The following is a 72,089-nucleotide window of genomic DNA, read 5'->3' on the forward strand; positions in this document are numbered from 1 at the left end:
CGTTCGTTTGTTTGCGGTTGTTCGTGCTGCTGTAGCCGATGCATCTGCTGGATGTTTGTTGATTGGGTAGAGGTTTTCCGCTGCGTTGAGTTCCATAGCTTGAAGAGCGTCTTCAACTGGTATGAGAACTCTCTCCCTTGTTATTTTTTGTTCAAAGCATGTCGTTAATTACTGTTTGTTTGCATAACTGTGCGTTTGAATGTATATGGTGTATTTCAGTGACGGTGAAATTGGAGCGATTCGAACACGCTCATGGAACTCTTTGTTAAGAGATCTTTCAATTATGAACTCCTGTCTATTCAGGATTATTCTTAGATTTTCATAGGTGAGGGTTGGCTCAACAGTGTCGACTCAATAAGCTTCCCATTTTAGGGGTAAGACCGGGTAGATAGCTGGGGACATAGAGTGCAAGATGAAATTCACTCCTACCCGTTATTAGAGATAGTAGAGGGGTTGTTTCCTTAAGTGTTGACTTTGGGTCTTGAACAAGGGGTCTCACCCTCTCATTGGCCCGAGAGAGACTCAGATTGATGATTGGATCACAAACCAATTGTTTATTAGAGGATCAGTGGGACTTAAGGAACAAGAGGTTAACTTACTAATTATGATTATATCGAGTGGACACAATATATCTACAGTAAGGGGAGTGCAACCATTGGGCTTTAGTGGAGTGACCCAGTAGTTAACGAATGGTGGTTAATTAGGTTAAAGAGTTCAGTCGGTTAATCTCGGATCGTTAAAGCCCATGATCTATAGGTCTATTAGGTTCCCTTACTAGCTCACAAACGGAATAAACCTTAGAATAACATGATGAGTGAATTTGAAACATTCAAATTCGAATTAAGGGAATTAGTAATTATATGTGATATAATTACACGTAGGGGTGTTCAAAAAATCCGATGATTCGAAAAAACCGATCAACCCAACCCAATCCACATGGTTTGAGTTGGGTTATCAACTCATTTGGGTTGGGTTGGGTTCAAATAAATGAAAATTTTATGGGTTGGGTTGGTTCAAGGGTTCACCTAATATAACCCAAACCAACCCAAATCAAACCGAATTTATTATTACCTTTAAAATATGTTTTTTTTATTACTTATAACATAATTATTTATACATATATTGATTTTAATTTTATTTAATTTCAATATTTTTTTAATAATTTATTCTTCAACAACTCTTAAGAGTAGTTTCTTTGCATTTTAGAAAGAAAATTTTTACTATTTAAATTGAAATTGAGTTGTTAATCTTAATTCAATATATGAAAATAATTAAATAAGTTTTTTACATATTTACATTGTACTTCTTTTTAGAATAAAATTTTAAACAAATGACCCAATTAACCCGAACCAACCCAATCCAAATATTTCATGGTTGGGTTGTGTTGGGTTCATTTTTTAATAAGGGTTATTTGGGTTGAAGAAATTTATAACCCGAACAATTGGGTTGGGTCTAAAAAGTCTTTCAACCCAACCCAACCCATGAACACCCCTAATTGCACGTTTAATTTGTAATTAAACGAATTTGGAGAATCAAATAATATTTAATTTTGATTTAAATATTAATTACATGAATAGGGATTCATGGTTGTGGAATTGGTGTTTGATTAATTTGATATTTGATATTAAATTAATTAAATTATTATTTTTATTTGAAAAATTAATTAATTGAATTATTTTTTGTAAAATTAATAAAATTTCAGTTTAATTAAAGAACTAAAAACTGAAATTTGGTTTTAATTTTGAAAAGAACTTGAAAATTAAAACATGAAAATGGATTTTTGAAAAATCCACTAAAAATGGGGTTTTCCCACTTCATGAACACCTAGCTCCCACTCAAAATCCACCTAAATTGGAGAAGTAGGTGGTGTCTTCATTTGATGAAGGCTCTCAGCATGCTGAAGGTGAATAAAACTCACAAGATTGAGCTGGGTATTGGGCATGCAAAAGTTGAGATTTCTGAATTTTAGAGATTGAAGAAGAAGTTCTTCAAGCTTCTGTAGAAAGTTCTTTCTCCTTTCAAATTTCTCCCTAAATTCAGCTCATTTTGAGTCCCACAACTCAATCGAAGGTCTAAGAAAATAGTAGGGAAGATCTATTGGCGGTCTACACCTTGTAGCTGAGGAGATTACAGTTGATTTCATGGATTGAAGTCTTCAAAGGTGAGTTATTATGAAACCATCATGATATTCTATGAACATGCTGATTTTGATGCTAAAATTAATGAATTAGAGTGTTTAATGATCCTACATTCTTCCGCTGTATGCTTACCACTCCCAACAACATGGAATCTGATTTTTAGACTAATAAGAATTCGAGGAAATCCACATCAGGATCAGTGTTCACTCTTAACGGAGGAGCAGTAGTCTGAAGGAACACCCAGCAGGGGTGTGTTGCTGGCTCCACTATGGAGGCTGAGTACGTAGCGGCCTGTAAAGCTGCTAAGGAAGCTGTGTGGCTCAGGAAATACCTGACTGATTTAGAAGTAGTTCCAAACATGTCTAAGCCTATCATCCTTTATTGTGATAATAGTTACTGTAACTAATTCCTGAGAGCCTAAGAGTCACAAGTGTGTGAAACACATAGAGCAGAAGTATCATCCCATTCGATAGATTGTGCATTGGGGGACGTGATCGTCACATAGATAGCTTCAGAGCACAATGTTATTGATCCATTTACAAAGGCCCTTACGGCTAAGGTGTTTGAGGGTCACATGCAGAGTATGGGTCTTTGGAACAGGCCACATCTAGGGCAAGGGGGAGATTTTGTACTGGATGCGTATTATGCCTTAGTTTACTGTTTTGTGTACTTGTATATTAGTATGACTTTTATGATGTACACCCCACTAGCTTTAGGACAAGTGCGAGATTTTTGGGGCTGATGTACTAAATCTCGTTGGTCCTATAGTAATTCTAATATACAAATGATTTATTTATTTAGTAAAATATGAGATGTTTTATTCAAAATTTAGTAGCATTAACCCAAAAACCAATAAACTAACATCCAAAGGTATCTTTTGTAGCTTAAACATGTATGTAGGGACATACAAGTGGATCATGTTTAAGTTATAACCTAAATGATCTGTAGTAGATGGATAAGGTTAGATATTTTATCCTTGTGACACTACGAATACGGCCACTTTGTAGATGTTACAATTGTTATAAAGTGCTACAAATGATTTAACCTTGATCATTCATGTAAAGACATGTGAGCAGGGTTATTCTATACAAAGGTGTTTGTATAAGATCGGACCACGAAATGATTAGTCTCATTATATAACACCTTTGATAATAGAGATTTATATTTCACCAGAATGACCATAGATGACATGACCTGGATCCTGAATGAGTTGTGAACTCCTACCTATCGGTCTTTAGTGGAGTTACCAGCAATTAATGGATGTTGAATAATTTAATTAAAAGAGTTTAATTAATTATTCATGTACCATTGGAGCTTCAATCTACAGGTCCATAAGGTGCCCTCTGTAGCTCAATAGGAATTATCGAGAATTAACTTTGGATTAATTTGAATTGTTCAAATTAATTGAGAGAATTAGTTATATATGATATAACTAATTTAAATAATTATATGTGATATAATTAATATAATATATTTGATACATTATAATATAAAGTTTATTTGAAAGGAAATAAATATTTGAATATGATTCAAATATTAATTATATGGATAATATTCATATAATAAATTTAGTATAAATGTTATTTATATTAAATACCGTGATTAATTGCGAAAAATTACTATAGGTTATATTGTATTTGATATAATATAAAAACTACAGGTTATATGTTATATATGATGTAACATATAGTTGTATATATATATAATAAGTTAGTTATTATATATATATATATATATATATATATAATTTAAATTAAATTAAATTTATTTTTTTAAATTAAAGGGAGGGAAATAACTTCCGTCCCCTTAATTTTCTCCCAGTGCAATGTGTGTGATGGGTAGTTTTTTACGAGATCTTCATCTTCTTCTTTGGTTTTTTTGACAGAGAAGAGAGACTCAATGTAGAAGGAGATCTCTCTGTAATTTTTCCCTAGACACTCTTCCTCTCTAAAATCTCAATCCCTCTTCCCAAAATAAACAAAGCCCACACCTCCTAGATTTCTCATCCTTAAGGAGAATACAGAAGGCTCCGCTTGGTGGTGTCCCTTTGGTTTGCTGTGTTTTTGGAGATAGAAATTCATTGGAGGTTCATGACCTTTTTGGAGAGGAATTATGCGAAGAAATGTTCTTCAAGGATATGTTTTCTTGAAACCCTAACCCATTTTTCTCCTTTTTCTTAGCATGCTGTAAAACTATGTTAATGCATAATTTGGTTCTGTAAATTTCAATTCTATGTAAAATTAAAAATTGGGAACGATCCCCGCTTCCATTGCGGAACTTCACCGTTCCTTTATATATATATATATATATATTGTGATATATAAAATCGTTTATTTTATATAAACGATGATGATTTTTGTATTTAGATTTTTTGTTTTGTGATATATTGGTTTTTGTATTTAGATTTCTTGTTTTATGATATATACGGTTATATACATATGTTCTATGTTGAACATCAAGTTCATCCATGATTTATATTCTATGGTAGATATTTTTTGTTGATGTTCAACTACTTTGAATTTATGATATATGAAGTTGTTTTGCGTGGCTGGTCGTTGTAGGTTGTTTGGAGTGAGGTTGGGAGGTCTTGATGCTTGAGGGCTATCTTGCGAAGTAGAGATAGATTCAAGCATATAGTTCGTTTGTTGATCGGCGATGGACAGTCTTGTTTTGTTTGGTGGGATCCTTGGCTGCCGGAGGGGCGCGATTTTGGATTCATACGGGTCTACGGTGGTTCATGATGCAATAAGTAGTTTGGAAGCACGGTTGTCGGAGTTCATGGATGGTGAGGGAGGTTAGAGGTGGCCTACTGATAACTTGTAGAAATACAAATTATTTATGTTGCCTTATCTAGATATTGCGGCCAAAAGAGAAGGAATATGCATTAATTGTATGAAAATTAGCTCAAAAATACAATAGTTATGAATTAACGCAATTACACCTACTAACATCATTAAGATGGTAGAAGAGGATATTTTTACTCTATTTTGCAGGAAACCAAGTCACCATTTACGATCAAGGCTCAACGAGAAACTGAACAACGCATCTCTGTTACATTGCGCCCGTCAATCAACAATGAAGAGACGATTAACGCAATGACGGCGTAATGCGACAGTCGATCCCGAGCTGAATTTCAACCACATGCGGTAATAAAAACAACACCGCATGCGAGCAACTGATCGAAAGATACAAATGAGCAACGCAAAGGCGGAGGATTGCGACACGTGTACAACTAACCGTTGTGCATATTTGACGGTCTGATTACATAACAGAAGGAATATTATTCCTCCATCTTTGGAATTTCCATAACAAGAAGTGGGGTCCACAGCCAAGAGTCAAAGATTTTCACCTATAAATCCCCCTATAGAATTCACAGAAGATATACTTGATACGGGTATAATTGATACGAGGGCTAATTGTTGCTAAATTACTGAGAGAGAGGCTGAGTTGAGTACTGATCGGAAGAAATCCGGGAAGAAAAGAGACAAGGCCGAGAGGTGAGTCTCAGTGCGAATTGCTAGATCCCCGCCGCAAAGCTCTGTGCTTTAAGTCCCTACTACCAGTTGAGCAAGCCTAAGAAGGAAGCTCATCCTTCCGCACAATCCATCCACACCAACAAGCAAATCTTCATCCAGATCGGCGTTAAGACGTTGGCGCTCATTTGTATTTGTTTCTAACTCTATTTTCATCAAGTGTATTTCACCTTCTTAATCTCTTCATTCATAAATCATGTATCAGACCCTGAATAGAAATATTGAATGTCTCGATCGATTTCATATCCCCTTCTCTGTCTATTTCCGTTCCTCCGTTTATCGCTTTCTTCATAAAGTCTTCTTAATCCCTTGGTAATTAATATGAATTAAACAAGTAACTTACTTTGTACTAAAGAAATAAGAACGTTTAGCTAAAGCATGCTAGACGACATCTTCACCTGTGAGAGCAGAAGTGAAGATGTCATTCTGATTTGTCGAGAGAAGGTTAGAAGAATGCGTTAACTAAAGCAAGAAGTACTTCCAGAGATGGAAGCACGTTTGTCCCTGTTTCACCACAGAGAGGTGGGAGCGCTGCCGATCATCGAGAGGTGTACACCAAGGGAAAAGCGGAATCGTACTTATACCTTTAGCGCAATTAGGAAACTTGCGATGTTTGTATTAATTATCTTTTCTGTTTCTACTTCGTACATAAGACTTGTCATCGCATTACAAGATCTTTGTATAATCTTCACAGCCAGCCTTGACCTCAATATCTTGTATCATGAAACCTGTATCTTGTATCATCTTAGCTTAGATTTACTTTAACGCAATTTATTTTATTATCGCATCTTCACCACTTTACTTTACTTTGCGCATGTTTATATTCTTGTACACAAAAACTTTTATTAATTGAAAACCCCTGGTCGCATGTATCACAAGTATAACGCAATAACCTCAAACAGTCCCTGTGTTCGACCTCGAATCACACCGAGAAACTTGCAGTGAAATTATACTTGGTTTCAATGCAAGGAAACTTGTGACAACGCACAGCATACTACAAGAACATTGTTAATTAACGCATATCTAGAAGTAATATCACATGGATTTGAACCTTACATCATATGCATCCATGCGTTGTGTGACATAAGATCAATTTCTAAGTAACACCTACAGTGTCTTGGGAGCTGCTTGAGATCTGGGGTCTTATCCAAGCAGTGGAGCCTAGAGTGAGGAGGGAGGATTATTGTGTTTGGGTGTCGGATGCTAGTGGTTGCTTTTCTATTACTAGTGCTTGGAAGAGTATGCATCCTCGTCGTCCTAGGGTGTCTTGGGCTGGTATTTTGTGGGCGGGGCGGTGGGAGGGGGGGTATATTTTGCATCACTCCTTCTATGCGTGGTTAGTGGTGAGGGACAGGTTGGGTACGCGAGATTGATTGAGGAGTTGGGGTGTGGTGTTACAGGGGGTGTCTTTTGTGTGGGGGAGGTGTGGAGTCGCGGGATCATTTATTTTTTGAGTGTGGGTTTGGTAGAGAAGTGTAGTCTAGTGTGTTGCGTCAGTTGGGTTTGACACATCGGGTGACTGGTTGGGATGTAGAGTTGAGTTGGTTGTGCCGAGTGGGGTTGGGTAAGGGGGTGGGTAGTAAGTTGTTCCGTGTTTTCTGGTGCTGCATAGAGGTCGACCGAGGTCGGTGTCTACTCTGGTTCACCTTATGGTCTCTACGGTTCCTGTCCGTGCTACTTCCTGGCGGGTTGACCTTCTTGGTCTTATCTAGTGTGTGTACCCATTTTTTCTTTTTGAACTTCACGATGTTCTCTGTTTTGCTGTAGCCTCTAGTTTATGGGGTTTTGGGTTCTTTTCTCTGTCTTTATCCCTGGTGGTTTGCTTGTTTACGTTTTTGTGTTGGTTTTGTTATGGTCTTATCCTGTTGGCTTTGTTTTGGTTTCGTTGCCCTGCTTGTGCTTTGTTGCTTTGATGCCTTGATCGGTTGTGGGATCCCCTTGTTGTATAATAATATCACCTATTCTAAAAAAAAATGTTAAAAATCATACTAAATGCATTTTCTCTCTCCATAATAAATACAATTTCTCTCTCCATCATTAAAAAAAGCTTGGTAAATAGGGAAATTTATATAAAAATCGAAAATAGGAACATATTTCAACCATGTTCCATTTTAGTAATTACAACATTAAATTTTAACTATACTTAAAAAATAACTACAATTATTATAACAGACAAAATATCGTTCACTTAAATAATTACATTTTCTTTTCAGGATATTGTGTTTATAAATAGTGTATTTTTTAAAAGCTGATTAGAAAACAATCTAGTTTAACAACTTGTTCTGATTTAGGAAGCTTATATTTGAATGCAGATTTAGAAATTTAATTTAATTTTAGATTGGTTTAAAGTTTATCACTTTAATCGTTCATTTATCCTGTTTCAAAATAATTAAGTTTAAAATATATTAAATTATACCAAACATTCTTGGTGGTTAATTTCAATTATGTACTTAATCTTTTAAACGTTTCATTTTAATTATTCTTTTGTTTTCTTTTTCCCTATATGGAATAAGAGAATCAAAATTTCAAGATCTATTTCAATTAAGCTATATTCATTTGGGCAGTTTCGTTTTAATTTTAAATCTCGAGATTGATAATATAAAAGTATTCTTTTTAAATATATAAATACCATATATATACATATATTAGGATACGGATTGACACAACTAATGTGTAAAAATTAAGACTAACCTGACACTATTTCAACCACTTTTGAAACTGAGATTTAGATAAAAATTAAAATTTCTTTGAAAGATCAGTTGCTTGATTTGAAATTTTAAAGTGCATATTTAATTTGATTATACATACATACACATATATAGATACATATATATCTATACACACATACATAAGTTAAAGAATAAAAACATTGATTTAGAAGTTTGAACCCAATGTAAATTATTTTACGTTTCATCATTCACTTTTGTACAAATTACAAAAACCACCCTTAAAATATGAGGGTAGTTACAATTACACTCCCAAACTTGCAATGGTAAAAATTAGACCACTAAATTTCTACAAAATTTAAAATTAGACTTTTTTTTACTACAATAATCATGGAAATTAAACTCACAAATAATAAAATTTGAACTTTCAAACTTATACAAATATTATAATTTATACAATTATATAAGTTTGAAGATCCAATTTGACCAAATTTTAACACAATAACCCAATAATTGTATTGCAAAGTCACATATTTAAAAGGTTGAAATACTACTTTGGTCTATGTAATGTTGATTTTAATTCATTTTAGTCTCTATATTTTCAATTTTGGTTCATCTTGATCCATATACTTTCAAAAAATTCATTTTGGTCCTTGTAATTTCAAATAGTGACCATTATGATCTCTTCATTTTCATTTTTACTTTATTTTTAAATGATCAAAATGACCACTTTTTGAAAGTTTAGGAACTAAGATGAACAAAAAGTTAAAAATACGAAGACCAAAATTAACATTTTAAAAGTATATAAACCAAAATATACGTGAACCACAGTCAAAAGTACAAGAACCAAAATAATATTTAAATCTATTTAAATTATATATTATTTATAAATTAAACTTTTTAATCCATAAAATTTAAGTTTAATTATAATAAGAAAATGGAAGAAAGATAAAAAAGAATAGTTAACAGAATAAAATAAAATAAAAATTATTGTCATTTGATTAAAAAAAACTAAGCATTGAAATTACAATCGTGAAGGATTTATAAGCAAATTATGAATAAATAACTACTTTTCCAGGAAGGGGCATGCAGACTTGTAAGATATTTGATATAGAATAAATAAATTTAAGATCAAATTAATGCCTACTCAGATGACTTCCTCTTCCTGCTTAGAAAGGATGCTTTCTGGAATCTAGGCCCACCCATTCTCCATTTCTTGAAGGCTGTCATAGAGGATTGAGCTGCTTCATACACTGCACAAAATGGATTATATTGAAGTGAGTTTGAAGAGAAGCACAAAACATGGAAACAAGAGACACCCAAAAAAAACATCCAACAAATATCTCACTTTTGGTTTCTTCATTTGACAGAAGTGTCAAATATTTAGAACTTGCAGCAAATACTGCAGTGTGAGCCTTGGTAAGAACTTCCTTGTACCTACTCTTGAACGTCGATAAAAGCCATGAACCAATTGTTCTATCCCCAACCCTGATTGATGAAGTTTGTGAAGAGAAGTTAGAATAATCTTCTTTTAAGCCAACGCGAGAATAACTCAACTTTAATTGACTAATAACATGTGGAAGAAAAACGAGAAATATATTCAATCTATCACAGCAATTTGGAAGAGCAGACCCAACAATCCTCATATGTAGTCCAAGGCAACAAGCACTTTTTACAAGATGGTCAGTTTAAAACCTTTGTGCGCATTTATCAATCTACATCTACAATGGAATGAAATTGAGATTGATATTCATTAAGAGGCAAAAATTGTGATGACAACATGCTAGCCAGATTATTATCAAGCCTAAATGCCTTAGTCCTTAGTAGGATGTCCAAACGGCATGCTTAGTTTACAAGTTTAAATAGATCATTTCATTAATCATTTAGACGACAGTAAACAAGTAGTCCTATGGCTAGATAACCTAAATGTTATGTTTAAAAAAGGATATGTTAAATGTCACGCGTTCAGAAGGCTACTTCTGTCAAAGGTGAAAACAAGTCATGCTTATTAGAGTACAAATGTATGTCAAATGGAAGGGCACTTAAACACTTCCAATTTCAAATGCACATAAGCATGACTTCATCTAAATTAGTGGGCAAAGCAGCAATATAAAATTTTCTTCTCATAAAAGAATTATGATAAATGATAAATCCCGACGAGTTGAATCTCAGGATACTTACAGAGGTGCAATCTTGCATCCAAATTCATAGAAGAATGGGCATCTAGATCGTAGATCCACAAATGCAGCATCAGCCTGAATTTCCAGTCGTGTTCTAGTAAGAGAACAAGCGCACTAGTCAACTACAAATTTCATCTTCTTTTTATATATAAGAATAAATGTCATCATCAAAGTCATACTGATTCCTTTACTCATGAAATTCTAATGCAGGAGGTTTCCACTAGTAATGAAGTCGTGAGTACATGAAAAAGTTGAGCCACAGAAAGATTCGGAAATGGGAAAACTACACCCAAAAAAAGAAGCTTTTCTTTGGTCATCAGCTTTTACGGAGCAAGTGCGAGCATTCTAAAGGAGATTCTATAAACTAAATCTCAAAAAGTTTGGAATACTACAATTTCATGGCCATGACAGATCATCAGGACAGTAACAAGGAGAAATGACTATTACTTTTGTTTTAATTAATGAAACTGGAAGGTAAGGCCATTACCATCATTTGTCTCCCATGTAAATGTAATTCAAGAGCATGCCACAAGAGTATTTATCAAAATAAAAGTAATAACACCATTAACTTTAAAATGACCTCATCAAATCTTACTAATTCCTGTACTCTTTGGACTTCGGTTCAGAAGTCTATGCTCATAAATAATTAGCAGATGAAAAAAAAAAAAAAAAGAAAAAGAAATAACATATCACACATAAATAATGAAACAATCACAAAATTAGAGGAAAAGTAATAAAAACCAACGTCTTTGCAGGTCAGCTAATAGGGAGTAAGTGGGGACATTGTAAATAAAACCCGCTTTCTCCTAAGCTCCCCGAAAATCTAGTACACCACAAGTTTACTGAAATTATTGGTTGTAGAGCTTGAATGTAATAGCTATCGCTACCTTTGGTTAAAACAGGAAGGCAAGGCCATAACCGCCACTTGTCTAAGATGCAGCTCTTGTGCAAGCCAGAAGGGTAGCTCTACTTTGGATCCAGATTCAACCTGAAATTACACCAAATAAGAAAACATAAGTTTGTTATTCAGCATCCAAGACATATCTCCTACTAATCTCTGGAACTCACAGAATCTGTTTCAGAACTGGGATCAATTCCAACTCCATTAACTGCCTTTTGGAACACAACTGAGACAAGCTGTCAAGGGGGCACACAAAGACTCAATATTGAGATTGCAAGTTCATAAACCTTATCAGGTAAAAGGAAAAGATATTGACCTCTTCCTCTGCCAGAATGTCATCAAGATCATAATAACTCGTCATTTCTGAGGGCATTCAACACGTTACTCCAATGTTCAATACCTCTGCAAGAGATCTACTCAAATTTCCAAATTGATATATTTTAAACTGTCACCATTTACTTTTACGGTAAATATTTAGTTGGAACTGCCAGAAATGTAATGGCAGTGAACCATCAAACTATTGAGGAAATCCAAGAATGTTTTCTCTGAAAAAATAAAATAAAATAAAATAAAAATTAAAAAAAACTAAAAATAAATTAGGATCCTATTTGATAACCATTTGATTTTTAAAAATCAAGCTCATGAATACTACTTCCACATATAAGTTCCTTTGTTTTGTTATCAACTTTCTACAAATGTTTCAAAATCCATGTCAAGTTTTGAAAAAAAAAAAATGTAGTTCATAAAAACTTGTTGTGTCTTTGGAATTTTACTAAGAATGCAAATGTTACCTTAAGAAAGAGACCCATTCTAAAAAATTGTGAGAAAAGAAACACAAATTTCAAAAACCAAATGGTAAGGGTGTAACATATTGTATTTTCCAATACATCTATCATAACAACTCACACCATTCAGCAAAGAAATTCATTATTAACGATTTCTAAGATAAACTATCAGATCCTAACATTTAAAAATAATTAAATAATTTTTTAAAAAAATCTTACAATGCCTTGTGCCAACTACCAGAACACAGAACACCAAATTTCACTTCTTTTAGAACTAAAAACTAATCCTTCATATGAAAATTTGGGAAAAGCATAAATGAGTACAAAAATATTCAATAAGCAATTCCCATGTCAAATTTTGAAATTCATTTTCATTCGAGACATTTGAAAACCAAAGAAAAAAATCCTTGTAAAAGTTCCCGTTAAAAATTTTGTTACAAACAGTGCTTTCAAAGCGAAAGTCTTTCAATTAAATAAGCTTTCATAAACCAAACATTTCAAACTTAAACTTTGAAAACCAAACGTTTCGCAACTAAAACTTCCAAAGAAACTTAAAAATTCTCAATAAAACAAAACATTAAAATAGACATTCAATGGAACAAGACTTTAAATTTAATAAATCAAAACTTGACAGAACTTTCAATCAATCAATACTTTATTTTGGAGAGCTTTTAATCAATCAATTGTTTCATTTAAAATAGTGGAAAGCATAATTGGAGTGGCTCCAAACAGATGTGGTCACCCGCCAGTAACACCAATCCTTCATTTATTCATCCATTCAATCAAATATGTCGATTAGAAATCGACTAGAGCATTCAATACGTGAATCTTCATTCCAAAGGAATGTCAAACCACTATAAAGTGTCTTCCTACAAATAAGTTTCAATCAAATCATTTAACATCAACTCCAAACTTGGCTGCTACAAAGTAAGCATACAATCCTAAAACAAAATTTGGCATATCCAGATAGCCCCGATCAAATATATCAAGAATATTTTCATAAACATTTTGAAACATAACATATAATTTCAAATAACAATTTCAATAAGGATTCATCAAACCAACCCTTCAAACTTTTCACTACTTTTCATACGTATCAAAACCAAAACAAAACATTTTTATTTCAAATTATCCAAAATGGCGAACATGCTTTCAACTAGCAAAACACTTTAAGGAAAACAAAATAATTTCAATGAATTTTAAATCATACAAAACATACTTTCAAACATTTTTCAAACCACAATAGTCAAAAGACTAAAAACATAATTAAACCAAAATGTATATTTTGGAAAGGATGTGTGGACTACTTACTTTGATCAACAACCTATCATTCTCAATCCAAAAATTCAATTCCTTGAAGAGACACCAACTTTCTAGAAGTCTAAACAATAAAGACAAGGCTTAGAGGCTAAAACTCAGTTCGAAAACTTCAATTGAAACTGAGAGAGTATCCCGGATACTCTTATGCAAAATCAACCGTTTCAAATTAGTCACAACAACAAAGAAAAAACTTCCACAGGTTAAAGACTCCAATATACTTTATAAAGTTCGAGAGGGTTCAAAGTGCATTAAGATTTATTGAACCTTAATCTAATATTTCGAAATTGAGCGCCCGCACCACAAAAGACTTATTAGAATTCCAAGGACTTATAATCTAATTCAAACACTTAAATCAAATTCGGAAGGAGATTAGAACAAATATACTCATTGAATCTTACCACAAGCGGCTCCAATCTTTGTTGGTTGGAGTGTCCAAACTTTGCAGATCGGAACCTTATGTACTGTGGGTACTTCGATTTGAGGCCAAACGAAGTGTGGGTCAATGCCGGAGTTCGACAAAAAGGAGAGAGAAACGCTGCTGCGAACTACTGGAACGCCGTCAATCGTTGCTGCACATTCGTCGGGTACTCGTGCCGCCGTGGGTCCCCGCCGGAAGAAAGATAATCACAGTAAACGACGCGTGAGCCACAAAACGCTGGAGGAAACCCGTCGTCGCGGGATGGTTCGTCGTCTCCGAAGGAGAATCTTGTCGAAAAAGGAGAAATCCTGCCGCTCGCGCGCGTCGCGTTGTTTTGGGTTTATTGCGCGGGAAATTTGATTGTTTCACCCAAAATTTTGGGCTCAAATGAAAATAGGGCCCGTTTCCAAAATTAAAGTTATATTCTTTTGCCGATGTCAGCAGCTGTAGAAAGTTATGCTTTTACCCTTATGTTGCGCGGTGGTCTGAGCAGTCACCGTCGCCGGAGAAAACAGTTATTTTAATTTTGGAGTGAAACTTGAACCTAAACTCAAAAGGGGTTGAAAGCCATATTTATCATTGGACTATCTCCTGGTATTGACACTATTTTATTATATATATATATATTATATATATAGAGCATCAAGTTGAAAGAATGACCCATTTATGTCAATACAAAATCCATTGGTGGGTATGAGATCTACACTTTTGATCTTGATTTTTCTATTAAATAATCAACATTTATTAATTAATTTTAAATAATTATAAAGTGAAATTTCAAAATTAATTTTACTAGGGATAAAAATTAGTAAAATTTAATTAATTATAATTCTTTTAAATCAATTAACAAATATTAATATTAAAGGTGGGGTATCTAGTTAAAAAATATGTTAAAATTGTTAATGTCAAAACTTATGACCATATTGAAATACAACTCAAATTTCAATGATAAAATTGTAACATTTTAAAGTTTATGGACTAAATTAAAATTAAACTCAAAACTTAAAAGTTAAGTATGTAATTTTAGAGAAAAATTATTTCAAATGGTAAAACTATTAAATTTTTTTATAAGATATAGCAAAATTTTAGAACTATTATCATAGTGTCTATCAGCATCTATCATTAATAGTTTTAAAATTTTATTAAATTTTATAAACATTTTGATTTATTTTTCTATATTTGAAAACAAACACTTTTTAGAACTTGATTAACTTAAGAATCAAATAGATACTAGATCCAAAATCTAGAAATAAAAAAAGGTATTTTTTTTCCGTTTCTCTCTCTTTTTAACCTCTTCAGTTCACTTTTTTTTTTTTTTTCCTGTGTTTCAAAACTCCTCCAACTCAATTATGCTGCAACAATGGATTAGTTAAAAACATATATTAAGCCTAAATAATACATGCAGCGTAACCCATTATAAAATAAGTTTTATTTTTTTAGTATAATGAAGGTTGAAAAAATTGAACCACGGATATCGTTGAGCGGAGCTCTTTTAATTTTTCATTAATTTCAATAATATTGATACATTTATGATGTGATATATAAGTTACCATTGTAACTTACTCCAAATCCATAGTATACCCAAAAAAGAGATGCCTCTTACAACTGCACTCTATAGATAAAGTTGACTAACATCAATGAATACGTATACATGTTTTCTATCATTAAATTATGGGATTTTACAAAGCAATCTGTCCAGGAAATTCTATATTTCAACTCTTCGTCTGCACCGGTATAATCGATCCGTGTTCAAGAACCCAGCAAGAAAAGATCATGGTATTTGACCACGGAGAGAAAGAATGAAGAATCCTTAAAAAAGTCTCTCGATGAAAATGGTTCCTTATGTATTGATAAGCTTTCATAGTTTCACCAAAGTAAAGCTTTTTTGAGATGTAAAAGCCATAAAGCTAGCTGCAATGTGAAAAATCGAGCTTCCAACATTACTTCATCCAACCAGACATTTAACCAACATGCGAATGATTTATTTTCTGATAATTTTGCCTCGATAACTGCTTCAGAGGATACCTTCCCGATGATGAGGAATGTCTCCAGTGAAGATCCCTGCAACTGTAAACAAACCGGTTCAGTAATACACATTTTAGACTATCTGAATAGTTTTGACAATATTGCTAAAGCTAATAGCACATTAAGCACTAATTTAATTTATTCACAGTTACCAAGAGGTCAGGAAGCACCAAGTCAATTTAGAAAGAAGTCAAAACGAGCATAGTTCAACTGGCATATGAGAGTGTTGGTGACCACGGGATATGTGGTTCAAATCTTCCCACCCCTACCCCTATGGAATTAAAAATAACAATCTATAAAGAACAAAAAACAAATTTTATTCAGATAGTTGTCTCTCTCTCTCTCTCTAGTACTAATAACTGCTTGAACTAGCATAAACACCAGAAAATTGCAGGACCGGAACCTTTGTTTTTCGACCCTGGGATAAAAGAAATATATATGGCTTATCAGTAGAACTATGCTCAAGTTGGCCTGCATGGAACTTTCAAATTGCCCAAAATAAAATAAAGTTCTTAAAAAGGCTGCATAGAACTTTATAAAAGTAATTTTTTTTACAAAGAAGAAAGTATATTACCAGAGAATTGTTAACCGCCCTCAAACAATCATTTGTCTTCAGCATCAACAAAATTACACGTGGTAATTTCCTAAGGAGCTCTGAGATTTGGGGAAAATACTCTGAAGCATACATCTGAGAAGAAAGAAAGGTCGAACGCCGTCAGATAGCCATTTGAGAAGTCTACTAAAGTGACTGCAATCATTAAAACTTTCTTGAGGAGAGGAGAGCAAAGCTTGTGATAAGAATAAGTTACTTCATTTTAAGAGAGTTTTTCCAAACTTATAAGAATAATGATTGTCACCAAATAAGTAAAATAGTGTTTCAGGATGGGTTATAACACTGTGTAAGAGCATATAAGAATTCCCTTTATTATCATTATTATTTGTTGGGGGCGGTATGTACCATCTAAGAGAAACTACCTGTAATTCTGAACGTTCATTGTCAGTTCCTTGAATGACTAAATGGTCAACTGCTGGGTCAATGACTCGCTTCCAAGGTTTCATAGTAAGAATTCCAGCAAACAATGCATAAAGATCTTCCCCAGCACCCAATTTCTTACTGTTTTCCTTTATTGCTTCAGCATCAGAAAATATTAAAGCCTAACAGTAAGGGAAAGAAATAACATCAGATGGCAAGTGAAGACAGAGACATGCTAGCAACAAGAATACATTGAGATGACACTTCAATGAATTAAGAAGGAAATACCTTCCAAAGGGCAGCATAGTTAAATCTTATGTTGAAGTCAAGATCTTTATACAGCCCATGGTCCAAAAGTACCAACTGTGGCTTCCTCTTGCCTGTGTGCCGACAGAACAAGAATTCACAAATCAACATTAACATTTTTTTATCTCATAAAGAACAGGCAAGGCTACAGATTGATATCTCAAGAAGTTATCTATAGGTTTTTTAACAAATAAATCGATCATTTAGTAAGAGCTCACCAAAGATGCTCCTTCTATTAGATGGTAAGGGACGGACAAGCAAGTTTGCAGCATGAGGGTCACAGTGCACAAATCCATGCTTATATATCATCTCAGCAAATACACGACTAACCTGGATAATAAGTTCGAGGTAATTTTATCAGTAAGTGACGTAAAACTCATATCATTGATTCATAATAAGGTCAAGCAAGCATTTAAAAAGATTTTAAAATAACATCTCAATGAATGGTTTGAATTCCCAAACCTATAAAACATCTTCTAGCTAGTCAGATACTACTGTAAATAAATAAATAAAAGTACATCCCCACTCTAATTCAAATTCCATATCCAGATAGTAGATAAATTTCGCACGGTTATGTTTAAAATACTTGAGCTGCAATATGTTTAAATACATGCAGTTTACAAACCACGTAAGCATATAGGACTATCAAGTGGGTAAAGAAAGGAACACTCAATGAACGAAGACAAAATATAAATAATGCTCATAAATAAACCTAATTTTCTTGAATAAACGAAATGTGTGGTCTTACTAATTTTGCAACTTCTGATGGTTGAACCCCAAGCTTCTGAATGGCCTTAACATCATTTATTTGAGCACCATCCATAAACTCCATGGTCAATAACTTTGAGGTACTTAAGTTCCAATATACCTTTGGAGCATACACATAGTTCGCAATATGAGGAGACAACTTCCGAAAATTATCCGAACATTTCTCACTGTTCTTGGCCTCGTTTAAGAAATCAAGTTCCTGAGGATGAGATAAAATTGTGTCAATAATGGTACTAACATAGATGGAAAGTAAAAGAGGAGGACCAAAAATATGGAGCAAATTCCAAATTCATAGGTTATACCTGCTATTCATGGAAGATTATTAAATAAAATTTTCAATCTAGTTTCATACATCAAAGTCCAAACTAAAATATGGGGGAGTCACCGGGCATATGAATTAGTTGTCTAACAAAGAGAATTTAATTCCAGTATCACAAAATTTTACCCAAGGAAAACTCACTGATGCTGTGCCAATGCAAAACAGTGACTGAAATATCAAATTTAGGACAGAACCCCTCATTTTCTAACCAAAGTAATTTGTGTTTGTTCAAAACAATTCCAATATTCTCATAGAATCTCTGATATTCTGATATAAAATAGAAGATCACCATGAACAGAAAGCTTACAAGTGGAATAGAAAGGGGGGAAAATCCAGTTAAGTTCCTAACCTTAAAAATAACCTTAATAACATGAGCATTGAGGAGAGGAATATTGGATTCAATGTTGTGCAAAACAGAAAAGGCATATAATTCATATTATTTTAAGCCCAGCAAATTTGCCTATCAGAGATCAGTTTATGAAAGAACTTGGGAAAACACGTTGAATAAGATCTCAAGGGTTCTCAAGAATACATCTTCAGAAGGAAATCTAACTGATTTAGAATGAGAAGACTAACATGCGAACCTAGCAAACCTAGCATTAAAGCATAATGGTAAGAGCCATCTGGAACAATCAAATTTTCAGGGGCTTAAATTCATGATCAGAAGCTAGCAAATAGGACATTGAAAATCCCATAGTTTCTTAAGTATAAATTTAACTATTGTAAAGTCAGCAATTAAACAACTTGGGGAAAAAAGGAGGAAAGTTCATCGACATCCATGTAAAAACTGAAGAATCGTGAGAGAGAATTTCTCATGACATAAAAAAGGTACATATAGTCAAAGCAAAAGGAGTGTAGGAGAAGGGGCATACAACTGAAAGGAGTGTAGGAGACAAAGAGGAAAACCTACCTTTGGCAAACTTTCACTAACCTCATCAACCAACCACCTAAATCAAAACAAAAAAACATTCTTCATCATAAGAGATCATATATCACCAAAAGTCTCTGGAAAAATATTATTGTTGCAGAACATTTTTCAAGATAAAGCAGAACTTTTCTTCATTCAGAGTATATAGATGCATGATTTATATGCATTTTATATGGACAGAATGCATTCATCTACAAACCCTTAACAAGGTCATAAGATGTTCTAGAACATTACCTATAATCAACAGAAGGAAAAAGTCGATATAGGGTGTTCACAATTAATGCAACACTAGCATGATCTGCAGCTGCAGTATCAGTCATATGAGTGTGCTGCACCTGAATATAAAGGGACCATAGGTAAACAAAATTGACTCTCAAAAGTCAAATCAATACAAATACATGTGAATTCAAGTTCAAATTTATTGAATACAACAAGACCTTCACAGCAACTTTTTGCCCATCATGGGTACGAGCAACATGCACTTGTGCAAGGGAAGCACTGGCTATTGGATCGGGATTAAATTCAGAAAAGATCTGCACATGAGAAGGCTTACTTCATGAGACAAATGCCGTTTATAATAAAATAAAGGTGTTAAGTCAATAGCAATGAGATTATACGAAACAGGATTCAAAAAACAGAAGTGCCAACTCATATGTAACAGTAACACAATCAAGATAACCAGCTTCTGTCAGATTGCAAAAGTAATCTCCATTCAACAGAATGAATGCATAATCTGATTATATGAAACAGGTTTAGCCAAGTAAATATACCTTATCCGGTGTCATGCCAAGCTCTCTCTTGAACACTTCACACACTTGATTGTACGGGGATACCGGACATTTGTTCAACATATATTCTCTCATTATCTGGACATATTCTTGGGGCACCAAATACTCCTGCATGAGAAACGAGGTTAGGTAAATTAAGGATTGCAGGCCCATCTTCTTTTTCATCACATGCTTAGAGATGTGGATAGAAGGCGTACCAACTGACCAATATGTTGACCAAGCTTGATATATATTCCTCCATTTTTGAAGCATAATTCTTGAATTCTACGGGCAGATCTAAGGTGAACTTCATGCTTAACTTTTTCCCTCTCATTACTCCCTTCGGGCAATCTCCACAGTGAATATTCGTAATCTAGAAAGAGAAGAGTGATGCCGGTTCAAAAAAACAGATTCAGGGATCTGATCATTCGTATAAATCCAAATTTTACGTCTCCGAACATATTGGAATTCAACCCTTGAACAAACTACTCAAATCTCACGAAGTCAATGCCAATAATTGACAGAAATGCTCATGCCAGCACAAATAGACAAGCATAAAAAGCTTAATTCCTATACCGGCTTACCAAAACCAGCAATTATTTATAGCAGTTAGCATACAATTAAACCTCAAAGTTCAATTTGGAAAGAAAAACTTAAAACCAGTTGCGCTAGCCAAGCAATCAATTCCACCGAAGCTTTAGCTCCCAGTAAAGCAAATGAAATACCAAAATTACGAGCAAATGGAAACGTGCGAATGCATACCAACGGCAATTGTAGCGACTGCAAATGAAAGGCGAACGAGGCGGAGCGGAACGGTGGTGCAGAGCTTAAGAGTCATAGAGGGGTCGTCAGAGGTGGCTATGGAGGCCGCTGCGGCACCACCGCCTATGGCGGTGGCTGCCATCGCGACCTTAGCTCCGGCGCGCCACAGAGACCTCGCGACCATACTTCAACGGAACGCCCTCTGTTTGGGCGAAGGAATGAAATTCGGTAATTCACTGTTGCCTTCAATCCTAATTTTAGGTAGCCAAATTTATACTGTACCTAATTTTACGGCATTTTAAAAATATATTATTTATAAAACTATAATGGATAATCTACCGTAAATGTCGAAGTAACAATTTATCCCTAAAATGTCTTTAAAAAAAAATTGTCCCTATTATGAATATTATAACAATAAATAGATGTCCATTAGTTAGTGTCCCAAAAGCTATTGTCATTTTTTATATTGTCAATGTGCCTTGTAATTATTTAAGTTTGGTGTCTATGTAAGTCTACATCTTACTTGTTACTTTACTATAAATAGTGGTATTTTGTAGATCTTAAAATACACATATTGGGCAAATTTCATGCAAATTAGAGAAAGCGGAGAAATTTGAGATTTTTTGCATTTCTTATTTTCTTATTTTGTTTTGTTTTATTTATTTTAATATTATATTATATTTTATTACCATCCATGTTCTCATTGTACTCCTCAAATTCACCACACGTTATCAGCACGAGCTCCTGTCGTTTTTCCCGCTAAAAGTAGGTCCTATAGGTAGGTCGATTTTTTTCTCTTCGTTATAATTAATAAATTTAATGTTATTTTGTATATTCAATATCTATTAAATTTCTAACATAAGAACAATATTTTATAATAGTGCTGTCATGACAAATTTCACAAAATTAGAATTTTTCGCCCTTGATATTAACGGCAATAATTATTTGTCATGGGTACTTGATGCTGAAATCCACTTGGATACGATGAATCTTGGGGTGACTATTAAAGAAATAAATGCGACATCCGACAAAACAAAAGCTATGAGGGATTGAAAATGGAGTATCTTATAATAAAAGATCTTCGTATCTTGTGAAAAAAATTTGAAAGAAAGATATGATCATAAAAAAAACAATTATTCTTCCTAAAGCTCATTATGAGTGGATGCAATTTAAGCTACAAGATTTCAAATCAGTAAATGATACAACTCTGCATTATTTAAGATCAGTTCAAAATTATTATTATGCGAAGAGAAAATTATTGATTCTTATATGTTAGAGAAGACATTTTCTGCATTTCATGTCTCGAATATGCTCCTATAGTAGCAATATCAAGAGAAATATTTTAAACAATATTCTAAATTAATTTCATGTCTTCTTGTGGCCGAACAAAATAACGAGTTATTGATGAAAAATCATGAATCTCGACCAACTGGAAGGACACTATTTCCTGAAGTGAATGTTGTGAATTTTAATAATAATCATGGTCAAGGTCATGGTCGCGGTCGAGGTTTTGACCGTGGCGGAGAAAGAAATAATTATTATTTTCATGGTGATTATTTTAATCATTTAAATTTCAAAAGAACCACACAAAATGATGATCATAAAGGAAAAGCTCCATAATATAAGAGTTTAAAAAATGTTGAAAATAAATGTTTCCGATGCGTAATGATTGGGCATTGGTCACGTACCTGTCGTACGTCAAAATATTTAGTTGACCACTATCAAGCCTCCCTGAAGGAAAAAGAGAAAAATGTGGAAACAAATTTTGCATGCCAGGATAATGATATATTTGACTCATCCCATATGACAAATTTGGATGTCACGAACTTATTTGAATCTCCTGAAGAGAAAATTGACGCATTTGATGGAACATTAAATGTTTCTTTTGATTTTGAGAATATTTAGACTTAATATTATTGTTTTCTTTTATCTATTTTCATGTTTTTTTTAGTAACTTTTGTATATTTTAACTATCATTTTTTTATTGTAATTATTTTCTTTTAATGAAGAAACGTGGATCATTTTCATATGTTGGATGTTTAAAAAATGAGCAAAGAAGATCTATGTCTGGCAGACAGTGCAACTACACATACAATACTTACAAGTAAAAAAAATATTTTTCCAAACTAACAACGTTGAAAGCAAAAGTCAATACGATATCAGGTTTTATAAACCCTCGATCGAAGGTTTTGGAAAAGCAAATATTATTTTGCCTAGAGAAACAAAATTTACAATTGATAATGCATTGTTCTCTAGTCAATCAAAGAGAAATCTTCTAAGTTTTAAAGATATACGTTGTAATGGTTATCATATTGAGACTAATAGTAAGAATAATGTGAAATATTTATATATCATATCCACTGTCTTAAATGAAAAACGTATATTGGAAGAGTTGTCTGCTTTATCTTATGGATTATATTATACTCATATACGAGTAATTGAAACATATGCAACAATGAGCCTGATGTTCATGAATCCAGACATATTTACAATTTGGCATGACCGATTGGGTCATCCAAGATCTATAATGATGAGAAGAATTATTGAGAATTCGAATGGACATCCATTGAAGAGTTAGAAGATTCTTCAATCTAATGAATTATCATGTGATGTTTGCTCTCACGGAAAATTGATAATTAGACCATCATCAGCTAAAGGGGGGACTGATCACCTGCATTTTTAGAACGAATTCATGGTGATGTATACAGACCTATTAACCCACTATGTGGACCATTTAGATATTTTATGGTATTAATAGATGCATCCAATAGATGGTCACAGGCGTGCTTATTATATCATCAAGTCAAAATCTTGCATTTGCAAGATTACTTGCTCAAATAATTAAGTTAAAAGCACAATTTTTTGATTATACAGTTAAGACCACTCGTCTTGATAATGCTGGTGAATTTACATCCCAAACTTTTGATAATTATTGTATGTCAATTGGGATAAGTGTTGAACATCTTGTAGCTCATGTTCATACACAAAATGGTTTAGCAGAATCATTTATAAAACGTTTGCAATTAATTGCAAGACCATTACTTATGAGAGCTAAGCTTCTTTCATCTGCATGGAGACATGCTATTTTGCATGCAGCGTCATTTGTACGCATTAGGCTAGTAGCTTATCATAAGTACTCGCCATTACAATTAGCTTATGGTCATGAGCCAAATATTTTTCATCTGAAAATTTTTGGGTGTGCAACACATGTTGGATATGATTCCCCATCAATTATTAAATATCTTGAACCCCTGACGGGTGATGTATTTATTGCACGATTTGTTGATTGTCATTTTAATGAGATAAAATTTCCAACATTAGAGGGAGGAATTAAGAAGTTGGAAAAAGAAATTACATGAAAAACATCGTTATTGTCTCATTTAGATCCCCATACAAATCAATGTGAACTTGAAGTTCAAAAAATAATTCATTTGCAAAATATAGCAAATCAATTACCAAATGCATTTATAAATGCAAAAAAAGGTAACTAAGTCACATATACTAGCTGCAAATGTTGCATAAAAAATTGATATCTCAACACAACAAGTTGTTGCTAATGAGTTTGGAACACGCTAGAAGCATGGTAGACCAATGGGTTTCAAAGATAAAAATTCTAAAAAACGAAAAATAATTAATAGTGAAAAAGCCTTGGTTGAGGATATATATACCCATGAAGAAATCCTCGATATGACTAGTTAGTAAGGTGAAATACCTAAAGATAATAATGAGATTTCAATAAACTATGTCATGACAGGAAAAAGATGGAATCAAACTAATGTAATTATTGACAACATTTTTGCGTATAATGTTGCTCTTGATATTATATCTAAAAATGAGAACCCTGAACCAAAATCTGTTAAAGAATGTCGACATAGAAAAGATTGGCTTCAGCGGAAAGAAGCAATCGAGGCAGAATTAAACTCACTTTCAAAACGTCAGGTTTTTGGACCAGTAGTCCGAACACTAAAAGGTGTTAACCTGTGGGATACAAATGTGTATTTATAAGGAAAATAAATGAAAATAATGAGGTCACAAAATATAAAGCAAGACTAGTTGCACAAGGTTTTTCACAAAGACCTGGTATTGATTTTGAGGAGACGTATTCTCCGATGTAGATGCAATTACATTAAGATATTTAATTGACTTGACTGTATATAAAAGTCTGGATATGCATCTTATGGATGTAGTCACATCATATTTATATGGATCTCTTGATAATGATATTTATAAGAGAATCCCAGAAGGATTTAAGGTACCTGAAACTTATACATCAAATTCCTAGGAATTGTATTCAATAAAGTTACAAAGATAACTAAATGATTGAAACAATCAGGACGGATGTGGTATAATCATCTGAGTAGATATTTATTGAAAGAATGATATCAAAATAATCCAATATGTCTGTGTATTTTTATAAAGAAATCACGATCAAGATTTGTTATTATAACTGTATATGTTGATGACTTGAATATAATTGGAACTCCTGAAGAGCTTTCAAAGGAAATAGAATATCTTAAGAAAGAATTTGAGATGAAAGATCTCAAAATAAAATTTTGCCTTGATTTGCAAATTGAGCATTTAGCAGATGAAATATTTATTCATCAGTCAACTTATACAGGAAAAATTTTGAAAAGATTTTATATGGACAAAGCACATCCATTAGATATTCCAATGGAAGTCCGTTCATTAGATATAAAGAAATATATATTTCGACCTCGAGAAGATAATGGAGAACTTTTTGGTTTGAAGTACCATATCTTAGTACTATTGGTGCACTTATGTATCATGCTAATAATATAAGACCAGATATTGCATTTTTAGTAAATTTATTAGCTAGATATTGTTCTTCTCTTACAAAAAGACATTGGAACGAAATTAATCGTATACTCTCTTATCTCTGAGGAACAATCGATATGGGTTTGTTTTATTCAAATAAATCAAATTTTGATTAGTTGGTTATGCAGATTCTTGATATTTATCTGATCCACACAAAGTTAAATCTCAAACAGGTTAATCGGTTCACATGTGGAGAAACTGCTATATCATAGCAATCGGTGAAGCAGACTATAGCAGCCACTTCCTCAAATCATGCTGAAATTCTTGTAATTCACGAGGCTAGTCGAGAATGTGTATGGCTAAGGTCAATGACTCAGCATATTCGTGGAACGTGTGACTTGTCTTCTAATAAAAATCTTCCAACAATATTATATGAAGATAACACAACTTGTATAGCCGAAATCACAAAAGGATATATTAAAGGAAATAGAATAAAGCATATTTCTCCGAAGCTTTTCTATACTCATGATCTTGAAAAAAAATGGCGACATCATTGTACAACAAATTTGTTCAAAGGATAATATGACAGACTTATTTATAAAGGCATTACCAACCGCAACTTTTGAAAAATTGATGCACAACATTGGAATGCGGCGACTCAGAGATCTTAAGTGATGTTTTCATAAGGGGAAGTAAATATATTGTATTCTTTTAGGAATATATATTATATGAAATATGTACTATTTTTCCTTCATTAGGGTTTTTTTCCCATTGAGTTTTTTCTAGTAAGGTTTTAACGAGGCATATTTCATATTTATATATATGGGCATCTAAGGGGGAGTATACGGATATTATAATAATAAATATATGTCAATTGCTTAGTATCCCAAAAGCCATGTGTCACCCTTTATGTCTACCATGTGCCTTGTAATTACTCATGTTTGGTGTCCATGTAGGTCCACATCCTACTTACCACTTTGCCTATAAATAGTAGCATTTGGTGGATATTAAAATTACATACACATTGGGCAAATTCCATACAAATTGGAGAAAGTGGAGAAATTTGATAATTTTCTCATTTCTTATTTTGTTATTTTGTTTTATTTTATTTATTTATATATTATGTTTTATTTATTTAATATTTATTTATTTTAATATTATAATATATTTTATTTTCACCCATGTTCCCGTCGTGTTCCTCAAATTCACAACAATTCTTGAATTATAGTCTAAATAATTTATTCAATGTATGTAATGAAGATAAAAAACGAAAATTTAGGCCTATTTGATAACTATTGGTTTTTAATTTTTGTTTTTTAAAATTATGCCTATTTCATAAAATAATTTTTGTTTTTATTTATTTATATATTATGTTTTATTTTTTAAAATTATTTTCACCCCCCCCCCCAAAAAAAAAACAAATAAATAAATAAAATAGTCAAGGGAACAAAAAACCTCCCCTAATGACGTTTCCGCATACGGGATGGTGGTAAGAGGATTGCGTTAAATTGATCTTCTTCTTTAGGGAAAAGGGAAAGAAAACCTACAAAAGAAAAACAAGAAGTTAAACTAGAAAGCAATAAAGAGAAGCAATAAAATTTTCACCTAGCTCCCTTAAGGAAGAGCAAATTTTTAACATCAATTGCTTGACGTGACCTGTCTCCTGTCAAGGTACATATTATTTCTCGTATTTCTCTGATCCTTTCTTAGATGAGTCAATATAAGACTATAAGGCTTCTCATCTTCTGAAGAGAACCAGACGAGTCGAATTTGAGTTTTTTGGAATATGGCATGAAAGGTAAAAAGAAAGAATCAAAACACTCGAATGACCCAAAAGAGTCAAAACAAATAAAAGACTTAACAAACTCATGAGGACTAGGGGAACAAAAGTCGAATATATATGAAATATCAGAAGTCAGAATAGGGTGAGGTCTCTTCACTTCTAACTCTATCACCTGGATCTCATCAGATTTAGGCTCTAAATTCTCCTTAACCTCACAAACTGACAAGTATGGAGTGACATCCTCATCATCACCAAAGTAGTAGCACTTCACAAGGAACTCGACCTCTGAGGTACAGACGATGGATTGCTCTGGTGCACTCTTCAGTCTCTACATAGCCTCAGTTAGCTAAGCAACATGGGTGATCAATCCTTGCAGCTGAGCTTGAAGATCATGTTGAGACTGAAGAATACTATTAGCAAGTTCATAAATTGAGAACTTCAATGTCATACCTGGACATGAATCTCTAGGAAGTGGTTCCTGCTCCTCCACTGTGTCGACATGGACTACCTTAAGCCTATGGGCCTCTGGAAAATCAAATGAATGGTCTGGCAACGGCTCATTCGGCCTCTCAATTGAAGTTACAAGTCGAGCAACAAGGTCACTCAGACTTTGCAAGTCAGTCCTACCCTCGGCCTCAAGGCGAAGACTCTCTTACTGGATGTGCTCAAACTTTTGCTGCCTACGGAGGTTGTCCTACTCAAACTTAAAAGCTATGTCAGAAAGCTCCATAACCAAAGCCTCTAAAGACTTACCTGACCCTGAAGACTGAGCATGAGTCGACTGGTGTGGTGCTGTGAAATCTTGGCCGCCAAATCTATGTTTCCATCATGAGTATCCATGGTCAAAGGACTCCCCCCCACCAAGAATGGTGATGCTCATAGTCCTAAGGACCATAATACCTCTCTTTGGCAAATCCACATGGTGCTAACATCCACTAAAACCTTGGGCATGCTTGCGTGGGATACCCCTCGAGTAGGTAACTCCCGCACACCTTTACTTACTGCGATCTCCTTTTCATCAGGTGGCCAACTAAGGAAGTCAACTTGGCAAGCTCGTGGTGAAGGCCACTTACCTTGTCGTCAAAATTTTCAACTTGACCTTTAGATGTCCAAGATTGATTCGGAAATCCTAACATGCTTAACTGACATAAAAAGAAAACAAATCAAAGCAAAAGAAACTTTAACTAAAAACTAACTAAGAAGAACTAATTGGCTTCCTCGACAACGACGCCAATTTAGAAGGGTCGAGTTTACCGTCGTCCGTAAACCCTCGCTACACAAATAATATTTATAAATCACTGAACTAACTACTTATACTAATTGGTAGTACAAGCGGTAATTCCGGAGTCGAACCTCAGGGAAGTGCAGAAGATTAGTTCATCGAAGCTCGTTTTCAGTTAAATGATAAGGGGTAGGGGGTGGTTTGGTATGGATTGATAAATGAAATTGCATAAAATAAAGTGCAAGAAAAGTAAAGATAGAAGCGCAATTAATCAATATGTCTTAGCTTAGAGGAATGGATTCACCTAATGTAATTTAGATCACCGAACCAATTTATGACTTAAACTTCTTGTTTATGCCTAGCCCAATTGATTGGAATCCCAACCAATGGTCCTAATTATCTAATTAATCAAAATGTACAGAAAACGAATCCGCTCCATACAAATTGATAAATCGCATTGAGTTCTAGTGATTATGCTAAGATGAGTGTTTAACTTCCAACGTCTAATTAAACAATCAATATGATTTTTTCTAGGTTGCTATAAGCAGTCTTTTTTGCCTAACTAACCTATTGCTTCCATTGGGATTAACCTATAATTATATGTCACATATTACAAGTTAATCACAAAGCATTAGAATTACACAATAAAATTATTAGGCATCAATCAACAATTAAAATCATGCAATTCATAAATATAAATTCGGATTAAAACCCATAGACAAGTTCGTATACATCAATAAATTGAAATCTCACAAAATTACATCGAGTTCCTCCGAATCCCTAAGCTAAGAAACCAAAATCTTACCTTCCCATAGAGATGGAAAGCTACAATCTGGCATTTACTCGATAAATTACTAAAGAAACACCTAAAATACAAAGTGGAAGAGAGAAGAAAGGGAAAATTCGGCTGGAGGCCAAAGGTGGGTGTCCTCCTTTGACCTAAAACGAAGAAAGCTATATATAGAGCAGCGTCGCAACGTTGTAACACTACTCTACCTTGCAACGCGTTTCCGTCTTCAATGCTACATGTGGTGTTGCAACGCTGCCCTTTTTGCCCAAAATAGGTAGCTACTGTCTTATAGCATTGTACAACGCTCCGTCCAAGGTTGTTTTCGTCCGTTCACGTCCTTTTGAAGTCCGGTTGCTCAAATTAGCTTCTAATTGCTCCAAATTAACCCTAAATAGCTCGTAACGACTGATTCTTACCTCTAAGATGCTTAATACCTACAAAATAATCAAATAAACACATTAAACATAGTAATGACCTCGAATTAAGAAGAGGAAAATAGCATATTTTCAGTGCTATCAGCAAGTCCATTTGCTCTATGTTTTATTTAGAAGATAAGGCAAAATTTATCATCTCAATTTTCTTCTTCAGAAATTCTATTGTTTTTGAAATCTCTTCAAGAGTTTCTGCTCAAATCATCAACATATAGTAAATCTCAGGTTGTGATTTCTTTATAAAAGGATATAGATAAATAAGGTTATTTTTATACCCTCATACCAACAAATATTGAATAAGATGATTATATCTCGTTAGGAATATTTTATAAACTATGAGATATATATATATCATCTAATATTTAAATTATAAGATTATGATACCTTTAATTCTTCAGGAATTTTCATAAATAAATATTATTATTAAGAGATTTATATAACTGCGGTGTGATTGCATCCATAAGATGTATATTAAAATTTTCATACATAATCAGATAAATTGAATATCTCATGGTAGTATATCGACCATTAGAGAATATGTTTTCTTATAATTAATACCAGTCTATTGCAATAATTATTATGAGATCTATCTCGCTTTATATTTTGTGAATTCACTCTATTTGTTTCCTACATGTTTGATATTCTCTGATGTCTAGACTACTAGCCCTCACTATTTGAAAAATGAATTTATTTATATTGGTTTACTTCTTTCCATATACGTCAATCCTTTCTATGTCGATATTTTTCATACTCACTTTCATAAATAATATTGTGAGCAACATTATATGCAAAAATGTTGTCAACTTATATGGTTCCATAATTTATTGAGATCTTATTATTATCCTCATTTACTTCAATATCCTTATAAGTACTCATATCTAAGAGTTCTTCTAGAACACACATATTCTTAATTGAGTCATTTATTAACTATTTCTTTTTTGAGATTATCTTTGGAATCGAATGATCTATCACGCTTCTGGCGTGTCCCAAACTCATTAGTGACAACTTGCTGCATTTAATGGAGCATTCGCAACTGATACATATGACTTAGTTACTTTCTTTGCATCTATAAAAGCATCTGGTAACTGATTTACTACATTTGCAAATGAATTATTTTTTGGACTCAAGATCACATTGATCTGTAAAGGGATCTAAATGAGACAATAACGATGCATTCCATGTAATTTCTTTTTCCAAGTTTTTAATTCCTCCTCCTAATGTTGGAAAGTTTGTGTCACTAAAATGGCAATCAGCAAATCGTGCAGTAAATAAATCATCCATCAAGGGTAGATATTTAATAATTGATAGGGAATCATATCCAACATATATTCTTAATCTCCTCTGATGACCCATCTTAGAATGTTATGGTGGAGCAATTGAAACATATACTGCACATTTAAAAATTCTTAGATGGGAAATATCTGGCTCATGGCTATAGGCTAATTGTAATGGCGAGTACTTATGATATTCTACTGGCATAATGCGTACAAGTGACACTGCATGCAAAATAGCATGTCCTCATATAGATGTAGGAAGCTAAGCTCTTATAAGCAATGGTTTAGCAATTGACTGCAAACGTTTTATGAATGATTCTGCTAAACCATTTTGTGTATAAACATGAGCTATAGGATGTTCAACCCTTATCCCAATTGACATACAAGAATTATCAAAAGCTTAGGATATAAATTCACCAGCATTGTCAAGACAAATGGTCTTAATCGTATAATTAGAAATTTGTGCTCTTAACTTAATTATTTGAGCAAGTAATCTTGCAAGTGCAAGATTTCGACTTGATAATAAGCACACATGTGACCATCTACTGGATACGTCTATTAATACTATAAATCTCTAAATGGTCCATTTGGTGGGTTAATAGGTTCACATATATCACCATGAATTTGTTCTAAAAATGTAAGGGATTCAATTTCTACTTTAGCTGGTGATGGTCTAATTATCAATTTTCCTTAAGAGCAGAATCACATGATAATGTATTAGATTGAAGAATCTCCTGGCTTTTCAATAGGTGTTCATTTGAATTTTCAATAATTATTCTCATCATTATAGATCTTGGATGACCTAATCAGTCATGCCAAATTGTAAATATGTTTGGTTTCATGAACTTCAGGTTCATTGTTGCATATGTTTCAATTACTCATATATGAGTATAATATAATTCAAAAGATAAAATAGACAACTCTTCCAATATATGTTTTTCATATGAGACAGTAGATATGATATAAAAATATTCCATATTATTTTTTTGATCAGCCTTAATATGATAAACATTGCAACATATATCTTTAAAAATAGATTTCTCTTTGATTGACTAGAGAACAATGCATTATCAATTGTAAATTTTGTTCCTCTAGGCAAAATAATATTTGCTTTTCCAAAGCCTTCAATAAGGTTTGCAGAATCTGATATCATATTGACTTTTTTTTTCCAATATTGTTAGTTTGGAAAAATATTTTTTACTTGCAAGTATTATATATGTAGTTGCACTATATGCCGGACGAAGATATTCTTTACTCATTTTTTGGTCACCCAGCATATGAAAATGATCCAGATTTCTTCATTAAAAGAAAATAATTACAATAAAAAAAAATAGCACTTTGAATATAAAAAATTTAATATTAACTAAGGAAAAAACATGAAAATAAAAAAAGGGACAACATTAACATTAAATGTTCTCAAAATCAAAAGAAACGTTTGTTATGCCATCAATTGTGCTAATTTTCTCTTTAAGAGATTTGAAAATATGCCACATCTAAATCTTTTACTATTGGATGGGTAAAATATCTCATTATCCTAGTATGCAAAATTTGCTTCCATATCTCCCTCTTTTTCCTTCAAGGAGGCTTGATAGAGATCGACTAAGTGTTTTGACGTATAACAGGTACGTGATCACTGTCCAGTCATTCCACATCGGAAGCTTTTATTTTCAACACTTCTTAAACTCTTATCTGTGGAGTTTTTCCTTTGTGATCATCATTTTGTGTGGTTCTTTTGAAATTTGAATGATTAGAACGACTACCACGAAAATAACTATTATTTCTTCCTCTGCCATGGTTACGACCTCAACCACGACCTCGACCACAATTATTATTAAAATTCACAGCATTCACTTCAGGGAATGATGTTGTTCCAGTTGGTTGAGATTCATGATTTTTCATCAATAACTCGTTATTTTGTTCGACCACAAGAAGACATGAAATTAGTTCAGAATACTGTTTAAAACTTTTCTCTCGATATTGAAAAATATCTTCTCTAACATATTGATTTAAAATTTTTGAATCTCAAGTGCATCCATTTACGACGAGCTTTATGAAGAATTTTTTTTCGATGATCACATTTTTATGACATCCAAGTGTATTTTGGCATCAAGCACTGATGATAGATAATTATTACGACCAATATCAAATGCTACAAATTATAATTTATAAGATTTTCATAGTAACATTATTACAAATATATATTTATATTAGAAATTTAATATATATCAAATATGTAAACAACATTTAATTTATTAATTATAACAAAGAGAGAAAAACTGACATACTTTTAGGATCTATCTTTAGCGAGGAAAACGATAGGAGCTCGTGTTGATAACTTGTTATGAATTTAAGGAGCACAATGAGAACACTGATACCAATAAAATATAATATAATATAACAATAAAATAAATAAATATTAAAATAAATTGAACATAATATATAAATACATGAAATAAATAAATAACAAAAGTAAATAAAATAAAAATGATGAATTTCTCTACTTTCTCCCATATATTTGGATTTTGCCCAATGTGAATAAAAAACCTACAAAATGCCACTATTTATATGCAATTTGTCAAGTAAGAGATGGATTACATGGACACTAATAATATATCACATGGACAACACTTTGGAAAATGAGGACATGACACATGGTCAATAGATACTAAGCATGAACATCTAAGGAGGTGTTTGATAAATGGGTATGAGTTATTGGGTTAGGTGGATATTTATTACCCATGTTAAGCCCATAAAGAAAACCTATGGGTTATTAAAATCCTTTTTTTACCCACTCAAAAGTCCCTTTTTTATCTTCTCAAAACTAATCCTAAAAATTAATATATTTTCATTTCTTTCTCTCTTCCCTCATCTTTGCCGTTTGGATCCATATATATATATATTAACGTCAAACCTATGGGTTATTAAAACCAATTTTTTACCCACTCAAAACTCCCATTTTTTATCCCTCAAAACTAACCCTAAAAATCAATATATTTTCATTTCTTTCTCTCTTCCCTCATCTTTGCCGTTTGGATCCAGATCTTATTATTTTTTTATTTATTTATTTATTTATTATTATTATTATTATTTATCGTCAAACCTTTGGATTCTATTTTCATTTCTTTCTCTTTTCCCTCATCCTTGCCGTTTGAATCCCCCAAATATACTATCCATATTATATAAAAATAAACTGTATGATATGTGAAATAATAAAGTTAAGTTAGCAAGATTCAATATATATACATACAATATACCAATTAGTAATTGGGATAATTATCTTCAATATATATACATACAATATACAATATACCAATTAATTGAGCAACAATATGAAATATATTTTGTTGGTATGTTTTATCGATTGAAGAGAATTATAATTATTACAGTTTTTGAAAAGAATATATGAAAAATAGTATATTATGTTTTACAAATTGAGAAAAAAAATTGAGATTGTCAAATTTATATCATAAATGATTTGAGAAAATACGTGTATATTTGAAAATTAGTCAACAACAGCAAAGTATAAAACTAAAAAAAATAAAAGAATGAAATAAAAAAACAAACAGAAAAAAATAGAACTAATCTCATTCATAAAAAAACTGGATCAGATCCTCCAACTCAACTCAACTCAACTCTACACAAACAATAATTACCAACCCAACTCAACTCTGCAAACAAACACAGACAATTTAACTCCTCATATAATAATTACCAACTCAACTCAACTCTCTACTTTTATCACATACCAAACACACCCTAATAGATATATATTATCATAATATTTATAATAAGAAATAGGTTATTTAATATTTTCATGCTTTCTTTATATCAATGTCAACCGAGTATTTGATGTGTATGCGATTAGGTTCTCTAAACTCCTTCTCTCTCCTATTTTTTCTTAATATATTTTTATCTCTCCCCTCCCTTTTCAATGTCTTCCTTCTTAATGACATCCATTTTTTTTTCGTATTCCTGAACTTTGGATGTTGTATGAATTTAAATTTTAAATTAATAATTGTATCGACTTAAATCCCTGAACTTTAGAGGTTATATCAATTTAAACTCTAAACTAATAACTATATCAATTTAAATCCTAAACTTTTATAATTGTATCAACTTAAACTCTCCATTATGTTTTATTTGAATTCACTTATGAAAGTCCAGGTTTTAAATTGATATATTTATGAAAGTTCAACATTTAAATTGATATACTTATGAAGGTTCATAGTTTAAATTCATACAATTATTAGTTTGAGATTTAAATTAATATAATTTCCAAAGTTCAAGATTTAAATTGATATAACCCCTAAAGTTTAAGGTTTAAATTGTAATTCTTAGTAGTTTAGGATTTAAATTAATACAACTCCCAAAGTTTAAGAATATAAATTGATATTTGCCATTATTATTATTTTTAACTTTTTAAATGTTTAAATTATAATCAAACATATAATATAAAATTTAACAGTATATTAAATTAGCGTAATTGTTTATTCCATTCCATTATAATAATTGATAAGGATATATAAATACAATTTAGTAGTTTGTCGAAAATATTAGTTAATTAGCGATCTATTTATTTAAATAAATAAATTTAGACAAAAATTGGTCCATAAACTTGATCATTTGTATCAATTTTATCAAATTGCACCTAAAAGTTAGATAAGTGTTGCAATATTATTAACTCTACCTTCTAATAATTTATCTCCTTAAAAAAGTTATATGAGTTATATGAATTATAAAAGGCACATGTATGATACAATAGTTTATAAAAATTTAAAGAAAAAATGACATCAATACTAAATTATTTTATTGAAATTTATGAACTTTGACAAGGTCATAGACTTGTGTACGGGTCAAAGTTATTTTTTGCACAATAATTTGTTATTTTAATTAATGGTTTTGTAATGATTTCAGCGATATATATATTTTTTATTTTGTTAAAACTAATGGTGGAATTAACAAAAATTAAAAGAGAATAGGAGCGTATGACAAATTTTAGGGTTTGATTTTGAAAAATGGCAAAATCGACAAATAATAAAATTTATGACAATTCACATGATATGTACGTGGTCATGAATTTTCAAATCCTTATTTTACCTTTGTCTAGTTTGTAGCTTTTGTTATTAATGAAACTAAACATACATGGTAAGTGTAAAATCATAAGGTTCTGTATACATGGTAATTGTTAATGTCTTAGTTCTCCACTTTCCTTCTTATTGATTCATTTGAAAAACTAAAAATAACCGTCTTCTTCAAAATGTTATGTTTAACCACTCTTCGAATTAATCTCACTTGAATTAAATATTCAAAATTTTCTAACAAATTTATATTTTAAATATCCACATATTATCAAATTTGATTTATTTAATCAAATTTTCAAATTTATTCAAATGTCTGAATTGTTTTTCCTTATTTTATACATATTCTTAATAAATTAATCGAATATTTTCCATATTATTTAAGGTTTAAATTGTTTTATATATATTATTAGATTCAGTGGTAGATATTTCATATTTAGTCATTATTTTAGTTGACATTTTGATAATATCTGACTTGCCCTTAGTTAGCTCGTATGTCTAGAATATTAAATACAATGTAAGTATAAAGTTTTGTTAATAACCAAGATATGAATATAGTGAAAGTGGAGAACTTAATTAATAATTGAGAGATAAATACAATATAATTGGAGAGCTTGATTAATAATCAAATTAATCATATTATAATCTAGTAGATCCAATTTCAAACTAAAAATGGGTGTCATTCCATAAGTTTCGCGCAGTTTTGGAATTTGAATTTATTTTTAATATTCAAATTAGATTTTGATAACTACTTCACGAATTCATTTAAAATAAACCAATCTCTTCCTTATATATTGAGAACTAAACAATCTTTAATTTGTTTAAGAGTGTACATGGGTTGGGTTGGGAGATTTTTTTTTGGATCAACCAGAAAATTCGGGTTGATTGGGTTGGCAACTTGAATGGCGAATAAGGTCTCCAACCCAACCCTACCCAACCTTTAAAATTTGGGTTGGGTTGGATTGGGTTGTCTAGTTATTTATTTTTTTCTTTTCTTTTTTATTACATTTTTTTATTAACTTAAAATACTTAAATTTGTATACAATACGTACCAATAATTAAAATTTCATAAAACTCAAATGTTAAATATAAAAATCCAAGATATCTATTACAAGCTTCATACACACATCAAAAAAAAAAATGTGAGTTATAATATTTATAAGTTATAATATATATATTGTTAATAATATTAGAAATTTGGGGTGGGTTGGGGTTAACCCGAATTTTTAAAAGTGCAACCCTAACCTGAAAAAAACATAAAAAATTCAACCCAACCCAAAACTAAAACTAACTCAACCCAATCCTTACAATTTGGGTTGGGTAGTCCGGGTGTTTCGGGTTGTCGGGTCATTTGAACACCCCTAATTTGTTTGTCATAATTTTGATTTTAATTTATAATACATCTTTGGATTTTACATTATTTTATTAGTTTTTTATTAATTTAAATTCGGATTAAACTTTTTTTTTTTTTTTTTTTTTATCATGATTAGGTTTTTACTTAATATTTTATACATATTATCATCTAACAAAGTGTATATTTCATTTAAATTTTATCATTTTTTGTATTTTTTTAAATACCTTTTATTTATTATCATCTTATTATATTATTATACCATTAATTTGTCTTTTTTGACAAACAAATAAGTATTCACTTTTATAATCTTGTTGTTTTTGCTATGACTCTACATTGAGTTAGGCTTCTTTTGTAGATTTTGTGGTTGATAAAATTATAAATATAGTGTAAGTGTTGAAACTTAAATGAAAATGAAATTATGAATACAGTGGAATTGTAAATAAACGAACTCTCTTCCTGATTTTTCTCCCCCAAATTATATTTGAATTTATATTTTATTATCAAATTAAATTTTATCTAACTACTTATTGAATTAATCACAATAAACAAAAATCTCTTGATTTTTCCCTCCAATTTATATTTGAATTTATCTTTTGTTATCAAATTTGATTTTATCCAACTAACTTTCGATTTGTTTAAATCTTTGTTACAAACTCAATGTATCTAAATATTTTTCATTAGTTTATACATATTGTTATCAAATTAATTTGATCTTTCTTTTTCTTCATTTATCGATGTTTTCAATTTTTCATATAAAAACACATAAAAATGGTTTATTGTACTTAAAAAGAAACATATAAATGAGAATTAAACTTTAAAGGTTTGAAACAGGTGCGCGTATACATACATACATACATACATACATACATACATACATATATACATATATATATATTTATCTATTTATTTATTTATTTATTCAATCTATTATTAATATTATCATCATCATCATTATTTATTAAAATAAGATAATAAAAAATTCTAAATCTCATCTTCTCTATCTTCTTCACTTAACCACCCCCAAAATTTCTTTTACTCATTCTCGATCTCATGTGTGTGATCATTGGTTCACCAACCCTTTCTTGAATTTCATTGTCTTGGCTAGCTTTTGACAACCACTCTCGCCAAGTCGCTGACCTTTTTCGCTCACACACATGTTTCCTGCTTTTGTTTCTATCTTGAACATTATTTTCAACAATAACGTTCTAGAATTGATAGTATTTAAAGTTGACTTTCAAGATCCTATTAGCAAAATGGTCATGTGGAATGTAAATGATGAAACTCCCCGGTTTGATGTCAAACACAATCATATTTCCAATAGTCACATCGTTATGAAGTTGTAATTCCTTAAAAAACTCACTTGTCAATAATAACTTCACTGGTACGATCAACTTTGCTCTTTCTCACCTTGGAGGAAGTCCATCGTTGTAGACATCCATAAGTTTCGAATGACTCCCATCGTTGATGACATTTTACGTTTGATCTCGGGGCATATCACCCCTGAGATAATAACCGAGACCAAACAGATAATGCCTTAAACCTTGGAGCTCAAGGCATGTCTAGTTCTAGATGTTTGAGATTCAAGCTTAATTCAACCATTATTTTAAATCTTAGTTCTCAATCTCACTCAAGATCGTCACCAAGATTTCAAATAATTTCTTACACTTAGATCAAATAATTTAATCTGTTTGTTGCTCTGATCTAAAGTTTAGTTTATGTTTTTTTCTTTGTTTTATAGATGGCTTTGGTATAAAAAATTCGTTGATCTGATTTTTTTCCTACTAGTTTAATGTGTTGTTCCCATATGGGGAAAACCATTTCTATTATTAAGGATAAGTTAATGCCTACACAGTTCCACGTGTTTAGGCAAACTTGTTTTCGTCATTTCTTGAATTTGTAGTTAGTTTTTAATGGGCCTCTGTGCCATTATATTCTTCCAAGGGAGGTGAATGAGACTAGAGAAGACACCATTAGATTTAAGTTATTAGGCCGTAAGGTATCTTTTGGACGGAAATAGTTTGATATAGTTATTGGGTTGAGATATAGCGTTAGGCGTGTGGTTCAGGCAAATGAGTTGTGACCACATAGGCTTGGAGGTCTATATCAAATTGATAGGACCAATACGAATGGGTATGAATTGGACAAATTGTTTCTATCCTATAAGTTTGCGAGTGACGGGGATGCGGTGTAGATGGCCATATTTTACTTCATCAAGCTCTTTATGATGGGAAGGGATAGGAAACACATGGACTAGACCTATAGGATTTTTGCACACTGCAAGTATGATTGGGAAAAATTGATTTTTGATAAGAAATTGAGTAGCCTACAAGGTGCATTGAACGAAAAAGTAAAATCCTACAAGGAAAAGCCTGGAAATAATAAGTCACCCAAATTGTATTAGTTTATATGGGTTTCTATTTGCATTCCAGGTTTGATAATTACAACTTAACTAATCTACTTACTATTTTTAACTAAATTATCATTTAATAATGGTTATTATCCTTTAAATTGTTATGTTTGGACTTACGAGACTGTCTCGTCGCTCAGTAGATGAGTTATGAGGAGGTTATCCAATGATATCATATCATGTATCATGTGGTGGACTTCACATAGTTATCTTGAATGAAGGCGATTGAGACCCGGGTGTTTGGATCTCAAGTGGTAAGCTAGTCTTCACAGTTTAGGTTTACATTCTAGGGTTTAGGGTTTATTTTAAATTCTAATATATTTACATATTGATTATATGTAGGCTCAAATAAATAGGGACCTCATTCTTGATGAAACTCTAAGGTCCACTGTCGAAGCAGGGATCGGTCCCAAATTAATTTTCACAGAATACAAATTTTACAAAACCTAAATTATGCATCACAACAGAAAAATTCAAAGCATGCTTTAAGAGAAAAAGAGAAAATATTACATACCCTTGATGAATAAAAAACTTCACGAAATCCCGTTCTCCAAATTGACCACGATCAAGAAAATAGAATGGCCACCACCAAGAGGTAATCCTCTGTATTCTCTTTTGGGATAGGGTGAGAATATGTAAGAGGTGTGGGCTTTGCAGAATTTCGGAAGAGTGAAATAGTTTGAGAGAGGGGAATTTTAGAGAAAAATTACAGAAGTCTTCTCTTTCACAAGTTTTTCTTATCTGTGAGGAAGAAGATGTGACACAAAAAAAAAAAAAAAAACCCTTCTATGTAGGAAAAAAACAAAATTACTTCTCACTTCCACGTTAATTGAAAGAGTTGGGAGGGAGTTGTAACTCCTTCTCTTTAATTTGAAATTTGAATTTATTAAAAAAATTTAAATATATATATATATATGTATATATATATATAACTAACTTATTATATGTATATATAACTATATGTTATATCAAATATAGCACATAACTTATAGTTTTATATTGTATCAAATACAATATAATCTATAATTTTTTTTTTAAAAAAATTCTCTCAATCATTTGTGGTACTTAATATAAATCACATTTATACTAAATTTAATTATATGAATCCAATCCATATAATTAATATTTGAATCATATTCAAATATTTATTTTTTCTCAAATAAACTTTATATTATAATGTACAAATACATTATATTAATTATATCACATATAATTAATTCCCTCAATTAATTTGAATAATTCAAATTAATCCAAAATTAATTCTCAATAATCCCAGTTGAGCTACATAGGGAACCTTATGGACCTATAAATTGAAGTTGTAATGGTACTTGAATAAATAATTAAACTCTTTTAATTAAATTATTCAACATTCATTAACTGCCGGTCACTTTAGTAAAGACCGACAGCTGCACTATTCACACTATAGATATATTTTTGTCTCCATTGGATATACAAATCAACGGTGTGATATCCCTTCACAAATTGCTCATAAGTACAACTGGGCCAAAATTATCGTTTTGCTTATGTGGTTACATCTAACTCCTTAAGTACCAATTGATCCCTCTAATGAACAATAAGTCATAGTCCAACTATGACCAAATCCTTATCGGACCAAGAGAGAGTGTGACGCCACATTATTCAAGCCCCGGAATCAGTCCTTCAGGGAGCAATATCTACATACCCGGACGTTAGGGAAGGAGTGAATTCCGTCTTATGTAGTTGTCTTCCTAGCACCCCAATCAGACGAATCCCCAAAATAGTAGGCTTATTGAGTTGGCGATCTGGCCACTCTCACCCATACAAATCAAAAGACTGCCTTTATAGCCGAGAGTTCACAACTCACTCAGGATTCAGGTCATGTCACCTATGGTCATCCTGGTGAAATGCAAGTCTCTATTATGAACGATGTTATATAATGAGCTAGTCATTTCGTGGTTCAGTCTTATACAACCCCCTTTGTATAGAATTCCACTGTTCACATGTCTCTACATGAATGATCAGAATCAGATCATTTGTAGCACATTATAATAATTGCAACATCTACAAAGCGGGTCATATTTGTAGTGTCACTAGGATAAGGTACCTAGTCTTATCCATCTACTACAGACCATTTGGGTTATCACTTAAACATGATCCACCTGTATGTCTCTACATACATGTTTAAGCTATAGATGATAACCTTGGATGTCAGTTATTGGTTTGTGGGTTAATGTTACTAAATATTGAATAAAACATCTCATATTTTATTGAATAAATAAAATATTTATATATTACAATTACAAACTACAAGACCCACGAGATTAGGACATCAACCCCAAGGTCCCCAACAATTCCTACTTATACACTGTTATTGGTAACTTAGACACTAAGAGGGTGTTTGGGTAAGGAGTGAAATAATGAGCAGTAAGAAATTATAAAATCTAGGGAGTTGTGAACTTCGGGGGCCCAAAGTATAAGGAGTTGATAAAATATGAACTTGATGTTTTTTAGTAGTGGGATCCACCAACTCTTTGGGCCAATAAGGAGTAAAGTTCACAACTCCTACTTCACAACTTTTTGGGTCAAATACACTCTAAAAGAGTCATTTAAGAAACATCATCATCAGTTCATAAAAAAATGAAGGTCTTTCTAATTACTAATCACAAAAGTAAAGACATTCTAACATAACATGACACCTTATAACCAACTCAAACTCGGTAGGATTTATCCCACTTATTTTATATATTTGGCGTAAAAATGCCTTTACTTTATTCCAATATCTACAATCAAACATTTCAGCTATCCTCCTACGTATTTTTTCTCATTCTCCTTCCATTCGCAACCGAAACAAACAAATAAGTGAGACATCCAGAAAGAAAATACATTCTTAAAAAAAAGTTGCAAAAAACTATTAGAATCTCAGGGAATTATGCATATTACTCCAAAAAATGTCAATATCTCGCCTGAGATTTAATTCTTTTAGGCATTCTCGGGGGAATATATATGAATCTCAGCTAAGATTTTTGTGTTTAGGTCGAGATTACGTAAATGATTGCACAATTTTTTTTTGGGCTAACAACATGCATGTTAGAAACCAAACATCTTTAATAAAGACAAGATCGAGATAAAAACCTTGTTTTTATGATTTTGTGTAAAGATATGTGCTGAAAAAGGAAGAAAACCCCAAAATGTGTAAAGAATATATTTTGAGAGGCCAAGTTTGTTGAGCAAGTCAAGGTGGGGTTTCTAAAACATTGATCTAACAATAATAAAATAACATATAAAAATTGGAGGCATAAAAGTAAAATAATCATTTTATTAAAGAACTTGGACACAACATATTTCAAATTTTCAACTTTTCAACTTAATCTCAGTCTTGATTTGTGCTGTGAAGCACTAGAAAAAGTTATTTAAAAGAGTTTTTTAAAAGTGTGATAGTTGTGAAAGATGGAAATTTTATAGGGATATTTCTAACAATTTCCGAACAATAATATGTTTCTGTAACTATTTTTTTGTTTGTTAAAAAAAAAAAGAAAATTTGTTTGATAACTATTTCTTATTTCTCGTTTATGCTATAATTTTTCCCCTCACTCTCTTGTTTGGTAGTTTAAGTACAATTTAGTTATATTACATAAAAAGTATATAAATGCATTAAAATAAATATGATAAAATTATCAAAATTTTACATTATCTAATTCAAATAAGTTCTTATGTAAAATTAATAACAATAATACAATTGTTTCTATTCTTCAAATGTTGTCCAAATTTAATCAAAAAATATTATTTGCCACTTGTTTTATTTGACTTAAATGATGACGGCTCAAACTCAATTCAATTATGTTGCTTTTTATAATGTCATAGTAGTAAAATATTATAATGAGATTAATTGCATTTTAAATGAAAAAAAGTTATATATGGAAAAATTGAATTACAACCTTATAATATATAAAATATACCTATTGAAAATTTTAGATTGAAATAAAATACAATATATAAATAGGACAAAACTACTAAAAATATTTTCAAGTATAGCAAAATGTCACTATCTATAAGTGATAGATGATAGACAGTGATAGACTATTATCATCTATCACTGTCATTGATATTTTGTTCTATTTGCAAACAAGTTAGCTCATTTTTATATTTTTGAAAATAGCCCCTATAAATATTCCTATTGAAAAGGTTTAAATTTAAACCTAAACAGTATATAATTGTATATATTAGATATATTAAAATTTAAAATTTAAAATTATATATAAATTAAAAAAAGCTTTTTTAAATGCAAATATAAAATAATATATAAATATTCATGTTGATGCCAAAATCTGGACAAGGAAAACACAATTGATCTTCACGTGACACCAGTAGTGAATTTGTTTGATAGAGACAAGAATATGGCTTGCAAAAGGGAAAACTTGCATATTGATGTGGTACTGGCTGCATACACTCTGATGCTTAAGTTAGAAAGTGAAATAGTGTGAAGCTAGATAATTTAAGAGTAAGTTTCAAGTTACCCCATACGAAACTATAAGAGATGTATTTATAAAGGAGGTTGACCTAGGTTATTCTGATAAGGTTTTGGACTCGCTTTTGGATAGTTATACAACTTATCGGGCTGAGGGGCATGTCCTATTTTGCATTTGGTAAGGGTCGGTCTCGCATGCTAACTTGGCCTTGGCTCAAGTCAGCCCCCTTTTCTAGGCCTAATTTGGTTTTAAGTTACCACTTCCGGCCCAAATTATTCTATCTTCTTTACTTTGATATTTTAAAAAGATTTCTTGAATTTTGGAAACAAAAAACAGGATGGATTATCAACCAGGTCCGTTTCTAAAAAAAGATAAATGAAAATAGAAAACGAAAACGAAAACGTTATCAAACAAGCCCTTAGTGTTCAAATTGATATAACTAAACAAATTTGAGTCGTTTCATTAACTTATGATGTCAGACACTTCACTAAACCCCTCTCGAGCCAGGAGAGGGTGTGGCGCCATATTGTTCAAGCCCCGGAATCAGCCGTTATGGGAGCAATTTATCTACTTACCCTGATCTCGGGGAAAGAGTGATTTCCTTCTTGTGTAGTTATGTTCCCAGCTCCTCAATCAGACGAATCCCCAAAATGGTAGGCTTGTTGAGTCGACGATCTGACCACTCTTACCCATACAAATCAAAAGATCACCCTCATAGGCAGGAGTTCACAACTCACTCAAGATTCAAATCATATTACCTATGGTCATTCTGGTGAAATGTAAGTCTTTATTATGAACGGTGTTATATAATGAGACTAAATATTTTGTGGTTCGGTCTTATACAATCTCATTTGTATAAAATATCCTCACTCACATATCTATACATGAATGATCAGGATCAGATCATTTATAGCACTTTACAACAATTGTATCACCTACAAAGCGGGTCATATTTATAGTGTCACCAGGATAAGGTAACCAGCTTTATCCATCTACTACAGACCATTTAGGTTATCAACATGATCCACCCATATGTCTCTACATACATGTTTAAGCTATAAGATAACCTTGGATGTTAGTTTATTGGTTTGTGGTTAATGCAACAAAATGTCAAATAAAATATCATATATTTTACAAAATAAACAATGAGTTTTTTCATATCATTTACAAACTATAGAACCCTACGAGATTTAGGGTATCAACCCCAACATCTTTTGATTTTAAGAATATTTAGAATTAATGTTGTTTGTTTTGTTTATCTATCTTTCATGTTTTTTTAAGGTTAAACTTTTGTATTTCAAATTTTGTGTATCTTATTTTATTTATCTTATTTAATGAAGAATCATGGACGGTTTTCATAGAGATCTATGTTTGTCAAACTGTGCAATTACACATACAATACTTACAAACAAAAAAATTTCTCCAAACTTACAATGCTGGAAGCAAAAGTCAATGCGATAACAGGTTCTGCAAATTTAATTGAAGGGTTTGGAAAAGCAAATATTATTGTGCCTAGATGAACAAAATTTATAATTGATATTACATTGCCCTCTAGTCAATCCAAAAGAAATCTATTAAGTTTTAAACATATAAGTTGCAATGATTATCATATTGAGACTAATAGAGAGAATGAGATGGAGTATCTTTATATCATATCTACTATCTCATATGAAAAATGTATACTAGAAAAATTTCCTGCTTTATCTTATGGATTATATTATACTCTATACGAGTAATTGAAACATATGTAACAATGAACTTGAAGTTCATGAATCCAGATATATTTACTATTTGACATGATAGATTGAGTTATCCAGGGTCTATAATGATGAGAATTTTCATACCTCTCCCCGAATTACCCTCCTAATCCGAGAAGAAATGTAAAGACAACAATTGCCAATTCTCTTATGACACCTATTGCCAATATACTTCCATGAACCTATACTCCTAATACCTGATCAGTAGTTTTATAACTCACTACAGATTATTATCAAAAGGTCTATATATCTTACCATACAGATTTTCACATAATAGGATACTTTATTTACAACAACCACTCAAAATTCTATTCCGACTCCCACAACATGAACTTGATCCAAGTTTAACAAGACATGATGAGCCACCTAAGCTTCAAATCCTCTTAGGTTCTTGAGAAGTGATTGACTGGCAGAACTGCTAGGCCTCGGGACGTCGACCTCTACCTGGGAAGGAAACAGTAAAAAGGGTGAGCTGAAAATGCTCAATGAGTGACTTCTTTTAAATAAATCATACTTTCATAGTTCACGATATAAACATGTTTAGAATAAAAAATTTACATTCACATTATAGGGTTTAGAAATAAAAATTTAACATGTAAAATCACAACATGGAAAACCCTAGTTAAAGCTGATCAACATTTCATGTAAATTCTTCTACTCCTTTTCCTGAACATGTGGGAGAGGCCTTTTGCTTAGTCCCTAATAACCTTAGTTTAGAGAGCCCTTTTGTTCGATCTCATCAATGTCAATAGCATAATCTTATGTGCACGTAGAACTGAGTAGGATCCTGCTTACCTTACCATACTTTTGGTAGTAAGGATTGTCATATAGTTGGGTACCTTACCATACCTTCGGTACCAATGTTTAAGAGTAGGTTTTACATATCAGACATACATGTTAACATCATAAAATGACATACTTATCATGCTTAAGGGAATTAGTAAATAACTCATTCTAATGTTAAACATGGCATAAAACTTAATTGGAACACATGGAATTTACAAGTAAAACTGTCTTTAAATCATTAACATACGTTCATATTCGACTCCTATTACTTAAAACATGTGTTGGAACATCAAGATAAAAGTAACTATGTGTTGGAAATTCATAAGTAAAACACTTAGCAAATATTTTGAAAACTAGTCACTCATTATCTTTGAGTTACTTCCTTAAAGGATTGTAAGCCTTTCTTATACGTGTCTGCCCCGTAAGAATAATAAGAGCTCTTGGTTAATGCTTTTAACCCCTTCTTGAGCTTCACTTACTATTCAAGTTAACGCATGCTAAGCCTTAAACCTAGTTAGACGCATCATCTCTTGCATCTAACTAGTGTATGGTAGCTCGCACAAGATACTTCTAAGCGTCAGAACGTGCTGGCTTCGGTTATGCAACGAATGCTTGTACATACTTAGCCTCTGCGGTCAGCTGCTTGCTTATGCGTAAGTTGCAGCCTCTGCGGTCAGCTGCTTGCTTATGCGTAAGTTGCAGCCTCTGCGGTCAGATTTCACTTTCAGCTTGAATAACTTAAATTCCAGAGTTAATCTCATGAAATTTCGTTCTAACAACTCATTCTTAAATAGCTTAACTAGCTTACTTTAAAATCATAGCCTCTGATCTTCTTCACGAGCTTGGAACTTATCAATCTTTTCGACTCGTTTGTGTAACCTAAGATTCTTGAACACTTGAAGAATTTCCTCAACTTTTAGTCCGATTTCATGGAAATATTCTCTCAGCAACCTTGGATTAGCTTCTTCACAGCTCAAGTGTCAATTCCGTAGTAACTCACCTTCCTTAGCACGTTAAAAAATGCCTAAATTGAACTTCTTCAACTCTAACTTCCTTTTATACTAAGGTTGCATGCTCATAAAGCTTTCTCAAAGTGACAGTTGTCGCACTAACCCATCTCTATGGCCTCTAAGCACACCACTTAGCCCACTAATTGGGTGATTAAGCTAAATGCTTAAGTCCTTCATCAACGTCTAGGTTTGCATCTGTTGGGTTTTATGCCCTCAAACTTGTAGATAGTAAGTGCTATTAATTGACTACCATCAATAAAGAGTTATAGTTATTAATTCAACAAATGTTATTGTGTTGTTTTCTATTTTGTCTTAATAACCCTAAATCCAATAAACTAACATCCAAGCCTGGCTTATGAGTCTTGAACTATATGTGGAGACATACAGGGATCAATGTTCAAGATACAACCTAAAGGGTCTATAGTATAGAAATAAGACTGAGTACTTTATCCTGGTGATACTATCGATACGACCCACTTTGTATTTGATATAAACGCATTGATCCAACGCATTCATGTAGGTGACATTCGAATGGGGGTATCCTATGCAATGAGTTTGCATAAGACCGAACCATGAAATAGTAACCAATAGGCTTCCTTATGGCTTTTTTGGGGACACACAGAACATAACAAAATTGCAAAAGCATTCATTGTGCAATTTTTTTTCCTAAGCCATAAAAGAAATCCTCTCTACTCTCCCAAAAAGTTTTCCTCCTCACCCTCTTCAAGTAGTTGGATACCACCTATCCTTCTATTAGAATCTTCATGGTGGTGTTCAAGGTTGTTTGTGGAAACGTTCGTGTTCAAGATCGTTGGAGGAGTCGTTTGTTGGAACATCCAAAGGATCGTTCTAGAAGCTTGGGAATCTACAAATGTAAGAATAGCTCTATCCTTTCCCTACAACATGCTATTTACATGTTTGTTCTACATATATTATGTTTTAGTTTACTATTTTTGTTCATGTAAAAATCGATTTGTGGAATTCAAGGTGTTCACAATGCTTCCGATGCAGGATTCGATCCCTTCAATTGGTATTAGAGCCAACTTCTTGCATCTTCGTTCTTCGTATTTTTCAAAATAAAAATCAGTTTAGAGTTGAGTTATTAAATCTTCATTTTGAATAAAGGTTTGCAAGATTGGATGGTTTCGATTTTGGCACTTAGATTACTTTTAATATGATTATAATGTAAGGGTTTGTTGCATTTTTGGGCAATTTACTTCTTGCTTCGAGTCTGTAATCGCGATCATTCATGTGGAGATATGTGGGCGGGGATATTCTACACAAAGGAGTTTGTATAAGATCGGACCATGAAATGTTTAGTCTCATTATATAACAATGTTTATCGTAGACTTACATTTCACCAAGATAACCATAGGTAAAATGACCTGAATCATGAGTGAGTTGTGAATTCCTGCCTGTGAAGGCGGTCCTTTGATTTGTATGAATGAGAGTAGCCAGATCGTCGACTCAATAAACTACCATTTTGGGATTCATCTGATTGGGGAGCTGGAACACAGCTATACAAGAAGGAATTCACTCATTTCCTAACGTCAGGGTAAGTAGATAAATTGCTCCTTTAAGGGCTGATTCCAGGGTTTGAACAATGTGGCACCACACCCTCTCCTGGCCCGAAAGGGATTTGGTCATAGTTAATCTATGATTTATTTTTCATTAGAGGGGATCAATGGTATTTATGGAGTTATAATTAACTACAGGGACAAAACGGTAATTTTGGCTCAATTGTACTTACGAGCAATTTGAGAAAGATCATCGTATTGTTGACTGGTTATATCCAATAGACACAGAAATATATTTGTAGTACGAAGAGTGCAGCTATTGGTCTTTAGTGGAGTGTCTGACAGTTAACGGATGGTGAATAATTTAAAAGAGTTTAATTAATTATTCACATACCGTTGGAACTTCAAGCTATAGGTTCATGAGATCCCCTCTGTAGCTCAACAGGAATTAGTGGGAATTAGTTTTTGGATTAATTTGAATTGTTCAAATTAATTGAGGTAATTGATTATATATGATATAATTAATTTAATTTAATTTTAATTATATATGATATAATTACTATAATGTATTTGATACATTACAATATATAGAGTATATTTGAGAGGAAATAAATATTTGAATATGATTCAAATATTAAATAAATTGGATTCATATAATTAAATTTAATATAAATGAGATTTATATTAAAAGCCATTGGTAAGAGAGTATTGAAACTATAGGTTATATTGTATTTGATACAATATAGAAACTATAGGTTATATGTTATATTTGATATAACATATAGTTTTAATATATATTATATGATAAGGTAATATATATATATATATTAAATTAAGTTTAATTTAATTTATTAAAACTATTTTTTGGAGGGAGTTGTAACTCCCTCCCCTTCTTTTGCTCTCTCAGACATGTGAGTGGGTGGTTGTTCCTATTCTATGCAATGTGTGAAAAAAGAGAAAGGAACAAAGGTTTTTTCTTTCTACATAGAGAAAGGTTCTGGAAAAAATCTCATCATCTTCCTCCCCCTCTCTTCTCCATCAAACTCCCTCAACCAAAATAGTCAGAACCCACAAACTCTTGGATTCTCACCTAGAGAATACAAAGGAAATTTCGTGATGGTGTTCGTTTGTTCGAGGGAATAAATTGAAGAACTGATCTTCAAAGGTAAGGGTTTTCTTGAACCCTAATTTTATTTTTCTATATTTTCAAGCATGCTGTAATTCTAAATTAAATGCATAATTTTTTGTTCCTCTCTGGAAATTTTTGTGTTCTGTGAATTTTGTGAATTTTGGACGATCCGCTTTCGCTCAAGGACCTTTAACAGGGTTCCTTCAATTATTTAAATGTAATTCAAATATTAATTTATATGAATGTGATTCATACAAAAACTATAGGTTAAAATTAATATGAATGTGATTCATTTACTAGCTTAGGTTATTTGAGAGAATAATAAACTATGATTTATGTTATATGTGATATAACATTAACTATATGTTATATATGTTATATGTGATATAACAAATAATTTCTATATATATATATATTAAGTTGTTAATATATATATATTAAATTCAAATTAAATCAAATTATTATTAAAGGGAGGGAATTATAACTCCCTTACCCTTTATTTCTCTCTCTCTCTCACACATTAACATATTTTATATATTTCGAAGTTATGTCTTTTTCTCTAAAAGTTTTAATTACCGATATAAGTCAAAAGTTTTGATGAATATATTACATTTAAAATTTTATCAACACATAGTAACAGTGTAATTTTGTCTTTTAATTTGGGAAATGTTTTCAAAAGAATTGTTGTCATTTTATGAAGTGCTCATGAATAAACTTTACAACGATAGCTTATTGTAATTGTCTACATAATATATAATGTATCTAGATAAAATCATGACAAAACATATTGTATGTTGGAGTCATGGGAAGCTAAATGACCTACAAAGTTAAGTATCATAGGGGTTCCAAAAAAATTATAATGACTAGAGCTAATGAGGAAAAAGTTTCCTAATTAGTTTGGGATGCAATTGTTGAGGGATTTTAGGAATGTCTCAAAAAGAAGAAAAATGAGAACAAATAAATCTAATTTAATAAGTTTATGGTGGAGAATACAAATACACATATTGATAGCTGAATAATGATTCACTATCACAATTTTTCTTCATTACAATTAGATTGTAAATCTTAACGAATACTTATTTAAGTTGAATAGTCCTACTAATTGGCAACATGATGCTCATCTCAGTTAAAGTAGTGGGAGACATTAAAATATTATTTAATTTTGTTGAGTATGGTGCTTTTATCACCATAAGAGAAATTTCATTTCTCCAAACTTTATTACTAAATATTTCATAGTGTATGAATAGTTAGTGATAAGACATGTTTTTCAAAAGTCATTTTTTGAAAACATGTTCAGCTTTAATTAAATGCATTTTTGTAAATTAAAATGTAATGATGTTTATTTATGTTGAGTATGGTGCTTTTATCACCATGAGAGACATTCAATTTCTCCAAGGAAAATTACTAAAATATTTGATAATGTAGGAATAGTTTTGGTAATTAGACATGTTTTTCAAAAGTTGTTTTGAAAACATGTTTAGCATTAAATATACACATTTTTGTATGATAAAGGTTAATACATTTACTACTCAACTGTAAGAGTGTAAGGATTAATGAATCTGGAAATAAACACAAATTCTATTCTCCTGAAGGATAAATAACTTTGGTTTTTAGAAATAACAGTTATGGGTAATTCTTTACGAGTTAGAGTTAAATTATTATTACCTGGAAAAATCCTTACTTCTTATGTAGGTGTGTCATCAAAACCTCATTAGATAAGGTTATCTAGCCAATGTGAGACTTTCTTTCTTTGACCCAAGTAGTCCTATTTTAGAAACCATAAGTTTGATTTCATAGATAATCCATTAATATGGTTGATGAGTATTTATGAATAAATATATCTTATTCTAATGCAACTCAGATCTTAATTTCTTTGAAACGTTCAAAAGAAATTGGACTAAAGTTTAAATCACTTAGGAAAACGTATTGTGACATTATGATCTGATCATAATTAGTACTGGATATTTGATGTGCAAAGCCTAATTGACAAAGATGAGATGAGATCTCGACTTGGAGCATTCAATACAATTTGGGTGAAATTATGTTGCAGCAGGAGAAGTATGATCTTGTTCAACTTAGTACATTTTACATTCTTTGTTGAACTGAGTCCTAATATTTTTAAATTACACTGATGTTTGACTCCATTAAGGTAACACAATATAGATTGCATTGTTTTGAACGTTATTTCTGCTAACATATTTGCGAAACATTGTTGTATCATGGAAATATTATAAAACTTATTTATGATATTTCAGGTTTTGGGTAAGTTAAGACACTTGTGTCAAAACAAACCCTTACTAAAAGAAATGTTCAAAAGATACCTAAGTAGTACTTTGGACTTCCAAATTAAAATGATGTGTTCGTGTGACAAATACAGATTCATTTGAAAAGTTTAAAGGGTGTAGCTTATGTTGATGAATTTATTTCAAGTAACACCACGTAATAGTTAACAAGTGTTATTAACCATTTGTTTAATTTGAACATCAATTTCTAATTGTCAAACAGATAAGTTTTCATCATAGTGGGATAGTTATGAGATAACTCGATCTTTGCAAAGACTTACTTGAAGTCTTTATTGTCATACAAGATGACAAAATGAAAATTTATGAATCTTTCAGTAGTGAGAGAGCCACACGATGACTCAACCTACACTATGACTTATTGGAAGTCAAAGTTGTCATACTAGATGACAAGTATTGAAGGAAATTGACAAGAAGAGAAACGTTGTTAAAGTCATAAATATGAGATGAAATACTGTACTTAATCTCAATCATCCTTTTGTAGACTTTCATTGATGGGGCAACCTCAAAGGATATGCACGCGTCTACAAAAAGGAAGCTTGGAAATGTAGTATATGGAGATAGAGATCTTCAAAATAAGACACTTGGCATCAGGAGAAAACCCATGCTAGAGTTGTTGGGTGAAAATGGACTATATGTCAATTTTCTACCTAGTTTTACAGCGGAGTCTTCGTGGATTCATTGTTGCCTATGAGATATGTAAAAATGAATACATTCTTTTATGAAAATGAGTTCAAAGAATCTATACAATTTCAAGGAATTTTTTATTGAAGGAACTCTTTAAGAAGAGAACCTTGAACAAAAGCAAGATCCACCCAAATCCATTTTTCATTGAATACAAATTTTATAGTAAACAAGAAACAAGATATGCATTTATTTATAAATTACAGCATGCTAATGAAAGGGTTTTAGAAAGCTCACATTTGAAGATCTTTCTTCAAGAATTCCCTCGAACAGCACACAAACCACTTGAAGACTTTCTCCAAGAAAAACCTCGAACAAGTTCAAACACGACCACAATGGTTTCCTCGGTATTCATAGGGTGAGAACCCAAGAGTGGTGGGCTCTGGCTATTTTGGATTTGAGGAAAAACTTAATGGTAAGGAAGAAGGATTGAAAAGTTCTAAAAAACTAAAATATACACAAATCTCTTCTGTTGTTTTCTCACTGTCAAATTCGACTATCTTGGCAAGAAGAAGAAATTTTTGCTTTTTTAACATGCCAAAATTAACCACTACCCACTTACGTAGGTGGAGAGAAAAGAAGGGGAAGATAGTTGTAACTCCCTCCCTTATTATTAAAATAATAATTAGTATAAATACAAATATAATAACTAACTTATCATATTATATATATATATATATATATATATATATATATATATATTAAATTATATGTTATATCAAATATAACATATAACCTATAGTTTTTAATATTGTATCACATACAATATAAACTGTAGTTTCCTTTCTCTCTTATATGACATTTAATATAAATCACATTTATATTAAATTTAACAACTATGAATCTAATTCATAGAAACTATATTTGAATCTCATTCAAATATTTATTTTCTCTCAATTAAGCTATAATGTATCAAATACATTATAATAATTATATCACATATACTTAAAACAACTTAATTCCCTTTATTAGTTTGAACAATTCAAATTAATCCAAAAATTCATTCTCAATTAATCCTACTGAGCAACCAAGGGAACCTCATGGACCTGTAGCTTGAAGCTCCAACGGTACATGAATAATTAATCAAACTCTTTAATTAAATTATTCACCATCCGTTAATTGTCAGACACTCCACTAAAGACCGAAAACTGCACTCTTCGCATTACAGATATATTTCTGTGTCAATTGGATATAACCAATCAACAGTACAATGATCTTTCACAAACTGCTTGTAAGTACAACTAGGCCAAATTACCGTTTTGTCCCTATAGTTACATCTAACTTCTTAAGTACCACTGATCCCTCTAATGAACAATAGATCATAGTTCAACTATGACTAAACACCTCTCGAGCTAGGAGAGGTTGTGGCGCCACATTGTTCAAGCCCCGGAATCAGCCGTTATGGAAGCAATTTATCTACTTACCCGATCTCGGGGAAGGAGTGAATTCCTTCTTGTGTAGTTATGTTCCCAGCTCCCTAATCAGACAAATCTCCAAAATGGTAGGTTTGTTGAGTTGGCAATCGAGACACTCTCACCCATACAAATCAAAGGACCCCCTCATAGGTAGGAGCTCACAACTCACTCAGGATTCAGGTCATACTACCTATAGTCATCCTGGTGAAATGTAAGTCTCTATTATGAACGATGTTATATAATGAGACTAAACATTTCGTGGTCTGGTCTTATACAAACTCTTTTGTATAGAATACCCCACTCACATGTCTATACATTAATGATCTGGATCAGATCATTTGTAGCACTTTACAATAATTGTAACACCTACACAGCGGATCATACTCGTAGTGTCACCAGGATAAGGTACTCAACCTTATCCATATACTACAGACCATTTAGGTTATCACTTAAACATGATCCAACCGTAACTCTACATACATGTTTAAGTTACAAAGATAACTTTGGATGTTAGTTTATTGGTTTGTGGTTAATGCAACTCAAATATCATATATTATATAGACAATGCATTTGAATAAAATATCATATATTTTATAAAATACACAATGAGTTTATTCAATAACATTTACAAACTATAGGACCTTACGAGATTTAAGGCATCAACCCCAATAATATAGTATCATAATCAATGACTTTAAGCGATGACGGTATTCTTGTACAGTCAATAAAATGAAACGTGAATATTTATCTGTTCTATATTTATATTTGCTCATTATGAATGAAGTAAAAATCAATATACAAGTTTTGGCTGTTCAACCAATTTCAAATAGTTGATTTGAAGTTATTTTGTATATTAAAAGTATAGGAGTATATCAGCATGCAGCGGAAGCAACAAGGATCAATAAACATTTTAATTCATTAATTTTGGCTATAAATAAAGTATGCTCATACAATAATAAGAGGGTTTCAAGCAATACCTTTGTAGAACTTTTTTAATCTCGAAATCAGCTGCAAATCTTCTCCAAATCTCGTTGTGAACCACCTCAAGATCTTCCCCACTATTCTTTTGGAGCTTTAGATTGAGTTATGGGACTCAAGATAAGCTTGAATGAAGGAAACTTGGAGAAGAACTCACTGAACCATCCACTTTGAAGAATAACTTCTTCAACCCGAATTTTTCAGCAAAAAACTCTATTGATGCATGCCTCAATTCCACTTCCATCTTCTCTATTTATTGTAGAACATTCATGCAAAGAAGATGGTTGTATGAGATGCAGCTCATGCTTGAGATTTGAAGCAAAACTTAAGTGAGTTTAGTGTGAGCTAGTTGAATGTGTTTATAGAAAAAAACCATATTCCATTTTGTGTTTTTCAAACTTTTCAAATTTTACAAAATAATTTTCAAAAATCAATTTGATTTCAAAATTGAAAATATTATTAATTTTATAAAATTAATTTCACAAATTAATTTTCTAATAATTAATAATAATTAATTAAACAATTAAACAATTTAATTAATTCTAATTAATTTAATATCCAATATTAAATTAATTTTATACAATTTCCATCTTCATGAATTTAATATTTAAATATTAATTAATTTTCCAATTCTGTTTAATTCTAAAATTAAACACGTAATTATATCTCATATAATTACTATAATTTGAACGTTTCAAATTAACTTATCACGCTACTCTAAAGCTAATCCATTTACGAGCTAGTAGGAGACCTCGCGGACCTACAAATCACTGGCTCCAACGATCTGAGATTAATTGGCCTACAAATCACAGGCTCCAACGATCTGAGATTAATTGGTTAAACTCATTACACCAAATTAACCCCCATTCGTTAACTAATGGATCACTCCACTAAAGCCCATAATTGCACTCCTCTCACTGTAGATATATTATGTCCACTCGATATAACCATGATTAGTAAGTCAACCTTTCATAGGTTGTTCGTAATAACGGCTGGGTCAAATGTCTATTTTACCCCTGAGATTACCTCTTGTTCCTTATGTTCCACTGATCCTCTAATGAATAATTGATTTGTGATCCGATCAATAAACCGAGCCCTCTCGGGCCAGTGAGAGGGTAGGGCCCCTTGTTTAAGACCCGGAGACAACATTTAAGGGAACAACCTCTCTACTATCCCTGAAAGCGGGTAGGAGCGAATTCCATCTTGCACCCTATGTCTCCAGCTATCTACTCGGTCTTACCCCTGAAATGGAGATTTATTGAGCCGTTGCTGCTGAGCCAACCCTCACTTATGCAAATCTAAGGATAATCCTGAATAAACAGGAGTAGTTAGCTTAGGATTAAGGTCAATTTACCTAGGTCATCGCTTTGAAATAGTCAGTCTTAAATAGTAAACAACGTTATAAAGTAAGACTGATTGATTTCGTGGTCCGATCTTGTACCAAACTCATTGCATAGGATGCCCCCACTCCTTATGTTATAACATGTACGAATTAGGATCACATCGTCTGTAGCACTTTACAACTCTTTGTAACAACTACAAAGTGGGCCGCATCCAATAGTGTTACTAAAATATGACACCCAACCTCATTCATATACTATAGATCATTTTAACTGTAGGGGAAAAATGGTAGTTTTGGCCCAGCTGTGCTTACGAGCAATTTGTGAAGGGTCATCATGGTGTTGACTAGTTATATCTAATGGACATAGAAATATATTTGTAGTGCGAAGAGTGCAGCTGTTAGTCTTTAATTGAGTGCCCGACAGTTAAAGGATAGTGAACAATTTAACTAAAGCAGTTTAATTAATTATTCACGTACTGTTGGAGCTTCAAGCTACAAGTCCATAAGGTCCCCTTTATAGCTCAACGGGAATTAATAAGAATCAACTTTTGGATTAATTTGAATTGTTGAAATTAATTGAGGAATTAAATATATGTGATATAAATTTAATCTAATTATATATGATATAATTACTATAATGTATTTGATACATTATAATATAAAGTTTATTTGAGAGGAAATAAATATTTGAATATGATTCAAACATTAATTATATGAATTTGATTCATATAATTAAATTCAATATAAATGAGATTTATATTAAATGTCATTGGTGAGAGAATAGAAACTATAGATTATATACTATATTTGATATAACATATAGTTTAATATATATTATATGATAAGGTAGTTATCATATAAATATATATTAAATTGATTTATGAAAATAAATTAAATTTGAAAATCATTTTGGGAGGGAGTTGTAACTTCATCCTCCTCTTTTCTCTTGAATACATGTTAGTGGGGCAAAGGAAAGTGGTTCTTCTTCTTCCTAGTGTGGTTTCAACAAAAAGATGAGAAATCCACAGAAAAGTTCTTAGACAATTTGAATCCCATCTATTCCTCTCATCACTCTCAAAATCTCTTTCTTCCAAAATAGTTAGAGCCCACAAAACCCCTGGATTTTCACTTAGAGAATATAGAGGTAACATTCTGGTGGTGTCCTCATTGATGGTTAAAGGGTTTGAGATTGTACGCGACAAGATTCAGAGAAGGAATCTCATGAAGAAGGGTTCTTCAAAGGTGAGGTTTTTTAAACCAATTTTTATTCCATAATCTTTGTTTTAAAGCATGCTGCAATTATCTTTTAAATGCATAATTTGTACTTTTATGTTGTGTAAATTTTGGGTCTGGGTCCGATCCAATGTTCCGCTCCAAGATCTTCAATGGTTCCTTCAAAATGACGTTGATATGTCTAAGGAAAATATTTCCTAAGGCACCTCAAATGTTGAGTGGATATCAATTTACATGAGACTCCATTAACATTTAATATACAATTGGTTGATTTAATCTGGAAATTCGATGGTATGACCATTGAATGTTGAAAATTAAAAGTTACGAATAATGAAACTTCAGTGTATATAGTTTAAGATTTGATTTTTTACGAGTTACATCATTTCATATTGGATTTAGAGAAATACATATTTTATCCTAGATGGTGTCTATTGAACTGAGAGGCAATATTTTGCTTGTGAAGCAATAATTTCCTAGGTTCAACCTCTTGAAATATTTGAAAACTGTTTCAGATGTAACTTAATCTATTCAATTTATGTGAAAACGTAATTCAAGGATTAGGTTGGAGACCATATGTAAACACCCAGTAGAAGGAATAACATGGAATGTGGGTACATCTCGTTGGTGAATAGATGGTTCTTATTGACATAACTTTTTTTATTATATAAAAGGATTCTTTAGGATAAAGTGTGAGAGGATCTCTTATACCGTTTAGGACTATGAGACATGTCTCTAGTGTGCTAGGGCAAGCGGGAGAGCATGTAGTGTATGCCTTAGGATACATGTGTGACCGGTTCATATTTCCCCGACTTTCGTGCAACTGGGAGATTGTTGGGGTGTATGCCTTAAAGCCTCTTAGTTTTATGTTAGTTGAATAAATGGTTGATTAATTTTATATTACTTGTGCAATAATCCATTAACCTAAGATCCAAGGTTATCTGATGTAACGTAAACATGCATATGAAAACATACATGTGGATTATGTTTAAGTGATAACCTAAATGGTCTGTAGTATATGGATAAGGTTGGGTGCCTTATCCTAGTAACACTACTGATACGACTTGCTTTGTAGTTGTTATAATTGTTCTAAAGTACTATAAATGATCTAATCTTGATCATTCTTGTGGAAACACGTGAGTAGGGGTATCTTATACAAAAGAGTTTGTATAAAAACTAGACCACGAAATGTTAAGTCTTTCTTTATAACGTTGTTGCTAGAAAAGACTTATATTTCACCAAGATAACTATAGTGAAGGAAATAAGACATGAGGATTTCCATGAGAAGTGGAATAATCATTCCAAATTCCATCCGAAATTGAACAATAATAATTACAGTCACGAAATGGAAACTTACAGGTCATGCACAATATGAAATTATAGCATGTTTAACAAAATAATCAAGGGAAAGATTATACATACGTTTGAAGACTCATGCTTCAAACTCCCTCGATCACGAACGCTCGTTCAGTCTCTAAGATAGCAACACACGAACGCTCGAACATAACGACCCCAACACAACACGATTAATTAACAACCACGAACTCAACGATCTCCAAGATCATGAACCCAACGAACGGCCTGAAGGAACTCTTACAAAGAGTACCTATAAGTAGAAGCAAGATCATTCCAAATTCATTGTGACAGAAATACCGCATTCACAATCAAACATACTAATTATGCATTTAACAACAAATTATGGTATGCTTAGAATAAATCTTAAATGCATAGAAATGAGAGCCATACCAGTTGAAGAACTCTTCTTCTCTTTAAATCTAGCTCTCGTCAAGCCAGCAACTCTCGCTGTCACTGAGATCATCAAGTCTATCGTCCACCAAATCAAGCTGTCGTCTACCACCGACGGTCTTCAACACGAATAGGCAGTAAAGGAGGACATAATCACTTGGAAACCTCGATATTCTCGAAGTGAGAATCCAGGAGGTGTGGACTCTGTTGGATTTGGTAGAGGGGAGGAGAAAAAAATGATCGTTTACCATGACCAAGTAAGTGGGAGATATATAAAGTCTATCGCATAGACGGATGGTTGATCGTTTAGCAAAAGATAGGCGATCGTATAGTAAAAAAAAAGGTCTGATCGTTTAGACGATCATTTAGTAAAATCGCTCGGGCACGCGATCGTTTAGAAAAGACTATGTGATGGTTTAGGTAATCTGTACGTGTACACGATCATATAGGACAACTTGAGCTATCGTGTAGGCTCTCGTTTACTAGACGATGGGCAGTGTACTAAATCATGAAGCGATTAACTGATCTTCTTACAAAATGAAAACTATTTTCATTTTATCCTTCAGTTACGAGAACTAAATGCAACCTCCCACTATCTCATTCGGTTATGGAGAAAAACTGCCAACAATTATCTCATAATTGTTTAATTAGAAATAATACAATCATATTATATTTATAATCTATAGTTTAATATCACATCATATGCAACATATAAACCATAGTCCTTTTCTCCTCCAGTAGATATAATCATATTTATATTCTTTTCCTCTAATTAATGTATCTCATACATCATGTCAACCATATCATATATAATTGACTAGTTCAATCATATCATATATAATCGAAGTCTTTCTTGTTAGTTTGAATACTTGAAACTAACCCAAAAACTGATTCTCGACTTGAATCCATTGAGCTACCAAGGGGACCTTATGGACTTATGGCTCGAAGCTCCAACGATACGTGAATAGCTGATTAAACTCTTTAGCCACGAGATCCACCATCCGTTAATTGCCAAACATTCCGCTAAAGACCGATAACTGCACTCTTCTCACCACAGATATATTTCTGTGTCCATCGGATATAACCAATCAACAGTACGACAACCCTTCACAGATGCTCGTAAGTACACTTGGGCCAATTTATCGTTTTTCCCCTGTAGTTACATCTAACTTCTTAAGAACCACTGATCCCTCTAATGAACAATACAACATAGTCCTACTAGTGGAGCTTCGGATTGGAGCTTCGGATCTACAGGTCCATGAGGTCCCCTAGGTAGCTTGGATTCTGTTGAGGATCAGTTCTTGATGTTGATTTGAAATGTTCAAATTGACAAGAGGTATTTTGATTATATGTGATATAATCAGTATAATGTATAAGATACATCTAGTGGAGGATTGATATAAATAAGATTTACATTAAGTATCATGGAATAGAAAAATAACTATGGTTTATATGTTTCATGAGATGAAATATTAAAACTATAGGTTATAAATATAGTATGATAAGTTGGTTATCATTTATATTTATAATAATATTAATTATTAGATAATTAATATTTTTTCTTTTAAATAACCAAATTTAGTAGGTGGTTATTGGATCATGGTAACCGTGAGTATAAAGAAAAGTGGTTTCCTATTTTGTTTAAGAGAAGAAGTTTTCACAAAAGTTTGAAAAGAATTTGAGTTTTCTCTCCGTTGAAAAGAAACTCACGGAAGTCGTCAAGTAAATATAGATTTACTAAATGACGGTTGGGCGAGCTAAACAATCGTGCAGGTGCTAACTAAACGATCGTGCAGTGTTTACTAAACGATTGCATAGCTTTGCTAGACGATCGTTGACCCAAGGTAAACAATCGTGTAGAATCAACCGTGTTAAACAATAGAGCTAAACAATCGCATAGCTTTTGCTAGATGATCGCATATTTTTATCTAAACGATTGGGCATCGACCTATGTGATAGGTCTCCAACTTCTCCCACTTGCCCAGTCATGTACGCGATCGTTGTTTCCTCCATTCGTCTGCCTGACACCAAGTCCAAACAGAGCCTACCCTTTGGATTCTCAACGAGAATACCAAGGTTGCCTTGTTGATGGTGTCAGACTCAACTCGACACTGTCGCGGTTGTCCGGAGGCCATTCGTGGTGCTGCAAAGGCCGTTCACTATTGCAGAGGAGTTCGTGACCGAGGAGATCGTTGAGGACGAGCGCGAAGTGTTCATGCTGTGTTCATGCGGTGTTGCGATCGTGTAGATCGAGCACTCGTGGTTTTATTGTTCGATCAGAGCGCGCATCGAAGTATGGAGACGCTTTTGCAAATGTATGTAGAGTTTCCCTCTATACATTTGGTATTTGTTCATGCTGTAATTTCTCTGTAAATTGTATAACCGCTTGTATTGAAGTCGACTGTAAATGATTTGTTGATTCATGATTGTAATTTGGAATAGTCTTGTTTGGTTGCTCACGGAAATCCTGCTTCCGATTTCCTTCAGGGTGATGGGCTTAGACATGTATGGAACAACTTCCAGATCAGTCGGGAACTTCCTGAGCCAAACGGCCTTCTTAGCAGCTTCACACGCCGCTACATACTAGGCTTCCATCGTAGAGTCAACGATGCACCCCTGCTCAGTGCTTCGCCACACTACTGCTCCTCCGTTAAGAGTGAAAACTGACCCTGAAGTGGATTTCTGAGAATCCTTATTAGTCTGAAAGTCAGAATCCATGTATCCAGTAAGGATTAAATCCCTAGTTCCATACACGAGCATGTAGTTCCTCATTCTCTGAATATACTTGAGGATGTTCTTGTATGCAGTCCAGTGATCCTGTCTTGGATTAGACTGATACCTACTGACTATTCCCACAACATAGCAGAGGTCTGGTCTAGTACAAAGCATCGCATACATTAAACTACCAACGGTAGATGCATATGGGACCCGTCTCATCTCCTCAACCTCTTGAGGCGTCTTAGGAAACATTTCCTTAGACAATGTAACTTCATGCCTAAAAGGCAGTAGACCCCTTTTGGAGTTCTGCATCGAGTACTTGAGCAACATCTTGTCAATGTACGATGCCTGAGACAGTGCTAGCACTTTGTTCTTCCGATCCCGAAAGATTTGAATACCAAGAACAAACTGAGCCTCTCCTAATTCTTTCATTTGGAATTAGGTCGCTAGCCAGTTCTTAACTGCAGTCAGTAGTCCTACATTATTCCCAATGAGTAGGATATCGTCTACATACAATACTAGGAAAACTATTGAACTATTAATGATTTTCTTGTAGACACAAAGCTCATCAATGTTTTGGTCAAAGTCGTACGATTTGATCGCAGTATCAAACGGAATGCTCCAAGATCGAGATGCTCGTTTCAGCCCATAAATGGACTGATTCAGTTTGCAAACTTTTTGCTCTTGACCTTGGGCTATGAATCCCTTGGGCTGTACCATATAAATGATCTCATCAAGATTACCATTCAGAAAGGCAGTCTTAATGTCCATTTGCCATATCTCATAGTCATAAAATGCACCAATGAACAGGGGGATGCAGATAGACTTCAACATGGCAATAGGCGAGAAAGTCTCCTCATAGTTGCTCCTTCCACCTGGGTATAACTCTTTGCCACAAGTCTAGCCTTGAAGGTTTGCACCTTCCCATTGGCACCCTGTTTCCTCTTATAGATCCATTTGCAACCTATAGGTTTGACCCCATCAGGTTGATCTACAAGATTCCACACTGAGTTGAAGTACATGACTTCATCTTGAGATCCATGGCTTTGACCCGTTCATCCCGATCGACATCCTTCATTGTCTTCTGGTAAGACAACAGATCCTTAACATCACCATCGGCTACCATAACCAGGATTTTCATGAAACCCAGATAGCGAACAGGTGGGTTCGCAACCGTCCCTCTGCGTCGAGGTTCCCTCAATTCTTGAGATGGAACTGAACTACCAGATGAAGTATCATCAACAACTCTTGTTGATGAAATAGGCCCTTCAACAACTCTTGTTGAAGTTTTAGTAGTTTCGTTGGAAAGCTCATGTAACATGATCTTACTACGTGGACTGTGCTCCCTAATATGCTCCTCCTCTAGGAAGGTAACGTTCGTAGACACGAACACTCTGTTTTCCATAGGATCATAAAAGTAACCCCCGTGTGTACCTTTGAGGTAGCCTACAAAGAAGCACAACCTCGACCGTGGTTCCAATTTCTTTGGATTAGCCTCAAGCATATGTGTTGGGCAAGCCCTGGAAGTGATACAAACTAGCTTTACGCCCATTTTACAACTCTAGAGGTGTTCTCGCAACACTCTTGGAAGGAACATAGTTGAGTATATGCACTATAGTCTCCACTGTAAAACCCTAAAACGAGTCCGGTAAGGAAGCGTAACTCATCATCAACCGAACCATGTCCAATAAGGTTCTGTTTCTCCTATCCGCTACATCATTCTGCTAAGGTGTACCCAACACTGAGAGTTGGGAAACGATTCATGTTCTATCAAATAGTTCTAGAACCCCGAATCCAAAAACTCTCCACCTTGATTCGATCGAAGTGTCTTAATCCATCTATCCAATGCATTTTCAACTTCAGCCTTGAACTCTCTGAACTTTTCAATGGATTCAAACTTCCGTTGCATCAAATAAACATACCCATACCGAGAGTAATCATCAGTAAAGGTGATGAAATACTCATAGCCTCCCCTGGCCCGCACATTCATTGGACCACAAAGGTCAGAATGCACTAACTCTAGAGGCTCTTTGGCTTGATAACCTTTTCCAGAAAGAGGTCTTTTAGTCATCTTGCCTTCAAGGCAAGATTCGCACACCGGTAAAGAATTTTCCTCTAACTCACTTGGAAGTCCATTCTTCAGAAACCTCTTAATCTTATTGAGTTTGATGTGCTCAAATCGAAGGTGCCAAAGTTGGGCATTTTCCTTTGGAGAAATCTTTTGTCGTGTATTTTGAGTTATGATGGTTTTAAACATCTCTATGTTATGGAGGGAACTTGTTGCTAACGACCTTAGCACATACAAGTTTTTCAGATATACTGAATAGATTTCAACTCCATCTTTATGAATAAACACTTTATTCAATTGAAAATTTAGAGTATAGTTACACTGTATCAGACACTTTACAGAAAAACTTAGGAACTATATAAACATTATCTAAAATGATAAACTTCTTTTGTAAAGTCAACTGAACTCCTCCCATTACCAGAGCTAAGACGATTGGTGCCTACTCGCATCGTCATCTCACTAGCCTCTAGCTGCCGCTAGGATCTAATCCCCGAAAAAGAGGAACAAACATGATTAGTGACCCCAGAGTCAATAATTTAGGCAGAATCATCATTCTCCACTAAACAAGTTTCCAACACCAGTAAATCATATTTACCTTGTTTTTCCTTGGTCTTGGCCTTAGCCTTGTTTTTCTCCTTAATCCAATGAGGAAAATTCCTCTTCCAGTTCCCATCTTGGTTACAATGGAAATACTTTCCTTTGTCTCCAAGCGCATGTCGCCTTCCCAACTAGGCAACAGGCTGTGGGTTAGCAGACGCCTTCCCCTTCCCCTTATCGCCCTTCTTCTTCTTACATTTAGTAATGTTAGAAGTAGAAGGTGCAGACTTAATCCCTGAGGTCGAACCTCGATGGAACTTCTTATATGACGAGGCAACATTTCCCTCACCAACCTTCTTCTTCTTACTTTTCAGTAAGGATTGGAATGTCTGCAACTCGTTGAGGAGAGTTGTAAGGGTATAGTCCACTTTGTTCAGAATGCAGGATAATGCAAACTTGGCTACCCTCAACAATCTGAGACCCTTTCATCTCCGCCACATTGAAGTGGACCATCATATTAAGCACATGTTCTCGAACGGAGGTGCCTTCCTCATTTTGGAGTTGAAGATGCATTTAAAAGCATCATGCTTGAGCTGTCCAGATGGTTGTCCGAACATTCCCCAGGGACTCTATGATGTTACACGTTGAGACCATGGCCCCAGCAAGGCTGGACAAATGTCCGGTGGGGTGATCAGATGCCTCTTCACTAAGATAAGACACTCTCAACCATTAGGCAGAAAAAACTATTGTAACTGCACCTAACAGTCACCATTCGTTCGGTCCAGAACTATTAACCCTAAACAATACTGCGTAAGTGTAACCCCTCGTTTTTGGCCCTAGAGTCTTGCCCTAATGCACCCATCGTAGGGAAAAAGTAGATTAGAAAAAGAGACTAAAACGACCTTATCCTATATAGGATATCAGATAAATAATCGAGCAAAACTCCCAGCCTATAAGGGGACACTCCCAGGGTGTTTTGAGGCGATGCATAGAAACGTTATCCAACCTAATGAGAGAGACTGTGAGATATGCTGTCACACATTCTGCTCCCACTTACTATGAATATTCTCTCCATCCACCTTGATATTGACCTACCCAAACACAATCCTTTAGGAGGACACTCCTAGGGTGCCACGAGGCCGAGGATAGATCTCACGGTGTGAACATAAAGAGAGAAACATGAAGAGGTTTAAATGAAGTATCATATACCCCAAGTACCTCCCACTAAAAGTTCTACCTAGGGGTTTATTAACTTAGATCGTCCGGCTACTGATTTTATCTAAGTTAGTTTAATTTGCTAAAAAGAAAAAAAAAACTCTTGTCTTTGAAATTAAACAAGTTCAAATAGTCACATTAAACTCTTTAACAGGCTGTCCTCAAAATTGCATGCATGCATCAAATCTATCTAATTCACCTTTCCAGGTAGGTTCCCAAGTAGGGGTGTTCCATTTTCGTCAGCTTAAATATCCCAACCTAGAAAAAACCCACTTTAGACAAAAGGTCCCTTATAGATATATTTGCTACACTTTTAATCTTTTATTAGTCCATTTAATCCTATTAAACTGATTAAAAGATTAAACCTTAGGTTAATAATCTCATTAGAACCGTGACCTTAGGTCTATCTCCACTAATTTTTAAAACACTTTTAAAACCATGATTCAAACCTAAGTTCACATGCATGTCTTTCTTATAGATTTTAGTTCTAATTTCCTTATAACTCTTATAAAATAAACAACTAAAACCCATACACATTGCCATGCATAACTAGGTATTTATAAATCTTATAAATTTAACCTATGTGTCATGCTTCATGCAATATCCATTCATTACTATATATAACTTTTATATACTTGTAATAAACTAAGCAAACTTGCTTCTATACACCCTTATACTATAACACTTATAATATAAAGATGATGCATGTTTATGCTTAATGCATGCATAAATATAACTCTTTTATTATATGATGCATGAGCATGCTCTTATGTAATTTAAATCATGCTTCTCTAAATCATAACACTTACAATTAGAGATGATGCAAGACCAATGCATAACCTAAGGTGGGATTTCAACTATATGGCATATCATTTGATATATAATTAAACATGCATCCTATGTACATTCACAAAAGATTAATGGGCCGAGATGAAAAACCTAAAAAAAACAGAAATAAAATTCTATCTATTACAATTTTCCATAGAGCAAACCGGTTCACAGGCGAATCGGATCTTGAACTACCTGGGCGAAGCCTCCTCGATCGTTTAGCAAATTGGTCGGGCATCGACGATCGTTTAGCTACGATCGAGTACCATTTACAATGCGATGAAGCATGAGGCACTCGATCGTTTAGCACACCAAACATAAACCCGCAAGTCTAAACAATCGTTTAGATGACGACGTTGCTGTCTAGACAATCGTTTAGATGACGACGTTGCTGTGAAGCACGATAGTCCAGACGATCATATAACAAGTGATAAGTAACAAATTTACTCCGCGATCGTGTAGTGCGCGCGCGTCAACATGCTCCCGAGTATCTGATACTCTACGATTTCTTACCCCATCGTTTACATGACCCGACCAATGCTTGGTCATCTTCATCCTCGAAGTACAACAACTCCTTGCCTTGAAGCCTCATCACGAGCGACTCAATAGAGACTCAAACACTTTGAATTTACAGACTCGATAGCATGTTAATACGCCCAAAAACACAGAGGCCCTTACAAATTAACTTTGAATATAACAAAATTAAATAACCAGAGACATCATCCCAGAAAACTCCATTAATCCACATCCACAAAACTATTTAACAATTAAACAGAGTGTAGACATGTTTTACCCATAGAGAAAGTAAATGTTATTCTATACAACAATGGATTTGGAATATCAGAACCTGGCTCTAGTACCAATTGAAGGAAGTCTTATCAAAGAGTACCTATGAGTGAAAGCAAGACCATTCCAAATTCATTGTGACAGAAATATCGCATTAGCAATCAAACATACAAGTTATGCATTTAACAACAAATTACGACATGCTTAGAACAAATCTTAAATGCAAAGGAACGAGAGCCATATTAGTTGAAGAACTCTTCTTCTCTTTAAATCTCGCTCTCGGTAAGCCAGCAACTCTCGCAATCGCTGAGATCGTCAAGTCTATCGTCCATCAATTCATGCTATCGTCTACCACCGAACGGTCTTCAACACGAACAGGCACCAAAGGAGGACACAACCACTAACCTCGGTATTCTCGAAGTGAGAATCTAGGAGGTGTGGGCTCTATTGGATTTGGTAGAGGGGAGGAGGAAACAATGATCATTTACTACGACCAAGAAAGTGGGAGATATATAAAGTTTATCGCATAGACGGATGCTTGATCGTTTAGCAAAAGGTACACAACCATGTAGTAAAAGAGGGTCTGATCGTTTAGAAGTCCGTTTAGTAAAATTGCTTGGGCGCGCGATCGTTTAGAAAAGACTATGCGATTGTTTAGGTAATCCGCACGTGTACACGATCGTTTAGGACAACTTGAGTTATCGTGTAGGCTCTCATTTACTAGACGATGGGTAGTGTACTAAATTGTGAAGCGATTAACCGATCTTCTTACAGAATGAAAACTATTTTTATTTTATCCTTCAGTTACGAAAACTGAATGCAACCTCCCACTATCTCATTCGGTTATAGAGAAAAACCGCCAACAATTATGTCATAATCGTTTAATTAGAAATAAATATAATCATATTATATTTATAACCTATAGTTTAATATCACATCATATGCAACATGTAAACCATAGTTCTTTTCTCCTCCACTAGATATAAATCATATTTATATCCTTTTCCTCGAATTAATGTATCTCATACATCATGTCAACTATATCATGTATAATTGACTAGTTCAATCATATCTTATATAATTGAACTTCCTCTTGTCAATTTGAATACTTGAAACTGACCCAAAAACTGATTCTCAACTTGAATCCATTGAGCTACCAAGGGGACCTTATAAACCTAAACTCTTTAGCCACAAGATCCACCATTCGTTAATCGCCAGACATTCTACTAAAGACCGACAACTGCACTCTTTTCACTATAGATATATTTCTATGTCCATCGTATATAACCAATCAACAGTACGATAACCCTTCACAGATGCTCGTAAGTACAGTTGAGCCAATTTACTATTTTTCCCTTGTAGTTACATCTAACTCCTTAAGTACCACTGATCCCTCTAATGAATAATACAACATAGTCTTACTATGTGTGGACACCTCTCGGGCCATGAAAAGGTGTGTGGCGCCACATCATTCAAGCCCTAGAATAAGCCTTTAAGGGAGCATTCTATCTACTTACCTCTACTTCGGAGAAGGAGTGAGTTTCATCTTGTGTAGTTGACTTCCCAACTCCCAAATCAGACGAATTCCCAAAGTGGTAGGTTTGAGTAGACAATCTTGCCATTCGCACCTATGCAAATCAAAGAACCGCCCTCAAAGGCAGGAGTTCCCAACTCACTCAAGATTAGGGTCATGTTACCTATGGTCATCCTAGTGAAGTGAAGTCTCTGTCATGAACGACATTATACAATGAGACTATAACACTTCGTGATCCGATCTTATACAAACTCCTTTGTATTGGACGCCCCCGCTCGCATGTCTCCACATGAATAATCCGAATTAGACCATCTGTAGCAAGTCACAACACTTGTAACTATTCTACAAAACGGGTCGCATCCATAGCATTATCAGGATAAGGTTTCCCTCCTATATCTATATGTTACAGACCATTTTGGATATCACTTAAGGCATGATCCACCTGTATGTCTCCACATACATGCTTAAGTTACAACGACAATTAGGGATCTTAGTTTATTGGTTTGTGGTAAAGCAATTAAAACATCCAATATTTCATAAACATTAGTGAAGAAAATATCATATATTATTACATCATAAGCGTTTCTTCAATACAGTGTTTACAAACTACAGGATCCAACGAGAGTTTAAGGCATCAACCCCAACACGACCTCCAAAACCTCGAACTTAGTCGAGTTGAGTAAGACACCACCACAATTGCTACCTTGCTATTCTCGGTGTGAGAATTCAAAAGTGTGGGCTTTGTGTGGACTTGGTTAGAGGAAGAGACTGGAGGAATAACAATCTTATAGACGATTGAGCAAGTGGGAGATGATAAGGGTCTATGATATAGACGAATGCTCAATCGTTTAGACGAAGGCAAGCTATCGTATAGCAAAAGCCCCGCGATCGTTTAACTACAATATTGAGTGCACTATCGTATAGTGTCACTCCACAATCGTTTAGTCTCTTTGTCACCTATCGTTTAGTGAAAACAAATCTCACTTGACTGTGATCCGTGAGTACTTGCTGAGAATAGCAACTCTTCTCAGAATCTACTAAATTCCACTCAATTTATTATTAGAGAAAAAAGATAATTATCCAATAATTAATATTCTTATAAATATATATGATAACCAACTTACCATATTATATTTATAACCTATAGTTTTAATATTTCATCCCATGAAACATATAAACCATAACTCTTTTTCTATTTTATGGTACTTAAAGTAAATCTCATTTACATTAATCTTCCACTTGATGTATCTCATACATCACACTGATCATATCAGATATAATAGAATTTCCTCTTGTTAATTTGAACATTTCAAATCAATCCCAAGAACTGATTCTCAACTTGAATCCATTGAGCTACCAAGGGGACCTTATGGACCTGTAGCTGGAAGCTCTAATGGTACGTGATTAACTGACTAAACTCTTTAGTCACGAGATCCACCATCCGTTAACTGCCAAACACTCCACTAAAGACCGACAACTGCACTCTCCTTACTACAGATATATTTTGTGTCCATATCAACCAATCAATAGTGCGATAACCCCTCACAGATTGCTCATAAGTACAACTGGGCCAATAACCGTTATGCCCCTATAGTTACATCTAACTCCTTAAGTACCACTAATCCCTCTAATGAACATAAGTGATAGTTCAACTATGACTGAGTCCTCTATTCCAAAGAGAAGTTGTGGCCATTATGTTCAAGACCCGAAATCAGCCCTTAAGGGAGCAATTTATCTACTTACATTTGCTTCGGGAAAGGAGTGAATTCCATCTTGTGTAACTGAGTTCCCAACTCCCGAATCAGACAAATCCTAAAAAAGGTAGGCATATTGAGTTGACAATCTGGACACTCTTACCCATACCAATCAAAGGACCACCCTCAAAGGAAGAAGTTCCCCAAGCATTCAGGATTGAGGTCATGTCACCTATGGTCATTTAGGTGAGATGTAAGTCTCAAGTATCAACGACGTTATATAAAGAGACTAGTCATCTCATGGCCCGGTCTTTTACAAACTCTTTGTATAGGCCACCCCCGCTTACATGTCTCCACATGAATGGTCAGGATCTACCATCTGTAGTAGTTCACAAAACTTGCAAACCTCTATAAAGCGGGTCGTATCCGTAGTGTCACGAGGATCAGGTATCCCTCTTTAATCCTT

General features: G+C 33.2%; 2 protein-coding genes across 5 annotated transcripts; both read right to left on the reverse strand.

Moving 5' to 3' along the window:
• Nucleotides 1-9,313: 9,313 nt before the first annotated feature.
• Nucleotides 9,314-14,326, reverse strand: LOC120076097 (DNA replication complex GINS protein PSF3-like). 3 transcript variants are annotated; one of them, XM_039029873.2, is made up of 7 exons: nt 13,922-14,326; nt 11,735-11,820; nt 11,586-11,654; nt 11,405-11,505; nt 10,519-10,611; nt 9,686-9,825; nt 9,314-9,590 (listed from the first exon to the last, which is right to left on the reverse strand). In XM_039029873.2, exons 2-7 carry the CDS (start codon nt 11,789-11,791, stop codon nt 9,481-9,483), a joined length of 570 nt encoding a protein of 189 aa, XP_038885801.1. In that variant the 5' UTR covers nt 11,792-11,820; nt 13,922-14,326; the 3' UTR covers nt 9,314-9,480. The 3 variants fall into 3 exon arrangements, with proteins under 3 accessions (XP_038885801.1, XP_038885802.1, XP_090168781.1); XM_039029874.2 differs by having other exon boundaries at nt 11,735-11,831; nt 13,922-14,267; XM_090312655.1 differs by having other exon boundaries at nt 11,735-11,963; nt 13,922-14,249.
• Nucleotides 14,327-15,413: 1,087 nt separating this feature from the next.
• On the reverse strand, nt 15,414-21,043 carry ATH9 (ABC2 homolog 9). Of its 2 annotated transcripts, none has more exons than XR_016529400.1 (12): nt 20,790-21,043; nt 20,246-20,400; nt 20,031-20,156; nt 19,698-19,793; nt 19,495-19,595; nt 19,243-19,279; nt 17,994-18,212; nt 17,464-17,575; nt 17,228-17,319; nt 16,942-17,121; nt 16,541-16,714; nt 15,414-16,008 (listed from the first exon to the last, which is right to left on the reverse strand). XR_016529400.1 is itself a non-coding variant. In XM_039028210.2 (12 exons), exons 1-12 carry the CDS (start codon nt 20,971-20,973, stop codon nt 15,808-15,810), a joined length of 1,617 nt encoding a protein of 538 aa, XP_038884138.2. In that variant the 5' UTR covers nt 20,974-21,043; the 3' UTR covers nt 15,414-15,807. The 2 variants fall into 2 exon arrangements, 1 of the variants encoding a protein (XP_038884138.2); XM_039028210.2 differs by having other exon boundaries at nt 16,541-16,654.
• Between the last annotated feature and the right edge of the window lie 51,046 nt (nt 21,044-72,089).

The sequence above is a fragment of the Benincasa hispida genome, chromosome 4 (genome assembly GCF_027475165.1).
Source record: "Benincasa hispida cultivar pf3 chromosome 4, pf3_genome.v1.1, whole genome shotgun sequence".
NCBI lineage: Eukaryota > Viridiplantae > Streptophyta > Magnoliopsida > Cucurbitales > Cucurbitaceae > Benincasa > Benincasa hispida.

Bases quoted from the DNA above. Each gene is read 5' to 3' on its own strand.
- LOC120076097 (XM_039029873.2), bottom strand. From the start codon at position 11,791: ATGCCCTCAGAAATGACGAGTTATTATGATCTTGATGACATTCTGGCA. The intron at 11,655-11,734 runs GTCAATATCTTT...CCCCCTTGACAG, and splicing joins ACATTCTGGCAGAGGAAGAG to CTTGTCTCAGTTGTGTTCCA. The intron at 10,612-11,404 runs GTAGCGATAGCT...TTCTCTTACTAG, and splicing joins CCTTCCTGTTTTAACCAAAG to AACACGACTGGAAATTCAGG.
- ATH9 (XM_039028210.2), bottom strand. From the start codon at position 20,973: ATGGTCGCGAGGTCTCTGTGGCGCGCCGGAGCTAAGGTCGCGATGGCA. The intron at 20,401-20,789 runs GTATGCATTCGC...TTCTCTTTCTAG, and splicing joins AGTCGCTACAATTGCCGTTG to ATTACGAATATTCACTGTGG. The intron at 20,157-20,245 runs GTACGCCTTCTA...TTTCTCATGCAG, and splicing joins GTCAACATATTGGTCAGTTG to GAGTATTTGGTGCCCCAAGA.